The 72,089-nt window shown below is 47.0% G+C and overlaps 1 long non-coding RNA gene across 1 annotated transcript; it reads left to right on the top strand.

Annotated features, from left to right (window-relative positions):
• Positions 1-16,313: 16,313 nt before the first annotated feature.
• On the top strand, positions 16,314-64,220 carry LOC117980561 (uncharacterized). Its single transcript, XR_008620311.2, has 3 exons — positions 16,314-18,947; positions 61,662-61,745; positions 62,149-64,220. It is a non-coding gene; the product is annotated as an uncharacterized LOC117980561 (long non-coding RNA).
• The last annotated feature ends 7,869 nt before the right edge of the window (positions 64,221-72,089 follow it).

The raw sequence follows: 72,089 nt of genomic DNA, 5'->3' as shown, positions 1-72,089 counted from the left end.
CGTGGGCGTGTGTGTATACATCAGCACATATGTATGTGAGGATGTGTGTGCAAGAGAAAGAGAATTGTTAGGTCACTGGCGATCAAAGGGTCAAGGTCAAAGGAGGCAGGGCTTGGATGGACTGTGATAATAATAGAAGCAGCTAGCATTTATGTAACGCTGTATGACAAGCCTGTTCCAGGCCCTTTACATAATTAACTATTTTAATCTTCACAACCAATTTAGGAGGTAGATACTATTATTACCCCATTTTACAGGTGAGGAAACTGAGACACAGAGGGGTTCAATGATAAGCCCCAATATTGGAGCTAGGATTTGGGCCCAGGTCCAAGTCTTGACCACTGAGGGGCACTGCGGCCCCCAGCCTGTCCTGGAGGGCATGGTCCTGGACCCTGCCTCCTGCACAGGGCTTCTGGACTGCTACTTTGATGCTCTGTGTGTCATGCTCTTTGTCCCCAGCAGGTCTGTTTTGGGGGATGTGAAGTTGATCCCACAAAGTTCAGGTATCAGGCAGGAGGTCCTGACTGAGCCAAAACAGGGAGGTGTCAAAGAAGCTTGGGTTTGGGGGGACCATTCATCCTGGATGGCAGGATGCGGGGGTTGTAGGGGGATGAGGCAGAGAAGTGAGCAGAGGTGATGTGTAAAGGGTCTTTGTCGGCCAGACTAAGTCATGACACCTCCATCCTATAGCATGGAGGCAGGAGCCCTTGATAAGGGTTTCACACAGGAGAGTGGCATGGTCATCCTAGAAGGCTCTTTCAGGTGCGGTGTGGACTGGAGAAGGAGAGACTGGAGGCTGAGCAGTTGATGAGCTGAGTAATGCCAAAACCCCCAGGCAAAAGGTGATAAGGCCTGGGCTGGGTCAGGAGGTGGAACTGGGGAGATGCTCTTAAGAGGTAGAAGCATCAGTGTTTGGGGATAGACTGGACACGGTGGGGTGGGGGAGGGGAGTCACTGAGAAGGACACGTAGGTTTTTGGTTACCGGGGTGGGTAGGAGTCGCACGAGGAAGAGCAGCTCCTGCTAGTCCCGTAGGTGCCTCAAGGCAGCAGGGAAGTCTGTGGCCCTGGTGGCTGAGGCTCGGCTACCTGGAGGAGCCTGGGAAAAGTGACCAGGGCATCTTCCCGCAGGCCAGGGTATCACATGGCCCTGGAGAGATTTGGAGCCCTGGATTCTTTCCTGCTGGACACCAGAGACTGAGGAGGCAGGAGGTCAGAGGCATGGCAGTGGACAAATCAGGAAATGGGGGCAGGGATTGGTTTCCTTTGGAATCATTTTCACTTTCCTTAGCCTCCTCTGTTTCTAAAAGACTCAAACAGGAGATGGCAGGAGAAGGAAAACTATGTATCATTCATTCATTTTTTTTTTTTTTTTTGAGACGGAGTCTCACCCTGTCACCCAGGCTAGAGTGCAGGGGCACGGTCTCATCTCACTACAACCTCCGCATCCTGGGCTCAAGCGATCCCCTTGCCTCAGCCTCGTGAATAGCTTGGAATGCAGGCGCGTACCACCATGACTTGCTAATTTTTGTATTTTCCTAGAGATGGTGTTTCAACTCCTGACCGGTTTTGAACTCCTGACCTCAAGTGATCCGCCCACCTCGGCCTCCCAAAGTGCTGGGATTACAGATATGAGCCACTGCACCTGGCCTCATCATTCATTCTTAAGTCTGAAATTCCAGAGAAGCCCTGTGCTACAGTGGTTAGAACTCTCATTCTGTGGTTAGCTGGGCTTCACATTTCAAAATTATCACTTTGTAACTGGGTGTTCTTGGGCAAATCACTCTACCTCACTGAGCCTTAGTTTCCTCATCTGGCAGTTAGGGATCATTCTAATACATACCTCATAGGCTTGTTGTGAAGTTTAAGGTAGTGAAGGGCCTCCATGGCAGCTCGTAATGATGCTCAGATCTGTGCAGGGTGACAGGGAACAGGGCCGCTATGGCATGTCTCCTAGGAGGCCTCCCCCGTCCACAGGGAGGGGACACAGCTATTCTTTTGGAACTGGGGATGGGGAAGAAGGGGAGGGGTGCCTGTAGGTCTTTACTGCCTGGCAATTCCAGGCCCTGCCTCTTCCTCGCAATCCTGGAAAAAAAAATGGCAACCCCCCCCCCGCCGCCCCCCGCCGCCACACCATCTCCCCTGCCTAGGCATGGGCCTCTCCAGATAGGATTTGGACCTGCCACGTCTCAGCCTTTCCCCCTGGCTGCAGACAGTGCCCAGCTCAGCCCACCTTCTCCCCCCAGGGCAGTGCCTCAACTCCAGCTGTCCTGTGCCTGCAGGTCCCAACCCGAAGCCAGGGCAAGTGGTCCCTGAGCTCTCAGATGACCCAGAGGGAGTTCTGAGGTCGGGGCAGGACCCAGCCTTGCCGCAGACCCATCTACATCCTTCCAAGGTCAGAGCCCACAGTCAGAGCCCACAAGGAAGGCAGCGGAGGGTGGTCACTTCCCTCTCTCCCTGGCTACAGCTCTGGGAGCGAGGGGCCTGACCCCTGGCCTGAACTCGGCTCTTACCCCAACCCCAACTCAGAGAGTTTGCTGGCAGCAGCCTGGATGACTTTGGTGTAGTTTCTGTGGTTTAATAAGCTACAAAAACGACATTATTTTAAGCCAATCTGGATATAGCACAAAAACTCTCACCCCGTCTGTTCTGTGAAACTCAGATACCCTGACGAGAACACAGCTCACAACCAACTAATACAATATTCTACTGGGCGCGCTGTCAGCGGGCCCCACGCGGGAGCCGGCTCCCCGAGGACGGCCCAGCCGCGCAGCGCAGGCCGAGGAGGGAGGCGGCGGCCGGGGCGGCGGAGCAGGCGGAGGGCCCAGGGCCGGGGTGGGGGCCTCGCGGGGTTGGGGGGACTGCCTATCTTCTCCCGGAGCAGCTGGGGCCGGCCACACAGAACCCCCTCACGGCTCCCCTGCCCCCATGGATGGGGACGCGGGGAGGAGAGGAGAGAGGAGAGGAGAGGAGAGGAGAGAAGAGAGGAGAGGAGAGAGGAGAGAAGAGAAGAGAAGAGAGGAGAGAAGAGAGGAGAGGCGCGTTCTGGCCTGCTGACAGCAGTTCTACTCCCACAACTCACATATGTCTGATTCCGAAGCAGGGAAGTGTGTCCAACACACCCAATGCAAAGACAGGTTGTTGAATATTTTTTCTCTCATCACTAAAAAGGATTCCCTGCTGGGTGCAATCAAGATCCATAAACTCGCGGCTCGAGTCGGTGTGAAAGCAGCGCTCCAGCCCAGACTCCCTCGCTGGCGCTAAATGCAGGCTCCGGGCGGGCGGAGATGCGCCGGCATCCGCTAGCAGCCTGGCCTTGCGACCGGCAGTTCCCGGCACATTAGGCAGTGCGCTTATTTTGGGCTCCGCTTCAGTGGATTAACTTTCAGTGTAAAGTTTTGGAGCTCGGGCACCGTCCCCGTGACACTGCCCCCTCCCCTTTCGGTGGGTACCAAACTTCACAGAGCCAGAGTCAAGGAGAGCTGGCTGGGTTCTCAGCAGCCCTGGGGTTCAGTGGCTGTTCTCCCTGGCAGCCTGGAGAGCCCCCCAGCTGGCTGACCCAGCAGCCTGCCTTAGTGGGGACCAGGTGCCAACGCCTCTCTCCGGGGCAGAGACACTGAGCTTGCAGGGTTTTGGTGATTTTGCAAGGTTCCCGTCGGGGGTTGATCTGGGCTGAACTCGTCTCACTTCTGCTGGCGGTGGCAAGCCTGGTATCACCGCCCTCCACACACTGGCTCCCTCCTGCCTTGGGCATAGGAACCCAGGACGCATCCTGGAGGCTGGAATCCTGATGTTTATATGAAGATAAGGGTGCCTTCTTTCTTCTGAGATGCCTTCCCCATCCCTCAAGTAGGGAGGCTGAGGCAGAAAGGGAAGTGGCAGGAGACTTAGTTGGGCCATAGGAGAGCCCCAGGGAAGCCGAGGGGGCAGAGAGAGGGTGTGAGGGAGAGAAGAAAAGGGAACACGGCCAGCCCCTAGACTCCTTTCTGATGTCTTGGGAAGGAAGAGATTGGGGTTCTTGGAGAAACCTGGGCTCCTCTTTCCCTCCCCCCACCAGATGCTCAGTGACTGTCCGCTGGGAGGTGCTTTCAGATCCAATGGTTTAAAACTCTAGTTCCCATGAATTATTAAGAAGCAACTGAAAATGTTGTCTTCAGAAAAGTTCCCCTTCTTCCTCCAGCATCCCATTTTCTGGGGGCCTAGGATGTGTCATTTAAAACCAGAGTGAGCTTCAGAAACAACGTGCAGGGTGAAGCAGCCCAGTGAGAGCGCCCAGACTCTACAGGGTGTGGACTGTGTTACTTACTCACTCATTCATCCCAACACATCATCAGGGCTGACTTTGTTTAGGTTACTGGATGGGGGCTTTGGGAGGCACGGCCTGGTAAGGGAGAGTAGATGCATACCTGTTCACACATTTGTTCATTTATTAACACCGAGCATGAGCCAGGCACCGTGTTTGGGTGCCGAGTGCAAGCAGATGCAGTTTAAGTATGAAGCAGAATGTGAAAAGGGCTGTGAAGGAGAGAAGGGCTTGGGGATTGGGCTGCACGGAGCCTCTGCAGGCAGCGCTGTCCAGGACCTCTCCCAGCTGCGAGGCAATGCTGAGTGAAGGCTGGATGGACTACAGTGCCTTCCGGGCCTGCATCCTTTTAAGCTTTGCACCAGCTTGCAGAAACCCACAGGGATGCAATCACTGTGCCTCAAAGTTATACCAAGGCAAAACCCAACGATGAGAAAGAGGAAATGTTGAGGCAGTTTGGGGGAGCCCTGGATTTTTTTAAAAAGCCTTCTTTCCACTCATAAATCACCCTCCTTTGAAACCCCTCCTCCACTTTCTCTGCACTCTCTCTCTCTCTCTCTCTCCAAGAGATCAGCACATTGCAAAGACAGGTTGTTGAATATTTTCTCTCTCATCACTAAGAAGGCCTCCCTGCTGGGTGTAATCAAGAACCATAAACTCGCCTTGCGGCTCGAGTCAGTGTGAATCGAGCCCCAGTCAGCTTTCCTCGATTCAGACACGCTCTGGCCGGCTGACAGCACGGGCCAGGCCGGCGGGTGACGGCCAGGCTGCTCTCGCAGATGCATCCGAAGGGGCTGCAGCCAGTGGGGCTGGGTCTCGTAGAGTCTCCGCCACTGGCTCTGTAATGACCCGGCATGGAATTCAGGGCGCCTCTCCTGAAAGGTCAGGAAGGAGAGAAATCAATGCCTGCAGACAAGGAGTCCGTGCATTGACAGGTGCCACAGGCAGTCCTTGGCCCTCACCCCATGTCCCCAGGTCCCCGGGGAGAGGAGACAGAGACAGGATGACCTCTCAGACTTGGCAGTTATTTCTGATGAGCAGCCTGACCAGATGGCTTTCTCTCTGGTTTTTAGAATTGTTCCTTTCAAGGTGGAAGAGGGCATGGACCTAGTGTTGCCCCAGTGGGCTAGGGTTGGGCTGGAGGGTGGTGGTATTGGAATAAGAAGGGAGAGTGAAGGAGAGGCACCTGGGGAGCTGGGCTGGTGGCTGGTTGGCTGCTAAGGGAGCTGTCCTGTTCTTTGCCTATAAAGACAGGAACAGCAAGGGTAAGAAGTCTTCAGAGGGAAAGCTGGGGAGGAGCCTTTCCCGTCTTTCCTTGACTTTCTGTCTCTGACAATGTTACTGCCACTGCCTGGACCCCTGGGCCAGATGGTCCCTCCTTCCTGAAAGAGCTGCTTCCAATATCCCTTTCAAAAGATACCCTCCTCCTGCCAGCCAGCAAACCTTTAGGACACCTGAGCGGTTTCCCAAATATGCCTTGTACATTCCCACCTCCAGGCCTTTGTGTTTGCCATTTGCCCTGCCAGGCAGGCCCTCTCTTCCTTCTTTTTCTGGTAAGCTCCTACCTGTCCTTCCAGGCTCAGCAGAAACGTCTCCTTTTCTGAGGAGCTTTACCCGACCAGGCTGAGGTCACCGGTGGCTCCTGGGGAACTCATGCAATTCAGCCCTTAACATACTATGTTGTGGGGATCTGTCCATCTGCCCTTTGGGTGAGAGCTTCCCCTCTAGGGTTGGGACTGAGTCTGACTCAGCTTTACGTGCCCAGGGCCCAGCACTGAGTCTGTTGGGATGAACAGGATAGAAGTTTTATCACCAAGTTTCAACACTGCTCTCTGTCTGTACCTGCCTACCTGCGTACCTGTCTACCTGTGAACCTGTGTACCTGAGTGGGAGAGTGTGCCCTGGTTTCCATGCATCAGTCTTTGCAGGAATGTCTTTCTGCCCACTCTTCCCTTCTCCACCCTCCAAACCAGGTAGGATGCTCCTTGAGGGCAGGGCGAGCTCTGCTTCATCTCTAAAAGCACAAATGCAAAGTGGGAGCTGGTAAAGATGTGTGGAACTGGGCCTGGATTTTGCTAAAAGGGACCTGTTCAGGCGGGAGCCCTCTAGGCAGGGTTGCTGTTGTGGCTTCCCATGAAGGGCCTGAGCAAGTCCCTGTGCAGGGTCCGAATGCTCACTCTTCATGGGGTGGGAGGGTCCTTTCCATTCAAGCATGGAGAAGCTGCAGCCCCAGAATCTGCAGGCTCAGCCTCAGGGGCTGGCTGTCCACGTTGGGTCTTCACATTCCCATTAGCCAGTTGTGGGGCTAGCCCTGGGGCTCTTCTCCCGGGGCTGCCAAATACGATGGCTCTCCAGAACAAAGGGCAGCGTTGTTTCTGCTGCTGCCTCCATAGCCTCCCTTGGGAGGCCGGGAGCCAGGACTCAGACAAAGCGTGGGTTTCCTCTCAGGCGGACAGCACGCCTGCCCTCCCGCCTATGCAGAGGCCACAGAGATATTGCCCACCAGATTCAGGGCTCTCATAACTCTTTCAAGACAATCACTTTATTTATATGACTTTGTTTAAAAAACCCACAGACGATCCACCATGGGGACATCTCCGACTGGCTCAGCTTGGTTCTCTCCTATCCTCCGAGTCCATAACTCTTAGTCTTTTGATTCTCCCAGTCCACACACTATAAAAATCTTATTTCTATAAGGTCTTTTATGGTTACCAAGATAGTCAATAGTGTCATTTTCATTCATATCATTCTGCAGGGAAGTTAGAGGAAACGAACCAGACAGAGGAGAGCTATAAATAAGGTTCAGCTACACAAGGCCCCAAGCGGATCCCACTGTGTTCTTTTAAAACTACTCATGCACAGAATACACACACACGACATATACCTATGCACATGTATGCCCAGTCATGCTAGAGACAGGTGCACACGAACTCACCCATGCACACAGGATGCTTTGTCCACATGCTGCTTGCATACACACACGCATGTATGTGCTTGCACAGTTTAGCAGTTTTAGAAAAAAGCCCTTTATGGGATTTGCCTGTCTTTGGAGGGCCAAGAGCAGGCAGCAGTACTTGCTGTGGTGAGATGGGGGTACTGAAGCAGGCCAGCTCAGAGAACGCATTCCAAAGCCATGAACTGCAAGGCTGGGCACCTGGCCATCCATGAGCTCATGTGTGGGGAGCTTTGGAATTCCCGCCAACACAGGAGCTTAGCTCCGGCCTGAGTGGCAGAGGCAGCCACCCAGCCAGCACTGGGAATGCCGGGCCACTCTCAGAGCTTCCTCTGACTGTCTCTTTGTGTCATCTGAGGGCCAAACCCCTCATTCTTTGGAGGAGAGCCAGCTAGCTTCACCATTCTGGTTTGTGCCTTGCTGCCACACCTGATTGTCCACAGCCCTGCTGCCCACAGCTTTGCCTTCAGGGCAGGACCCCAGAGGAGGAGCATAAGTTGTGACCCTAGAACAGAAAGCAGGAAGCCTTGGGCACTGAGGCCCAAGAGAGGCAGAGAGAGAGAGCTGGCAGGGGAGGGGAGGGTAAGAAGTCTTCCGAGGGAAAGCTGGGGAGGAGCCTTTCCCATCTTTCCCTGACTTTCTGTCTCTGACAATGTTATTGCCACTGCCTGGACCCCTGGGAGCAGGTAGGGGAAGGGAGGGGCTGCATGGCTAGTGCCAGAGAACTGTACTCTCCTTAGAGAATTCCAGGCTCATTGGCCTGGGGTGCAGAGGAAGGAATGGCCGCTAGAGTCAAGAGGTCTGGGTTCTAGCACTGACTAGCTGCACACTGCAGCCTTTTGCGATGCTGGGCAGACACCCTCCCCTCTCAGGGCCGCTATACCCCAGTGAACTGTAAGGAGGGATGTGCCCTCAGGTTCCTGCTAGTTTGGGAACTGCAGGTGGATTAGGCACACTTCAGGGTTCCAGGGCAGGTGTGTCTCCTTAGCTTCCCCATCTGCAAAATGGGGCTGATGATTTTTTACTGTTGGCGACATCCCAGGGACACTGTGAGGGAAACTGGGCGAAAGTCCAGGTGTACGGATGAGCTTATTTGGGAACTGGTGGCTTTGGAACTCATAACGAATGCAACCCATCAGGGTGCCCAAGACCTTGAAAAGGATCCCCTCCTACCCCCAGCTTCTTTCTTCCTCCTTACTACTCAGCAACCCCTGTACTCCCCCAGCACTGGAGAGCTGAGAATGCAGCCCAGGGCTCTGAGCTCGAGGCCTTGGAATTCCTCTATTCCCCTACTGCCTTCTTCAAGGGAACTATTAATTGTAATTTAAGCCTCCCAAGTTAAAAGCAGCGTGCAGATTTAAGGATTCTTTCATCCCAATTACACATCGTTTCTGGCTGCACTTTAGTGCCAGGCTTTTTTCTGTTGTTCGGGGGAATCACTTATCGGCCAGAGCAGCGGGCTCCACGCAGATTGCTCCCTGATTATGTTTAATGGCAAATGGAGAGTTAACTCTCCTCCCTCCCCGGAGCTGTGTCGGCACTTTTCCCAGCCCAGCCGAGAGCAGCCCAGGGGAACAGGAGGGCATGGAATGGGGGAGCTGCAGGGACCTCCATGTCCTGGGACTGTTTGTGCAGGGCTCCGAGGGGACCCATGTGGCTCAGGGTGGCTAAGGGGGCAATGCTGCCCCCACCCGCTGGATGACCCAAGTGCTGTGTTTCAAATGCTGATAGCAGCCCTTTGTTTATTCTACACATTCCACTACCATGGGAGGCTACTGTGCATTCATGCCTTGGGCTGGCCTGTTTCCTCACCCACACTGGAGTGTGCCCGGCAGTTAGGGCCACTGCATCAGTCTTATACACACTTGCACACTCTGGGTGAGCCCAGCTCCTGAACCTGCACTGCCACACGCACACTCACACACACTCACACTCACACACACTCACACTCACAATCAACATCTCCATGTGCACGATCACACTCGACTTGCATAGACTCCCTACTCTCACCTGCGAGCACGCTCTCAGCTCAGTCCCAAACATGCACAGGGCTGGACCCTTCTCCACCATCAAATGGAGACTTTTCTGTCTGTCTTTTTGTCTTTTGCTCACAGAATTAGGCTGCCAGAGGAGCTTGGAGTGGATCTTGGAATGTCAGGTGATGAGATCATAGACTCAGACCCCTGTGCCATTGAGCCCCCAGTGTCACTCACTTCCACTGGGTTCCTGAGCCCCAGTAGGATTGTAGCTTGTCACAGAGTTTGGGCTGGCTCAGTCCTTTGGATGCTACTCTGTAAATCTCAAACTCGACGCTCCAAAGCAGAGCTCCTGGTCTCCCCCAAACCTGCTTCTCCTGCAGTCCTCCCCCGTCTCAGCTCTTGGCAAGTCCTTGCTTCCATTGCTCAGGACAAAAAAACCCTGGAGTCATTCTTGACTCCTCTCTTTTTCTCACTTCCTACTTCTAGTCCATCAGCAGATCATGCTGGCTGTATTTTAAATACATATTCTTAATCTGATCACTTCTCACCACCCCCACTGCCACCACCTCGACCAACCCCACGAAGACCTGGTTTACTGTAGCAACCTCCAGACAGGCTTTCCTGCTCCTGCTCCTCCCCTCCATGCAGCAGCCAGACCCTGTCCTTCTCTGCTCCTCTTGAAGAAATACTTGAGGACCTTACAGGGGCTTGTGAGTCCTTATGTGATCTGCTCCTTTAACCCCACCCACTCCTGACTTCTCCTCCCCTATTTTCCCTCCTGCACTCCTCTCCAGCCACAATGACCTCCTTGCTGCACCCGTGCCTTAGAGTCTTTGCTGTTTCTCTGCCTAGAATGCTTTTCTACCCGATCTTTGCTTGAATAACCCTCTTCCTCCTCCTTCAAGCCTGCTCCAATGTCACTTCTTAGTGAGATCACCTTAAATATCCTATTGATCCTGCAACCTGCTGCCCCTTCAGCCCCTGCCCTCCCAATCCCACTTACTCTGCTTTTATTCTTTTTTTTTTTCCTTTTTCTCTTTTTCAGCAGAACACATACCTTCTATCACAAGTTGGGTGCACTGGGAAACAGACTCCGACAGAGACTTCGGCTTGCAGGAAGTTTACAGGGGAAGGCTCTCACAGTGGAGGAAGCAGAACCAGGCAGAGGGAACAGTTGAATTGTGATGTAGTCACAACAAAGGCCTCAGCTGACCCCATGGGGAGCTGTGAGCTGGGGGGACTTTCAGAGTCCCTCTGCATTAAGGTGAGGGGGCTGGGGAACTTATAGCTTCATCTACCTACTATTGGGTGTGGGCTGCCCCCAGGGGAGGGAAGTGACCTTGGGTAAAGCAGCTGTCTTCTTTGAGCACAATTCTGGGGAGGGACTCAGCTGAATGGCTTTGGCCACCAGTGCTCAAAGCAGCTGGGGGTGAGTGCATCTGCTCAGAAGTGGAGAACTGGCTGCCACACCACAGCGTCCACTTTGCCTTTTACTATACATAAATGAGTAAATGTTAATATATAAAATTTATTGTTTGTTGGCTGGGTGCAGTGGCTCATACCTGTAATCCCAGCATTTTGGGAGGCCGAAGCAGGCGGATCACTTGAGGCCAGGAGTTGGAAATCAGCCTGACCAACATGGTGAAACTCCGTCTCTAGTAAAAATACAAAAATTAGCCAGGCATGGGGGCATGCACCTGTAATCTCAGGTACTTGGAAGGCTGAGGCAGGAGAGTCGCTTGAACCTGAGAAGCGGAGGTTGCAGTGAGCTGAGATCATGCCACTGCACTCTAGCCTGGGCAACAGTGAGACTGCCTCAAAAAATAAATAAATAAATAAATAAAATTTACTGTTTGTCTATCTCTCCCTCTAGAAGAGTCCCATGAGGAAAGGGGATCTCTGTGGGTATAGCTCCCTGATGTTTTCCAAGTGCCTGGAACAGTTTTGGCCCATAGTAGGCTCTCCATATATATTTGCTGAATGAATGAATGAACCTGCCCGTTTTTCAGTGTGCTGCTTGTGACTGCCATCAATTTCACTGGAATCTCAATCCCAGTTTTGCTACCAACCAGTTGTGCAAACTATGGGCAAGTTGTCTAACTTTTTGGAGCCTCTGCTTCTTCATCAGTAAAATGGAATAATAGAAGTACCCATCTGACAGGGTTTTAGGATGTAGTTAACTAATGTTTGTAAAGCACTTTGCAGGTGCTTTGGACAAAGCTGATAGTCACTGAATATTAACTTGTTGTTAATGTTGTTAGTACCTTGGGCTCTCCTTGCTTTGGGTTGCTGCCAGGATTCTTATCAGACTTGAAGACAAAGCCAAAACTCCAGCTGGGAAATCTTGACTTTCCAGGTATACAGGAAGAGGTGGTGTACAGAAGTCTGATATGCAGAGGTCATTATTGGTTAATGAGGATAGAGGTCTGCTTACAAGTCTCTGGCCGGAATCCTTGCCTTGGGGCAGCTCAATGTGTACCTGTGTGTGTACATGTGTCTGCACACATGATTGCACAGAGTTAATGCAAGCTACATTCAAAGCTGTGCATTCCTAAAGGATAACTGCTCCTAGGTATTAGGCCCATATAGGAAGCCAGTCATTAGCAGGGTCAAAAGAGCTATCTTTCCTTCCTATCTTCTGCTCACTCTTTACCTTCTGCATGGGCTTCTTCCCCATTGCTCCTCTGAATGAACTCACTTCCCAATATGCAGTGACTTCCTTGTGGTCAAGTCCAGTGGTTGCTTACTTGACCTCAGCAACAATACTGACCACCACTCTCCATCTTTACTTCCCTGATTTGGGTATAATGAATACCATGGTATGTCTCCCTGGCTTTCCTGCAAAAGGACTCATTGAGGCACTCTGTTCTCCCAGTCAATGAAAGCATCTGTGGCCAACAATATTCTGAGTCTTTTCCCAAGAACTGCCTTTGGCCAAATGGAACTGCCTCTCCCAAGTGTTACGCCACCTCCCAAGGGTTATTACACCACCTCCCAAAGGGTACTACATCTCCCTGGAGATAGTTCCAATTCAATAATGGATAACTCTTCCTTCATTTTGGGACATCTCTAAAGGGTCATAGTTGCTCTAGCACTTTCCACCAGCCCTTGGTCAGCCCAGATTTACCTCTGTTGCCAATACATCAGAGTTCAACTTCTCTCTCTGCCTAGCCTGGCTTCCATTCCTCTTTGCTGGTGTTGTGCCCAAGAGCACTCTCCAATAAGTCCTCTGCATGCAAATCTCCATCTTTGATCTATTTCTAGGGAACTTGACCTACTACTACAGTTGGTGCTAGAAGTGCTTCCTAGGAAACAGACTCTAAAATGGGATTTTGGAGCTGGATCATCCACCGGCCAGTTGGTAATAAGAACCCCATCACTGGTGGTGGGTGGAGGTACTGATAGCCCCTGACATGCTCTAGCAGTGCAATTGTTAAAACTTTCACTGATGGGGAAGTGGGATGGGATACTGGTGAAAGGGAAAGTACTAGTGGGTGTACTTTCTCAGACATTCGAGAGGCTCAGAGGAATGATAATTATGAAGTCTATGGAATTAAATGATTGTTGCTGGGGGCAAGCAAGGCATTGGAAGAAGACAACGAAATGCTGAGAGTGATTAATCACCAATTTAAGGTGAAGTGTGAAAGCCAGAGGGCCTCCTTGCCGTCAGATAAAGAGGCTTTCTCCTGCAGCTGGAAGGCAGAAAAAACTGAGGTTTGGCCCAGGAATGAATTGTTAGGGCAGCAGATTTCTAAAGAAAACTGAATTCTCAACATAGCAAGTCAGCCCTGTTTGATTGATCAGGGCTTGACTGGGGGCTCTGACACTTAGGACAGGGGCATCTGGATGGATTCCCTTAAATGTCTTGAAACTCTAGGTCACCCTGAGCCCTCTGAGGCCACAGAGTGTCTGTCCTTTGCTTTCCTGTGAAAGGCTAGAGCTTCCCCGGTGTGATGGTTAATACTGAGTGTCAACTTGATTGGATTGAAGGATACAAAGTATTGATCCTTGGTGTGTCTGTGAGGGTGTTGCCAAAGAATATTAACATTGGAGTCGGTGGGCTGGGACAGGCAGACCCACCCTTAATTGGGTGGGCACCGTCTAATCAGCTGTCAGTAAATATAAAGTGGGCAGAAAAATGTGAAAAGGAGAGACTGGCCTAGCCTCCCGGCCTGCGTCTTTCTCCCGTGGTGGATGCTTCCTGCCCTCGAACATCGGACTCCAAGTTCTTCAGTTTTGGGACTTGGACTGGTTCTCCTTGCTCCTCAGCCTGCAGACAGTCTATATTGTGGGACCTTGTGACTGTGTAAGTTAATACTTAATAAATTCATATATATATATGTATACTATTGGTTCTGTCCCTCTAGAGAACACTGACTAATACAGATTTTGGTACCAGGAGTGGTTCTAGAGGAACAGAATATTAAGGATGGAGTTTTTTCATTGGTTTTGGGGTTTCTGGAGTTGGCTGCTTAATATGATTTAACCTCAAAATGCTAAGGACTCTAATTCTAATAGTATGGAGAACACTGATAGTCCTTGGTGTGAACTATTTAGAGAGTTATGCAAATAAAGCTATTTGACACTCCTGATTTGCTGCTCATGAGAGGCAAGGAGTTCCGTGATTCTATACGTAATAGCTTTGAGCATATGTGGAGAACCAAAGAACATAATGAAGCTGGCTGGTTGCTTCTAAGTTCAGTGGACAAACTGATGAAAGAAAACGATGAACTCAGGAATTTTGTCTCCTGGCTTCAGAAGCAGATACTGAGCCTCAAATCTGCTAAGACTGCTCTGAGTGAGAGTCTTATCTCCTGTAGAGAAAAACCTGAAATTGTGGAAAAACAGACACAAGCTCTTATCATGTGAGTGGCTGACCTGCAACCAGAGATGGGTGCATAGCCTCTCCAGGTGTCTACTGTTAAAGTGAGGGCATTGATTGGAAAAGAGTGGGACCCTGAAACTTGGAATGGGGATGTATGGGAGGACCTTGCTGAAGCTGGAGACACTGAGTTTGTAAACTCTGATAAACCTTTTTTGAGAGAAGGAACAGCTTCGCCATTCCCAGTAGTGGCAACATCCCCTCCTGGACCCATGCTGCCATCAGCCTTTCCACCTTTGCCTGAGGAGATAAACCCTGCACTGCCTGAGACAACAGTGATGGCCTCCTCTGAGGCAGTTGCCAGGCAAAATAATGTTGATTCTCCTCAGGAGCCACCCCCAACACCCCTGTTTGCTTCTAGACCTATAACTAGAATAAAGTCCCAGCAGGTCCCCGGAGGTGAGGTTGAGAGTATGATCCATGAGGAGGTGCGCTACACTCAAAAAGGGGAGTTCTCTAATTTATATAAACAGCAATCTGGAGAACAGTCATGGGAATGGATATTAAGAGTATGAGATAATGGTGGAAGGAACATAGAGTTGGATCAGGCTGAATTTATTGATTTGGGCCCACTAAGTAGGGACTTTGCTTTTAATATTGCAGCTTGGGGAGTTAAAAAATGTTCTAATAGTTTATTTGCTTGGTTAGCTGAAATATGGATTAAAAGATGGCCCACTGTGAGCGAGCTGGAAGTGTCTGATCTCCCTTGGTTTAATGTAGAGGAAGGAATCCAAAGGCTTAGAGAGATTGGGATGGTGGAGTGGATTAGTCACTTTAGATCTACTCATCCCAGCTGGGAGGGTCCAGCAGATGTACCCTTAACCAAATAGATTGTGAAATAGATTTGTGAGGGCAGTACCTGCATCTTTGAAGAGCCCTGTAGTTACTCTTCTCTGTATGTCAGATCTAACAGTGGGAACCACAGTCACTCAACTACAAAATTTAAATTCAGTGGGAATAATTGGATCCCGAGGTGGCAGGGGCCAAGTGGCAGCACTCAACCATCAAAGGTAAGGTGAGCACAGCTACCGTAATGGGCAGCAGAGGCAAAGCAGCAATCAGAATAGTCTGACTTGTGTAGAGCTCTCGCATTGGCTAATTAATCATGGTGTTCCTGTAAGTGAAATTGATAGGAAGCCTACTGCATTCCTACTTAATTTATACAAGCAGAAAACTTTCAGGTTGAATGGGCAAAAGACTAATTTGAATTATAAAAACAGAGAATCACGGCCCCTCAATCAATTCTGTAAACTTGAGCCAGTTTACAGACCCAGAACCCCTTGAATGAAGGGGAGGCAGGGTCCTCTTGAGGAAGGACCCCACTACATTACTGATAATTTATGCAGTGAATCTTTCTTCCATCCTTCCCCAAGGAGACCTCCAGCCTTTTACCAGGGTAACTGTGCACTGGGGAAAGGGAAAAGATCAGACATTTCGGTGACTACTGGACACTGGCTCTGAGCTGACGTTGATTCCAGGGGACTCAAAACATCACTGTGATCCTCCAGTTAAAGTAGGGGCTTATGGAGGTCAGGTAATTAATGGAGTTTTAGCTCAGGTCTGACTTACAGTGGGTCCAGTAGATTCCCAGACTCATCCTGTGGTCATTTCCCTAGTGCCAGAATGCATAATTGGCAGAGATATACTTAGCAGCTGGCAGAACCCCCACACTGGCTTCCTGACTGGTAGGGTGAGGGCTATTATGGTGGGAAAGGCCAAATTGAAGCCATTAGAGCAGCCTCTACCTAGAAAAATAGCAAATATAAAACAATATTTCATCCCTAGAGGGATTGCGGAGATTAGTGCCACCATCAAGGACTTGAAAGACACAGGGGTGGGGATTCCCAACACATCCCCATTTGGTTTTCCCATTTGGCCTGTGCAGAAGACAGGTGGATCTTGGAGAATGACAGTGGCTTAAACTTAACCAAGTGGTGTCTCCAATTGCAGCTGCTGTACCAGATGTGGTTTCATTACTTGAGCAAATTAACATATCTCCTGGTACCTGGTATGCAGCCATTGACTTGGCAAATGCCTTTCTCCATTCCTGTCCATAAGGCCCACCAGAAGCAATTTGCCTTCAGCCAGCAAGGTCAGAAATATGCCTTTATTGTCCTACCTCAGGGGTATATCAACTTTCCCGCTTTGTGTCATAATCTTATTCGGAGAGACCTTGATTGCTTTTTTGCTTCCGCAAGGTATCACACTGGTCCATTACATTGATGATGTTATGCTGATTGGATCCAGTGAGCAAGAAGTAGCAAACACACTGGACTTACTGGTGAGACATTTGTGTGCCACAGGATGGGAAACAAATCCAACTAAAATTCAGGGATCTTCTACCTCAGTAAAATTTCTTGGGGTCCAGTAGTGTGGGGCCTGTCAAGATATTCCTTCTAAGGTGAAGGATAAGTTGCTACATTTGGCCCCTCCTACAACCAAGAAAGAGGGACAATGCCTGGTGGGTCTATTTGGATTTTGGAGGCAACACATTCCTCATTTGGGTATGTTACTCTGGCCCATTTATTGAGTGACCTGAAAGGCTGCCTGTTTTGAGTGGGATCCAGAACAGGAGAAGGCTCTGCAATAGGTCCAGGCTGCTGTGCAAGCTGCTCTGACACTTGGGCCATAGGACCCAGCAGATCCAATGGTGCTTGAGGTATCAGTGGCAGATAGGGATGCTGTTTGGAGCCTTTGGCAGGCCCCATAGGTGAATCACAGTGGAAGCCTCTAGGATTTTGGAGCAAGGCCCTACCATCTTCTTTAGATAACTACTCTCCTTTTGAGAAACAGCTCTTAGCCTGTTACTGGGCTTTGGTGGAAATTGAACGTTTGACTATGGGTCATCAAGTCACCATGGGACCTGAACTGTCTATCATGAACTGGGTGCTTTCTGACCCATCTAGCCATAAAGTGAGTGGTGCACAGCAGCATTGCATCATCAAATGGAAGTGGTATATACGTGATCGGGCTTGAGCAGTTCCTGAAGGCACAAGTAAGTTACATGAGGAACTGGCTCAAATGCCCATGGTCTCCACTCCTGCCACCCTGCCTTCTCTCCCCCAGGCTGCACCAGTGGCCTCATGGGGACTTCCCTATGATTAGTTGACAGAGGAAGAGAAGATTAGGGTTTGGTTCACAGATGGTTCTGCACAATATGCAGGCACCACCCGAAAGTGGACAGCTGCAGCACTACAGCCCCTTTCTAGGACATCTCTGAAGGACAGTGGTGAAGGGAAATCTTCCCAGTGAGCAGAACTTCGAGCAGTGCACCTGGTTGTGCACTTTGCATGGAAGGAGAAATGGCCAGATGTGCAATTATATGCTAATTTATGGAGACTGTAGCCAATGGTTTGGTTGGATGGTAAGGGACTTGGAAGAAGCATGCTTGGAAAATTGGTGACAAAGAAATTTGGGGACGAGGTATGTGGATGGACCTCTGTGAGTGGTGAAAAACCATGAAGATATTTGTATCCCATGTGAGTGCTCACCAATGGGTGACCTCAGTAGAGGAGGATTTTAATAATCAAGTGGATAGGATGACCCATTCTGTGGACACCACTCAGCGTCTTTCCCCAGCCACCCCTGTCATCGCCCAATGGGCCCATGAACAAAGTGGTCTTGGTGGCAGGGATGGAGGTTATTCATGGGCTCAGCAACAGGGACTTCCACTCACCAAGGCTGACCTGGCTGCAGCCACTGCTGAGTGCCCAATTTGCCAGCAACAGAGACCAACACTGAGCCCTCGATATGGCACCATTCCTCGGGGTGATCAGCCAGCTACCTGGTGGCAGGTTGACTATATTGGACCTCTTCCATCATGGAAAGGGCAGAGCTTTGTCCTCACTGGCACAGACACTTACTCAGGATATAGGTCTGCCTGTCCGGCATGCAATGCTTCTGCCAAGACTACCATCCTTGGACTCATGGAATGCCTTATCCACTGTCATGGTATTCCACATAGCATTGCCTCTGACCAAGGCACTCACTTTATGGCTAAAGAAGTGTGGCAGTGGGCTCATGCTTATGGAATTCACTGGACTTACCATGTTCCCCATCATCCTGAAGCAGCTGGATCGATAGAACAGTGGAATGGCCTTTTGAAGTCACAATTACAATGCCAACTAGGTGACAATACTTTGCAGGGCTGCAGCAAAGTTCTCCAGAAGGCTGTGTGTGCTCTGAATCAGGGTCCAATACATGATACTGTTTCTCCCATAGCCAGGAGTGTCCAGGAATCAAGAGGTGGAAGTGGAAGTGGAAGTGGCACGACTCACCATCACTGCTAGTGATCCATGAGCAAAATTTTTGCTTCCTGTTCCTGTGACATTATGTTCTGCTGGCCTAGAGATCTTAGTTCCAGAGGGAGGAATGCTGCCACTGGGAGACACAACAATGATCCCATTAAACTGGAAGTTAAGATGGCCACCTGGACACTTTGGGCTCCTCCTACCTTTAAGTCAACAAGCTAAGAAGGGAGTTACAGTGTTAGCTGGGGTGATTTACTGGACTATCAAGATGAAATCAGTCTACTACTCTACAACGGAGGTAAGGAAGAGTATGCATGGAACACAGGAGACCATTAGGGTGTCTCTTAGTATTACCATGCCCTGTGATTAAGGTCAATGGAAAACTACAACAGTCCAATCCAGGCAGGACTACAAATGGCGCAGACCCATCAGGAATGAAGGCTTGGGTCACTCCACCAGGAAAAAAACCCCACGACCTGCTGAGGTGCTTGCTGAAGGCAAAGGGAATACAGAATTGGTAGCAGAAGAAGGTAGTTATCAATACCAGCTACAACCACGTGACCAGCTGCAGAAACGAGGACGGTAATTGTCATGAGTATTTCCTCCTTCTTTTGTTAAAAACATGTTTGTGCATGTATACACTTGTACTAAGAAAATATCTTCATTTTATTTCCTTTTTCCTTTATCAAGTGACATAAGATTTATTGACTTCATATCAGCATTCAAGTATTGTTAACTTTATGTAATAGTATTTGGGGATTGGTGTGTTTCTGGTTGTAAGAAGGATAGTTGTATTATATTAGGCATAATTATGACCTTATTATTGTCTTTATTTGAAGATTATGTATGACCTCAGGAGATGTGTATGGGTTTAAGTCGACAAGGGGTAGACTTGTGATGGTTAATACTGAGTGCCAACTTGATTGAAGGATAGAAAATATTGATCCTGGGTGTATCTGTGAGGGTGCTGCCAAAGGAGAGTAACTTTTGAGTCAGTGGGCTGGGAAACATAGACCCTCCCTTAACTGGGTGGGCACCATTTAATCAGCTGCTAGTGATTATAAAGCAGGCAGAAAAATATGAAAAGGAGAGACTGGCCTAGCCTCCCAGCCTACATCTTTCTCCCATGCTGGATGCTTTCTGCCCTAGAACATTGGACTCCAAGTTCAGTTTGGGACTCGGACGGGTTCTCCTTGCTCCTCTGCTTGCAGACAGCCTGTTGTGGGACCTTGTGATCATGTAAGTTAATACTTAATAAACTCCCCTTTATATATCTATATCTATATCTATCCTATTAGTTCTGTCCCTCTAGAAAACCCTAATACACCCAGGCCTGAGGATGATGAAAAGGCCTCTACCTTGCAAGATGCCATGTATCATGTACCCTCCCCCAATTCCCGCCCCAGCTTATGGTCTCCCACCTCCTCTTCCAGCAACCAGACCAATAACTTGGGTTAAGCTGCAACATAACCTGGCTGCTAAGGGAAGAAGTCACTGCAGGATGCAGCCAGTGAATACCAGCAGGAGCCGGGAGTTTAACTTCATTTCTCTCTTGCATCATTGACAGGCTTGCCACCTCTGATTTCCACCCTGCTGCTCTATCTTCCAGGTTGCTGTTACAGGGATCTTTTCAAACAGATATCTCACCACATCTTTGCCCTGCTTAGAACCCTTCAGTGGCTCCCTGTGGCCTCAGGACAAAGCCCCCATTTCTTCACTCAGTGCTGCCTCATCTCTTACCCCCTTTTCTGTGTATTCCTCTTTTGGTACTTGCCACGTCTGTTCCTATGTTGGCACTTTGCTTTTGCAGCTTCCTTGCCTGGAAACTCTCTCCCCTTCCTCACTTCACTGGGGACTTTCATATCTCAGTTCAAGGGCCACTGGTGCTCCTCCTGCAGAGACATGTGTTCTCCAGCTCCCCTCTTCAGGGCTGGCCCCTCTCTCCTGGGCTGCTGAGGGCATAATAGGCTGCAGAGGGCTCTCAGCCACTTCCCTCCCTGGGGACTGCCTGCAGCCAGAGAGCTGCCTTCCCTAGGGTAATGCCCCCTCTGGGGACCAGCCCACAGTTACTGGTGGCTGAGAAGGACTCAAACACCTGCCTCCTTTCCCTGAGTTTGGGACAACCTTGAATCCCTTCCTACCTTCAGAACTTCTCATAGCTGAGGTCTAAGTTGCAACCATATTACTGGGCCAATCCCAGCTTCCTCCATCTTTATAGGCGGATCCCTCCAGAGCAACCCTCCTGCTGCAATGAACCTCATGCAACTGTGTTTCAAAGTCTTTCCAGAGATAACACCTTTTAAAGCATTCTTAGATTTTCTTTCTCTGGGATCTCTCAGAACCATGCATATATATTTGATATTGTGTATTTTTCAGTTATCTGTTGCTGTGTAACAAGCCATCCCTAAACGTAGTGATTTAAAATAATGATATGTTTTTTTTTCTTGATTTCATGGGTTGACTGTCCTCAGCCAGGCAGCTCTGCATCACCCAGTGTAGCTTAGGCCACTCATGTGTCCGCATTCACCTGGGAGCTCCACTGTAGCTGGAATGTCCAGGATGGCTGCTCATCCTCCAGGATATCTGTCCACATGGCCTTTAATCATTCACTAGTCTAGCTTGGGCTTCCTTATACTATGGTAGCTGGGTTTCACGAGGAAGAAAGTGGAAGTGGCCACTTCCCTTAGGGATTGGGCTTATAAGGTTTAGAATCTCACTTCTGTCATACTTTCTTGTCAAGGCAAGTAACAGGCCTGCCAGATTCAAGGGGAGAGGAAATAAGCTCCACCTGCTGATGGGAGGAGCATCATTTGCATCTAGGGATGAGAAGGAGTAAAGGAAACTATCTACCACAGCATGTAACACCATGACACTGGGAACTCCTTGAGGGCAGGGATTCATCTATATAGCATCGTCCCTAACCCACGCACTTCCAGGAGCTGTCAGAGATTTCTGATGACAGAGTGAGCTCCAGCCCCAATATTACTCATTCTGTGTTTGGTCCCCATAGATCCTGGGCAGGAGGTAAAGAGGTAGTGAAGCCAAGCCACAGGCTGTCAGCTGCCTCTATGGGGACATCGCTTTAATTTCCAAGATAGCAGTCCAAATGCTGTCTGGAGTCTATTTCTGGGCACAGACTCTGCCCCTGGGGCATGAGTAGGGCACATTTTATTCAGCCACATGGTTACCCAGGGCCCCAGAACCAAACACAGGCTTAATAATTAAAGCTTGTCTCTTCTCTGTCATGTCATTGTACATTTAGAGCATGTGGAAGTCATTAGTGTTGTTTGTCAAATATTTCTGGCAATGCACCTGCTGAACACATGAAAGGATTGCACTTCTTGGCCCTCTTGTGGTTGGGTGAAGCCTAGTGATTAATTCTGGCCAATGAGTTGTGAATGGAAGTGACTTGTGCCATATATGGACATTTAATTGCTGCATGAAGCCCTTCAGAGCTCTTTCCCTCTGCCTTGGAGACTGGCAATGTTCGAGATGATGTCTGCTCCATCAGTTGAGTGAGGATACATGGAGCAGAGCCCCAACCAACCCATGATGCACAAGTGGCATGAGTGAGAAATAGTATTTGCTGTTTGAAGCTGCTAAGATTAAGGGATTGTTTGTTATGGCAGCATGACTGAGCCTATCCTGTGTGATACAAGGGCCCTGACTCATCTTGAGCTCAACTTAGCATTTAGATATATCTGGAGCGGGATAGAGGCAGGGCTCTGGGGAAAGAACTCACCTTCAGGGAAGAAGGAGTAGAGACTGGAGTAGATACTGTGGTAGGAATCCAACACTATATTAGCAGCCCAACTAATATAAACAACTAACATGTTAACATGTGTTAGAGTTGTAAAGGCGTCATAGTAACACTGAATGGAATAAATATTCAGGAAAGTGGGACCATTAAAAAGATTCCTACCCCTGCCTCCTACATGTACGTTTCTTTCCTTCCCCTCCCCTTCCCCCAAATCCCCTCATTCACTGCAAGGGATTTGAATAGTTGTCGTAAAGGCAGAGTGATTTGAATGCCCAGACATTTGCATATGGGCTTTCCTTCTGTTGCTTTCTTTATTCTAGTTCGGTGGCTCTCTAACTTTAGTATGCCTAAAAATTTCTGTTCATGGCTGTATAAACAAACCCATGTATACTGTACTTTATGAGTGGTTTGAGTTTTTCAAGGGTACTTTAGACTATATGCAGTTCTTGTCTTATGCACAGACTTCAAAATCTAACCTCTGTGTAAGATGATATTCCATTGTTCAAAACCAAAAGAAACTTGTAAATTTTATGAGACACGGAGGGCACAAGATGTCAGCAGCAGCTGCTTGTAGGCCATTATCGACCCATCCCCCAAGTCCTGTTGATTTTACACCCATGGTCTAAGCCTCCATCGTCTCTTTCCTGGATTACTGTGAAGGGCTCCTAACTGCCTTTTTGCTTCTATTCCTGTTCTGTCCAATTCATTGTCCATACCAGAGCCATCGTGATCCTTTCCAAACACCAATCTGGTCACATTCGTTCCCCGGTCTGAATCTCTTCACTGGTGTCCCATTGCGCTTACCAAGAAGATCGACACCTTTAATGTGTTCTTAAGACCACAGGATTCAGCCTTGCCTGCCTCTCCAGCTTCGTTTCACAGCAGTCTCCCCTTTGGCCTTTTACTTTCACTGACACATTCCTGTCCCTCTCCCCCATCGCAGAGCCTTGGCACCTGTTATACCATCTGCTCAGAATGTTCTTCCCCCACCCTCTCCTTTTTGCCTGGTTAACTCCTACGCATGCTTCAGATGTCAGTTCAAATGTTACGTCCTTGGAGAAGCATTTAAGCCAGCTTATTCTTTATTTGCTCTCATAGAATGTGTTGCTTTCCTTCAGAATATTTATGTCAGTTTGTAATTATATACTAATTTGTTTGATTATGTGATGAACACTTGTTTCTTCCACTAGAATGTAAGCTCTAGGAGAGCAGGGGCCATGGCTTCCTTGTTATTCTTGTATTCCTAGCACATGCAATGTATGTTTGCTGCATGAATGATTGAATGGTACCATAGTGGTTTCAGTGGCAGTGATAGTGGCTGCGGAACTGAAGCAGTGATGGCATATCCATTTCCATCTGTTTTGGGCTATTATTTACTCTTATTCTCACCTCTAGCTTCTGTGGCCTGAGAAATAGGAATTATCTCCAGATGCAAAAACCAAGACCCAGAGAGTAGACAAGACTCAGGGCCAGTGAGCGGTGGAGTCAGATCCAGAATCTGCTCTCCAGATGCTAGGAGTAGAGTTCCTTCTCAGACACCGTACTACTTTCTGGCCTGTATTCTGACAAAACAGATGCCTCCTAAGGTCTCCAGTGTGGATGACTTGTGGGGTACTGATAGCAAAGTAGCATCTTTTACAAACAGTCCTCCTACCTCTCTTCCTCTTTTTTCTCCTTTTCATCTTTCTATTCTTTTTCCTCTCATTTGATTAAAAAGTCATTTTTAAAAATAAGGTCAGCATGGCTGAGACTTTTTGAAATGTTTGGGCTGTAGTCAGCCCAAAAAAACTAGACTGAGCACAGTTTGCCTAGTTAGCCCCACCTGTGGGGCTGGTGAGGACCCGTATGTAGGATTAAGGCAGAAAACCTCAGACTTCAGGAAATGTGCTAATGCCAATTATTGCTTGTTAAGGCTTTAGTGTTTGATGGCACTTATGTGGGTTGGGGGCAAGACTTCTCTTAGAAGGGACTGACATTTCCAATTTCAGTCGTTCTGGGAAGAAGTGAATCCTGGAGCAGAAAATGAGGAGGTATGTGGTAGAGTTTAGCTGGAGGGGACATTTTCCTCCTCTTTCTGGAGACTTGGTTCAGTTTGTTCTGGATTCTGAGGCCTGGAGGTAACTAGAGCATTATATTAGTTAAGGCAAGGCCAGCTGCTCTAACAGATAAACCTTTAACATCTTGGTATCTTAACAGAAAAAAGTTTATTTTTTATCTCCAAAATAGATGTTCTGATAAGTGGTGGTTTTCTTCCAAGTGGCAATCAGGGACCCAGGCACCTTCCATTTTATGGCTCTCCCATTCTTAATGGAGAGAGTCTCAAAGTCACCTAGAAGCAGAAAAACTAACCGGGGTCGGGTCTCAGCATAGCTTGAGCAGGTAAGTACAGACCCTGCTCCAGGAGTAAATAGCTCATTCACCAAAATTGCTGAATAAGCTGCCAGCATGTACCAGGAGGAACCAGGGGGATCCATGTAGAGGTGGATCCCAGACTCGGGGGGAGGGGGGTTGGGGGTGGAAATGTAAGTGTAGATCAGGGAGTGTGTATTGATCTAGGAATCCTTTCCTGGGATTAAGGATTTAATGCCTGGCAAGGACACTTGGAGTCAGTGCTAATATGCTGCCAGGATGTCTCCATGAAGCTTGGACCTGCAGCTAATTAGATGGAGGGATGCTGGAATTGCTGGTAGAGTATTGAGGAAGGAATCAGAAGACTTAGAGATGTGATGTGAGACTATGATACCCACTGACTATGTTTTCTAGAAAAGTCCGGAGGATACTTCCCTCACTAAAGCAATAAGAAAGGCACTAGTTAGGGATATACAATATTATTGAGGAGCTCAGTAGTGGCTATCTTCTGCAGGCAGGGTTGATGGTAAGAGATGCTGCACTGGAACTGGGCTCTTCGATGACAATGGGAATGATGGAATTTTGGAATAGGAGAGACCATGTGCCAGCGGGTAATAGAGGAAAGGTGGACTTGTTTGCCACATCAAGCAGTAGAGTCAAGTGGCAGCTAGAGGTCTTCACCCAAAGGATCTGTGCTGATAGCTAATAGACTATGTTCCTAGGAGCTGGACATATGGACAGCCCACAAGGTATTACTTACCTTATATAACCAAAAAAGGTCAAGAACAGGTGAGCAAAAAAGATCAAGGCCTATGGCAGCTTCCATAATAGAAAATAATGAATCTTTAGCCATTTTCCAAATCTGAGCCCCTTTTCAGACCCAGAGTCCATTGATTGAGGAGGAGGCCATGTCCCCTTGAGGAAGGACTCTGCAAAGCCACTTCAACTATTTACAATAAATGTCTTCCCAATCCTTCTCCAAAGAGACTTACAGCTATTTATCAGAGTACCTGTACATGAGGGAAAGAGGAAACAATAAAATTTTTTGAGAGCTGTTGGGTATCGAGTCAGCTGGGAATGCAAATGCCACAATCGCTTCCATATTAGAATTGGGCATATTGAGGGCAGGTGATAAGGGAACCCTGGTTTAACTCTGTCTTACAGTGGGTCCAATAGATGCCCACACTGAAGGTTTGTTCATTTTCCTTGTTTCTGAGTATGTAATTAACATGGATATACTTAGTAGTTGACAAAACCTTCATATTGGTTCTGAAGCCCAAGTTGAGATCTTTTAAAATGCTCTTTAACTCTTTGGCCAAGATATTAAATCCAAAGCACTTCCATATCTTAGGTGGCATTGTAGAAATTAGTGCTGCCACCAAAGGCTTAAAGGATTTAGGAATTGGTTTTCCCCACCACATTCCCATTCTATTTATTGATAGGGACCCTAGAAATCCAGATTGGTCAAGGATAATGACCAGTGGACCATCAAAACAAGGGGGAGTTCTGATTGTAGCTGCTGTGCTGGATATGGTATCTTTACTAGAACAGATCAACATAGCCTCTGGCATTTGATACATGGTATTTGATCTTTTCAATTCACATCAGAAAAAACGATTAGAAGCAGTTTGTATTCGCATGAGAAGGATAGCAATATATACTTACTGTCTTGCCTCAAGGCTATGTTGATTTTCTTGCTCTTTGTCACAATATCATCTAAAAGGACTTTGATTGTCTTGACATTCCAAAAACATCATGCTGGTCCACTATACTGATGGCATCATTCTCAACAAATCCAATGAACAGGAAGTGGCAAGTAGTTGGATGTTCTAGTAAGAGACATTTATGTCAAGAGGACATAAAGCTTACGCAGATTCAGAACTTGAAGCACCGATCAATTGTTTATAGGTATTGCTCCTTGAATCTCCTACCATAAAGAAGGAGGCACAGTTCTTGGTAGGCCTATTTGGAGTTTTGAGGTAGTGAATACTTATAGTTGGGAATAGTGTTCTAACCCATTTATTGAGTGGCCCAGGAAACTGTCAGCTTTGAATGGGTTTTAGATCAAAAGAAGACTCAGCAACAAGCCTGGGCTGCAGTGAAAACTTCTCTATTTCTTGTGCCATAAGACCTGGTAAACCAATAGTGTTAGAGGTATCTGTAGTCTGGCAAGCTTTATTAGGAGACTCACAGGGGAAATCCTTAGAGTTATAGAGCAAGACTATGCCTTCTTTAGTAGAGAACTACTCAATGCTTGAAAAATCAGCTCCTGGGGTGTTACTGGGCCCTAACAGAAACTGAGCACCTGACCATAGACCATTAAGTGAATATATGGCCAGAGCTGGCCATCATGAGCTAGGTATTATCATATCTGAGTCACAAGGTTGGCTAGACACGTTAGCAATCCATCGTATGAAGGAAATGGTACATTTGAGTCAGATCTGAACAGGTTCAGAGGCTCAAGTAAGTGCATGAACAGGTGGGATAGACTCCCATGTCATCTATCTTTGTTGAACCAACACCTTCCTTTCAGCTCATATATATCCCCTTGTCAGGAGATTCCCATGACCAGCTAATGGAGGAGGAAAAATCCTGGGTTGGTTCAAACATGGGTCAGTTCAATATAGTGGTGACACTAAAGGGCAGTGTTGACAGGAGATCTTTAAGCAGTACAGTTAGATCATTAACTTTTTATGGAGAAAGGAGTGGTCTGACATGGGTATATACATAAAGTTTTGGGCAATGGTGAATTGCTGGGCTAATTGGTCAGGGGCCTGGAAGAAGCAAGATGAAATGATCAGAGCTAAGGAGTCTGGGGATAAAGGACATGGATGGCCCTATAGGAATGGACACAAAATTTTGGTATTTTTGTGTCTGATATTAATGCTCATGAGAAAGCATCCAATGTAGAAAAGGTATCAAACAACTACAAGACAAGACTTGTCCATTGAGTGTCAACCAGCCTCTGTCCTCAGCTGTCCCATGTATGGTGGCAGGGATGGAGGATCTGCATAGGCTCAACAACATGGGCTTCCTCTCACCAAGGCACATCTAGCCAATGCAGCTGCTAAATGTGTGACTTGTCAACAGCAGGGCCCAACATCGAACCCTTAGCATGGTACTGAGCCTTATGGAGAATGACCAACCATTTGGTGGCAACTGCCTCTGGAAGAAGCAACAATTTGTCCTTACTGAGATTGACAAAACTCTGGACATGGGTTTGTCTTCCTTGCCCATGGTGCCTATGCCAGCACCACTACCCAGGGGCTTACAGAGTGATTAGTGACATGGAATTCTACATAGCATCTTCTCAGATCAAGACCCCCTACTTTACAGCAAAGGAGGTATGACAATGGACAAATGACGTTGGGATGCATTGGTCCTATTATATACCAAATTACTTGGAAGCTGCTGGCTTGATAGAATGTTATGTTATAATCATCCCTTAAAAACTCAGTTAAGGTGGCAGTTTGAGGAATCCATAAGTCTAGAATTCTGTTCTCCAGGATGCAGTGTATACGTTACACTAATGGCCATTGAGTAGTGTTGTGTTACAATGGCTAGAATATATGGATCTAGGGATCAAGGGATGAAAGTGGGATTGTGCCCTTTCACCATCATTTCCAGGGACGAACTTGGGGGAACTTGTGCTTCTTATCCTAGAATCTTAAGGCTCTGTGGATTTAGAGGTCTTTGTTCCAAAGGATGGGGCACTTTCACTAGGGGAAATAGTAAGGATTCCATTGAACCTAAAACAAAGATTCCTTCCCACCAATTTATTTTGGGTTCTTTGTGCCAGTAGACCAGCATACAGAGAGAGGAGCTAGATTTGCTGTTACATAATGAGGACAATGAGGAATATGTCTAGAACTTTTCTACCCTCCCTGTGAACTTTCCTCATTCCCTCCTTTACTTGTGCCCCTTGGGAACTATCTCTTGCACCCAAGTTTATGTGAATATGGCCAGAGCTGTACTTTTGAGAGAATACAGTAAGACAGTCAAATTTAAAATTTTGTCATAAGTGCAATGGAATTCGTTGAAGGGTTTTAAGCAAGGGTGGCACATGATCAGATTTGCATTTTAAAAAGATCACCTTGGTGGCTGTGTGGAGAGTAGATTGGAAGGATTGGAATGGATTTAGGAAGTCAGGAGGCAGTTATAGTAGTCAAGACATAAGATGGTGGTGATTTGGACTTGTATGATGGTTGTGGTAGAGATGGAGAGAGAAGTTGGTGGACTCAGGATATTTTATAGTGAACAGAATCAATAGGACAAGAGTTCCCTTTGTCTGTTTCAGATCAATTTGTTCAGAACTTTGCCTTAGTGCATGCACAGATGTTTGTCTGAGCACTCCTTGTCCTCTCTAAGGCCAGTCTGTGGCTCTAGGGAAAGCCCTGCTTAGATCTCTTACTGGCAGCTGCTTCCTGGGAGGAAAGGGCTGTATGTATGAATTAAATAATTTTACCATTGAATATTGAAACTCCATCATGCTCAAGAACCCTGCGGTGAGACCTCTCTAGCTTAGCCTAACAGAGAGAGATGGTTCTCTCTTTAGGATAGCCAAGACTCCAAGTTTCAGTTCTGTTTGAGCCACCCAGAGTGGCAACTCTGCAAAACTCTTGAGTTCCAAGGCTATGGTGTTTAGTTGATTTTCACTGTGATGAAGGGGGTCAAGGACTGGTTTGTGGAAACATGATGGCGACCTTTGAGATTCTCAGAGTTGGAATCTCTGAGGAAGTAGAGTTGAAGACAACTCTTCAAAAGACTGGATTTCCTGTTATCAGTCAGCTGAGGGCCCCAAGTTCTCAGAGTAATGAGACTGCCTTGGTGTTCAGGGGCTAGTCAAGCCCGATGCGTTTGGATTACAATGTTTATTATTTCTTGGATCTCCTGGAATGATTTTGGCTACCCAGGCAATCTCCCTAGAGCCTGAATTCCCCATGGCCTGCAGAATGTAATATCTAAAGATGGTGATAGTGGTGTCTCAGAATGACCGAGGCCTGGTGATTGGCCACTTGGGACTTAGTAGGGACTCAGTAGATGTGTGCTGGGTGATGTGAGAGGTGGGGCAGAGCCTGATAATTCCCAGGATTCTAGCTTAGGTGACTGGGTGGTGGGACATTTAATTTAGTTTTGGATATACTGAGGAACATCCAGGGAGTAATGCTCAGCAGGCTGTGGAATATATTTGTATTTCTAGTGTCTAGAATAATGCCTGGCATGTTAGGAACTCAATGAATAATTGTTCAACTGTATTTGTTAAATTCTTCTCTCCAATTCCCCCAGCAACTCAGTGATCGATCAGGAGAGTTGTCACAACTTTTTGTTTAGGATAATTGAATCTCTAGGTGAGAGGTGAAGTTAGTTAAGGTTGAAGACCTCTTGCTGATGAGCATGTCTTGGGATAGTCTCCATAAAGCACTTGATTCATTGAAGCCTCCTTTGGATATTCAAGGAGGTGAAAGATGAAGACCCACAGGCATCCTGGGACTTAGCTTTTTTGAGTGAGGTGGATTGGGATATGGGTGTGGAGTAGGAAAGGCAATTCCCTCTTTCCAGATCAGGATTCTACCGTAATCTTTCTGATTGTAGAGGTTATAAGTACAAGCTTTGGAGTTGGATAACATGGGTTCAGTCTTCAATCTGCCATTTTCTAGCTTTGTGACCTTGGGAAAGTTATTTAAGCTTCAGGCCTTATTTTCCATATTTGTAAAATAAAGATATTTATATCATCTACCTCATAATGTTGTTGTGAGAATTAAATGTGATAAAGCATGTAAGATGCTTAGTTAAATGTTGGCATATAGAAAGCATTAAATAAATGCTACCAATAATTCAATAATGCTACTAACCATTAAATAATCAATCATAGTAATAATTGTTTTTATTTTTCCAGCAATATCATGCATTCTTTATACTTCTTCTAATTTATGAAATAGTATCAATATTATTATTCCAATTTTACAGATGGAAAAAAGAAGCTTGGAGAAGAGGAAATGACTTTACCCAGCTAAGAATATGGCAAAGCTGAGCCAACTAGTCAAGTTTTCTGACCCCAAATCCTGTATTTCCCATGACTTATCTTGTGGAAGGCTGAGGTATAATTGAGTAGGTTTATATAGCTAAGTCCAATAGCAATCCAAAAGGTGAAATTCAAGTTCTACGAGAGCGGACACACCTGCCAACTTAGCCAGGAAAGTGTGTGTCCCATGTGTGGGTATGTGTGGTTGTGTTGGAGGGTGAGGGTAAATTGGTGAAATATCTCCCCCAACTCTCCAAGCCCTCAGAAATATCTCACAGAAGAGCATATTTTCGAAGAGCCCAACTCACAGAAGAGCATATTTTCGAACACCTTTCTGAGACCATCTTACCCAGGTCCATCTTTTGAAAAGCCTTGTCCAACAAAGCTGAATTCAAATGAAAGAGAAAAGCATTCCTTTTCCAAGGGTCTCTGTATCCTGTGTCCAACCTGAGCCAACCAAATAGCTCAAGACCTGGGAGAAATCTGAGATTAGAATATCTAGATTTTAGTTCTGATTCTGCCACTCTATGATCTGAATAATTCCCTTTCTCTCCTCAGGCCTCAGTTTCTCTGTCAGCACCAGATGGGGACTTCTTCAGCCTGACACTCCATAACTCAAGGTTGCACCCACATCTCCTACCTTTGGGGGAAGGAGAGAGGGATTATGGGACAGTGGCATCAATCTCCTTCCTGGGATGGCTCCTCTGAGCTCTATATTTCTTGTCTATAGTGACCAGGGAATTTTCCTCTATTGATTGCTTTCTGTAATCGAGCTTAACAAATAGAACTTCCCTCAAATGATTCTTCCAACTAAACTGATAGAAAGCTAACCTTGTTATATTTATTGACAGAACATTGAAATAAATATTATAGGTCTAGAGGGAATGTTTCAGTGTCTCATTGATTTTTTTAAGGAAATAATAAATGGAGCCTATTCCCTTTGGCATATTATGCTGGGAATAATCTGAAAAAATGCTTAGCTTGTTCAACACAGAGCTTAGAAACCCTCCTTCCACTCCCAGTGGAGCAGGGACCCTTTGCATAAATCTGCTTTGGCCCAGACAATCAATTTTCAATTTTAATTATTTTCAAAACTCATTTATTATTTGCTTGTTCTGTGAGTTGGGAGCTTTGCTTTTTAGTGAATTTGCAGCCAGAGTGGTCAGAGCTCTGGCCTGGATGGGGAACCTATGGGATTTCTTATTTCTACCCACCAGAGAGGAAAACTCACCATCCCTCTTTCTAGGGACATTTGTTCTAGAACAGGGTCTGCAAACTATGACCTCTGGACCAAATCCAGCCCACTGCCTGTTTTTGTAAATAAAGTTCCATTGGAAAACAATCACACCCATTCGTTTGCATGTTGTCTGTGATTGCTTTCTTTTTCTTTTTTCTTTTTTTTGAGATGGAGTCTCGCTCTGTCACACAGGCTGGAGTGCAATGGCGTGATCTCGGCTCACGGCAACCTCTGCCTCCCAGTTTCAAGCAATTCTCCCTCCCCAGCCTCTCGAGTATCTGGGACTACAGGCACCCTCCATCATGCCCAGCTAATTTTTGTATTTTTGTAGAGATCTGGTTTCACCATGTTGACCAGGCTGGTCTTGAACTCCTGACCTCAGGTGATCCCCCGTGCCTTGGCCTCCCAAAGTGCTGGGATTACAGGCGTTAGCCACTGCGCCTGGCCGACTACTTTCTACTACAATGGCAGAAGTGAGTAGTTGCAACAGAAACCACAGGGCCCACAAAGCCAAAATATCTACTACCTGGTCCTGTGCAGGAAAATTTGCCCATCTCTGTTCTAGAGTGTCTTCTCTCTTGCCCTTTTAAATGAAGCCAGCATCCTTCACCTACTAACTCTGGGGCTCCCTGGACTGAGTGGCTACTATAATAACAGTAGCCAAAGCCTACATAGTGCCCTTCTAGGTACCCAGCACTACCCAAAGAGTATTACATTTATTAATTGTCATTTTATCCTCACAGCTCTTTGAGGTAGGGCAATTATTAGCACTTTTAAAAATGTGGAAACTGAGGCACAGAACAGTTGAGTATCTCATCTAAGGTCACACAGGTAGAAAACAGCAGAGCTAGCATATAAATCTAGGCTGACTGGTTTCAGGGATGGTGTCAGAGGTGGCAGGCTCTCAGGGAAGGTCTAGATCAATGTCCCCAAAGGGCAGATGGAGAAACTGAGGCCCAAAAGGCAGTCACACAGCTGGTGGTACAGCTGGAAGTAGAATCTAGATAAGGGTTCCAAGGCCAAGTCTTTTTGTTGTTATTATTACATTGTTTTACTCAGCTTCTTTTTATCAGAGCCACGCAAGGGGATTCAAAGACCATTAAAGCCAAGCCCTGTATCACCCACATCTCCCATCCCACCGAGGCTTTGAGAATCATATTATCTACTACATCACTCACTGCATCTCTTTCTCACAGTCATTTCTTCTTTTACTCTCCTAGGTTGGTGGAGGAATTTGGTACCTGGCTCAAGGGTTTCTTTTTTTGGGCAGTTTCAGCATTCATTCATACCATAAATGCTGCTGAGGACCTAGAACACACTATATTTGGTGATTTGCATGGTCATTAGCAGCCCTTTGGGAAAGAAGTTAAACTGTGTTATAGACTAGCATACAATCAAAAGTTTGGGCTACATAGATGGCAGTCTTTCCCAATTAAAAAAAAAATCACTCTTTGATCCCTTGTCCTCCCTGCCTATCACCATGTCTTTGACCTTCCATTCACAGCCAGACTGACCAGATGAGTTTCGACTCCGTGACTGTGTCCATGTCCTTCCCTCCTACTCACTCCTCAACGCACTCCAGTCTGGTGTCCATCCAGAGGCCACCATGGAGACTGTTCCAAGGAGGCCCCTAGTGGTCCCCACACTGGAAGGTCAGTACTTTCCAGTTGTACCTTCAGACTTTCTCCTGCCTTTTGAAACTGTTGAGCACTCCCTTCTCCTTGAGAGGTTTGCCCTCTAGCAACACTCCTCCTCCTCTTCCACCTCTCCAGGCAGGCCTTCTCAGGAGCCTTTTCTGGTTCTGCTCCACCTGTCTTGTTCAATTTTGGGTTGTCTTGGGTTGCATCTTAGACCCTCCACTTACCGCACATAGGATCAAGCCATAGCTCCAGCCACTTACTGCTTATTCCCCCAGGATTTCCTCAGATCTCAACCAGCATCCTAAATCTCTTTCCTGAACTTCAAAGTACAACCAGACATCATTTGGAAGTCCCTCAGGTACTTCAAAATCAACTTTTCAAAACTGAATTCATTATTGTCCCCTCCCCATACGTGACCCATATTGATGACTTATTTCACCACCTACCAAGCTGTTCAAGCCCAAGGCTCCTGCTGTTTCATCTCGTCTTTAGAATTGGCCCTATTGATTCTGGTTCTTAAATCCCTCTCACATTTATTCTTTCCATTTCACTCTTGATGCAACTGCCTTACTTTAGGTTCCTGTCGTCTCTCACCTGGATAATTAATTAGTTAATTAATTTAACAACTATTTATTGCATATTACTATGTGCCACTCTCTGGGGGAAATGGTATTGAACAAGACAGACATTGGCCCAGCTCTCATGGGCTCAGATTCTTAGTAGGGAGAGAGCTTCAACAGATAAAACAAATACTTAGATAAGATAATTTTAGATAATGTTAGTCCTGTGAAGAAAGTAAAATTGGATAACGTGAGTGAAAGTGACTGGAGGCAAACTTCTCTAGATTGAGGGTCAGGAAGGGCTGTCTGGGGAGGTGACATTTGAGCTGAGATCCAGAAGAAGCAGCCATACAAAGATAGGTGAAAGAGCATTCCAAGCAGAGGGAACAACTGGTGAGGAGGACTTGAGGTGGGAATAAGCTTGACTGAGTTCAAGGAACAGAAAAAGGCTGTTGGAGCTGGGGTGTAGTGTGTATGGAGAAGACCAGCAGGAAGTGCATTTCAAGAGGCAGGTAAAGGCCACAACATACTGGACCTTGTAAGCCATGGTAGAGTTTGGATTGTATTCTGAGGGTAATGAGAAGCCTTTGAGAGGATTTTAAGCAGATGAGTTCTGATTTACATTTTAGAAAGCTTGGGCTGGGCACAGTGGTTTATGCCTGTAATCCCAGCACTTTGGAAGGCCAAGGTGAGTGGATCACTTGAGGCCAGGAGTTCAAGACCAGACTGGCCAACACGGTGAAACCCTGTATCTACTAAAAATACAAAAATGTAGCCAGGCATGGTGGCGTGTGCCAGCTACTCAGAGGCTGAGGCAGGAGAATCACTAGAACCCGGGAGGCAGAGGTTGCAGTGAGCCGAGATCCTGCCACTGCACTCCAGCCTGGGTGACAGAATGAGACTCTATCTCAATTAAAAAAAAAAAAAAAAGAAAGAAAAGAAAAGAAAACAAAAAAAAAGCTTGTACTATGTGCTGAGAGTGGGTTGCATGAGGTCAAGTGTGGAGACAGGGAGACAGGGGCCACTGTAGTTGTGTGGCTAGAATGAAGTTGTGAAGCTAAGACAGGAAGGGATGTGGTGGGGTCAGGATTTGTTTTGGAGGCGATGCCATCAGTCTGTAGATGGATTGAATGGCGGGGGTGTGAAAGAAAGAGGAGGCAAGGATGTCTCCTCAAGACCTTACCCTTCTCCCTCCCTATGAAAAGAAAAAATAGCAAGCTCTGAACAAGAATTACATCTCTTTTGCCCTCTCCTGCTCTGACATCCTGGCACAGAAAGGTTCTGGCGCCAAACTTGTCTTGCCCAGAGGCATCCTGGCCTGGGGTTGAGACTGGGGTGTGCCGCATCATGAACTGAGCCATTGGGGAGGGAGTTGGGTCATCCTCCCACACCCAACTGCTCTTTGTCCTTAGAGCCAAAGCCTTCATCCTGGCTGCCCTGTGTTAGCCAGGAGATGCTCCTACATGGAGCCGCAGATTCCCCGACACTGCCTCAAAGGCTGAGAGTCACAGGATTACCTATAGGCTCCACCCCTCCCTAGCCTGGCTGAGCTCCAGATGCCTCCAGGCAATGGCTAGAGCAGCCAGCATGAGTCCCACATGGACTGCTTTTCAGCTATGTGACCTTGGGTAAGTCATTTCACCTCTCTGGGCTTCACTTTCTTCATTGTATATTGGGGCAAATTAATTCTATCCCACCAGGTTATGGTAGGATGGAAAGGCCTGGCCTTGACTTCTGACTCCATTTTGGGCTTTGGAGACTTTGGGTGCTAGAATCCTCCTCTCTAGAATCTTCCTTGTTCATCCACAAGGAAGGATGAACTTGTGTCTCTGGAGGCTCTAGGGGAAAAGAATAACTTGGTTTTAGTTTTGCAGAAGCAGGTGAATTCTCCATGAGGGAAGGTGGGAATGGAGTGAGGAGGGTAGTTTCCCAGGATTCTCTAGATATGCCTTTTCCTGACTATGATATTCTGGAAACACCGAAGCCATCTTTTCACCTTTAATTATCAACCTTTGCAAGTGGAGATCAAGGGTAGTAATATGTTCAGGGACCAGGCAGGGCATGAGTGAAGTGGGCTTTGTGGGGGCTGCGGTCAGTATGAGAGTTCATGCTCCATCCCAAGGGAGTCGGGGGAGGGAGAGTAGCCACTGCTTAGCTCCAGCCAATTGTTGACGTTTGGGAAGTTGAACCTGGTGTCGCCAGGTCTTCTGAGTTTCCAAGAGAAGTCAGAAATCTGGAATTTTATGTGAGATCTCCTGAATTTTAAATGTTGGCAACTAAGTCAATTAAACAAAAATACCAATGTGGGACAAGCAAGAGTTCCAGGATGCATTTGGCCCACAGGTGGCCAGTTTGTGAAGCCTGATACAGAGTCACTGAGGAATAGTTAGGGTCTAACAATAGCCAGGTGCACCAGCTCACAGCGAATGCAAATATAAAGCACTAGGAAACACTGACAACTTCATGTTTACGTATCCTGACCGGAAATACTTTTCACATCTGTAGAAGATGGAAAGGCTTGTGACTTTTCATTTTCACTAAATACTGGACAATATCCAGTGTCCCTGTTAACATTGGTTAATCAGTTGATGGCTGAACACAAAGTGTGTTATACCTATTCATATATGTGTGTATACATACATATATATATATATATATGCATATTCATTTATTTATTCACATGAGCTCCTGTCAACAAGTTCCTATAATTACAGTGTAAGACACAACTTCGGCTCTGTGTGAGGTTAAAAATTATTTGAAATAGGCTGGGCATGGAGGCTCACACCTGTAATTCCAACACTTTGGGAGGCTGAGGCGGGTGGATCACGAGGTCAGGAGATCGAGACCATCCTGGCTAACATGGTGAAACCCCGTCTCTACTAAAAATAGAAAAAAATTAGCCAGGCATGGTGGTGGGCGCCTGTAGTCCCAGCTACTTGGGAGGCTGAGGCAGGAGAATGGCATGAACCCGGGAGGTAGAGCTTGCAGTGAGCCGAGATCCCGCCACTGCACTCCAGCCTGGGCGACAGAGCGAGACTCTGTCTCAAAAAATAAATAAATAAATAAATTAAAGTAAATTACTTGAAATAATAAGCAGGATAAAGTAAGTGCTCTAAGAGTTACAAGCAAAGGGCTGTGTAAGTGAGGCAGAAAGATAATATTGATTACCTTTAGGCGACTTGGGGACAGCTTCAGAGAGGAGAAGACATTTAACCTGAGCTTTGAAAGGTGAGTGAGGGGAGTGTGAAGGAAGTAGATTTCTGTTAGGATTCTTGTCTGCAAGCAACAGAACTAACTCAGCATCACCAATTTTGATGGTTATTTTGACGTGTCCTCTCTACTGGCCATAGGATACCCAGATATCTGGTTAACATTATTTCTGGGTGTGTCTGAGAGAGTATTTCCAGAGGAGATTAGTATTTGCATTGGTGGACAGAGTAGAGCAGAGCACCCTTCCCAATGTGGGTGGGCCTCATCTCATTTGTTGAGGGCCTGAGTAGAACAAAAAGGCAGAGGAAGGCTGAGTTGGCTCTCTCTGCCCGTCTGCTTGAGCTGAGACATCGGTCTTCTCATGCTCATGGACTGGGACTTGCATTGGCACTCCTGGTTCTCAGGCTTGTGGACTCAGTCTGGAATTTACACCACTGGCTTTCCTGGGTCTCCAGTTTGCAGATGGCAGATCGTGGGGGTTTTCATCCTCCATAGAACCCTGATTAATACAGTAATTAACAGATGGCTAGGAACTCACACCTGTGAAAGGCAGGGATTGAGGAAGCATTGGCAGCCTGGATTCAGGAAGCAGGAAGTTGAGAAACTGCTAAGAAGCAGGATTGAACTCTGCCCCCATTCAAGTTAGCCTCCAAATGGCCATGATCCTTGCACCTTTGCTCAGGATTCAGCTTCCTGGGAGACAGTGACTGGATGGCTGACTTTAGGTCTTGTCTTCCCCAACCCCCGCAGACAGGTGAAGGCTAGGGCCCTCTTTATGTGCATAGTTGGTGTGGAGTAGTGGGAAGTAGACGCAGGAATTACCCTTCTGCCAAGGCTCTATGCAATGGTAGTTATTCCCAACCAGTGCTCACTAATGAGGAGGGCACCCCTCCTCTTCCAGATGGAGCAGTTAGTCCTGTGATGGTGCAGCGCAGGGCCTCAAGAGGACTCCAGGTTCTGTGAGGCGAGGAGATGTGTGGCAGAGGCTGAGTGGGGAGGCCTTACTGACCTTGGGTTTCCATTGGAGCCCAGCACCGCACTGCCTCTGAACCACACTAAGGCACACACTACAGTCAGGAACACAGTTACTTCCTTTGTTCTACTGGACAAGGGGCCCTGTTCCTGTCTCAGGTTTTATTCAGTACATATAATAGAATTAATCTGTCAAGGTTGCAAAACAGCCTAGCTATTTCAACCCTATTAAACAATTATATCAAACACACAGACCACACACACACACACACACACACACACACACACTCGGAAAAATGACTGGAAGGATGTACACCAAAATGCTAATGGTGATTATCTCTGGGTAGTAGGATTCTGGGTGAATTTTATTTTCTTCTCTTTGCTTATTTTATCTTTCTATAGTTTCCCTCCCTCTCTCCCTTCCTCCCTCCCTTCCTTCCTTCCTTCCTTCTTTCCTTCCTTCCTTCCTTTCTTTGACGGAGTTTCACTCTTGTTGCCCAGGCTGGAGTGCAAAAAAGCAATTTGCCTTCAAGCCATTCTCCTGCCTCAGCCTCCCAAGTAGCTAGGATCACAGGCATGCACCACCACACCTGGCTAATTTTATATTTTTAGTAGAGACAGGGTTTCTCCATGTTGGTCAGGCTGGTCTCGAACTCCCGACTTCAGGTGATCTGCCCACCTCAGCCTCCCAAAGTGCTGGGATTACAGGCGTGAGCCACCACGCCCAGTCACCTTTCTGTAGTTTCTATAATAAACATGAGTTACTTTCCAATCAGAAAAAAGGTTATGTTAGAAAAATAAATTTGTCATTACATTGATGAATAACAATCATCATGACAGTCCGAATAGACCAATCTTTTAATACCAGTCATGAAAATCAGCTGAGCATATACCAAGTGATGTGTAACACAGACCCTGAACAAAACCAAGAATGTGGCTGAGAAATGGGTTGAAAGACATTTACATTGTCCCCAAATTGCCTTTCCCTCTCCCCACCCTACGAAGGACAGCCATCTGCTTGACACCTCCTCTGGGGGGTGGGAAGCAGGGTCACTGCTCCATCCATCCAAGGCCTGTGGCTTTGTCTTGCTTAGTGATTTTGCCCATGAGATTTAGGACACTTTCACCATAATATTTATTCAGTTTTATGGCTTTAAATATAACACTAACTCCTAATAATCAATATTGATTTAGCTATAATATCTTATTTATAGACATAGTCTTCTGGTTTGCATATGGGCTCAAACTGTAATGCAGTAGAAATAAGCCACTCACTGCCCTGGCCCTGGGCCACCAATGAAGAGACTGTCAGCCCCTGATGGATGGCTCGGAGGCCCAGACAGAGTTTGGGTTTCTGATGCCCACTTCTCCCCACCCCCTCCAAAATGGCTGCTTTGGGCAAGGCAGAAAACCACAGAGCCATCCTGGGACTGAGAATGCCTTTTCCCCTCATGCAACATAATTGTCATTCTTAAGGAGACAAGCCTTCCACCTGGCTTTATTGGAGGGCAGTTATAACCAGTAGAAATGCTAATAGAAATAGGACCCTGAGGGAAAGAGAAATAGCTAGAAGTACAAAAGTTTAAGGGTATGGCTTAAGAAAATAGAGACTTGCCTCCAACTTACCCCAAGTGGGCCTGACTGTGATGGTATGGATTTCTAGAGATATTATTTTGCTATAATTAGTGTTGAAGAGGTGTCCAGGCAGCAAGGCCTCTCATAGGGGTGGCCACTGGCCTGGCCACCATGATCCTGTGTGATTAAGATCTACGAGGAAGAGTAGAAGAAGCCAGAACTGTCTAGCCTAGAAAAGAGAACACTCAGAGAGACTGGTGATGCTTGCCTAAGACTAAGAGGTTAAGGAGATGGCCATCTCTTGTTTACCAATGAGCTATGCCTTCCTTTGATCAGAATAGTATTCATTGCTCAGAACACCCCCTCTCCCCTTGAAGTTTCTGGGAATTCCCATGTGTATTTGGTGAGCGTGGTGGGGATTTGTTATTTAGCTCCCTGTACTCTCCCCTGTGACATGCACACACCAACATCCATTCACCCTTGCATGGAAATGGCTCTAGATTCCACAAGTAGAGTCTATAGTCCAGGCCTCCCCAATCAGATCATCTCTTCTCCTTGATTGCAAATTTGTTCATGGTGAATCCCAGGACTTTGGGAGGAGCTACCAGAAAACAGTGTGGTTCTCTTTCATATACTTGAACCTGAGAGCATGTAGTGACTGAAGCTCCTGAAGCCACCTTGATAATTAGGTTGTGCTTGAGAAAAAAACCAACATAAAATAGATGAATTGAGAGATATCTTGCAAGAGACACATACTATTTCTTCTGTACCTACAATCCTCCCACCCCCACTCCATACAGTACTAAGGAGCACATGACCTTCTTTCTTGATCACAAATGATTTTACTAGGGGTGAGCGCCTAGCTCCACTTGACCAATCAGATTTATTCTTTTAGCATTTGGAACATAGACACAGGGACTAAATCAGTAAGATGGTATTGGGCACTAGAATGGAATAGTCATGTAGAGTTGGGACCAAAGTAGATGCTCCAGCTTATCCATCTGCTCCTGGGACACACTCCCCTTCACATGCAAGTCAGAGTTATGGGGGAATGCAGAGAAACAGACATAATAAATATATGAATAATGTTTTGGTTGTCTCTTGCTGTATAACAGACCAGCCCAAAACTTAGTGGCTTATAACAACAATTTATTATTATCTCTCATGTTCTGTGGGTTGACTAGAATTGGCTAGGTCCTTCTCATTTGTGGTCACTCATACTGTTTCAATCAGACTATGGCTGGGGCTGGTGTCATCTGCAAGCCCAGCTGGGATGGATGCCAATCATAGCAATTGACACTGTCTATAGTCAGGGAACTCTGCTAGGGCTGTTTCCAGAGTAGCTACAAATGGCCTCTCCACGTGGCTTGGGCTTCTTACCGCATGGTAGTTGGGTTCTAAGTAGAAGTGTCCTAACAGCAAGTGTCTGAAGAGAAGGGGAGCAAAAATGGCCAGTCTTCTTAAGGGCTAGGCCTGGAACTGGCATAATATCAAGTCTACCCTGTTCTGTTTGTCCAAGCAGTCATAGACTACCCTAGACTTAAGGGGTGGGAAACATAGACTCCACCTCTCGATGGGGAAAATGGCAGTGTTACAGTCAGGGAAGGAATTGATGGTGGCCATCTTGGATCTCAGCTAGCACAAATAATAATGATTTCTAAGGGTAACTGGTGAAGCTTGTTAACAATTGTGCAAGGCACTTTATATACACCATTTCCTTTAAGGTGCTTTATATACACCATTTCCTTTAATCCTTAGAACAATTTTATTATTACACATTTTACAGTTGAGGACTTTAAAGCATGGAGAGGATGAAATAAAATATGGAGGATATTGTAGTGTCAAGGAGCAGAATTAGGCTGGGCGCGGTGGCTCACGCCTGTGATCCCAGCACTCTGGGAGGCCGAGGCAGGTGATCACTTGAGGTCAGGAGTTCGAGACTAGCCTGGTCAACATGGTGAAACCCTGTCTCTACTAAAAATAAATAAAAAATAGCCAGGCATGGTGGCAGGCACCTGTAGTCACAGCTACTCGGGAGACTGAGGCATGAGAATCACTTGAACCTGGGAGGCAGAGGTTGCAGTGGGTCGAGCTTACGCCACTGCACTCCAGCCTGGGCGACAGAGTGAGACTGTCTCAGAAAAAAAAAAAAAGAAGAAGCAGAACTGACTAAACTAAAAAAGATTTAGTAAGATGAGAAGAAACTCAGTGATGGAAAACCCCTAGAAATTGCCCAATCCAACCCCTTCATTACACAAGGAAACCCATACCTAGAGAAGGGAAGAGGCTTTTCAGTACCACCGAAAAAGGTTTAAATGATATGCCCACTTATTTTCTCACTTAAGAGGGATATGAGAAGATGGGGCAAATCCAGGAAAGCTGTAGCTGGTGGTTCAAGTCTCATCAAGTTTCTTGTCAGCTTTTCACTTTACTACCCTCAGAATGTGAGTGATCTCGTCTTGGTCAGCCAACTGTAGCAGGTGATCTCAGAGCTACTCACGGATGATTGGAGCAGGGGGAAACACCTCACCAATCTGGACCGATCACATGGAAACAACCTCATGTGGCCACATCTAAAGCTGGAAGGGAAGGATAAGCTTCTCCATGTGTCTCCTTCTTCCACTAAGCTCCATACAGACTTTTCCTTCTACGTCATTGCCCAGAACTGGGATACACCAATCATTGACAAAGGAGAATAGGATTATCAAGGCTGATTTAGACGAGTCATGATGCTCCCTTGGGCTGGTCTCTTTATAGCCTGATATCTGAGCAAACTCTGCATTCTGTTAGCAAGGAAGAAGGACGAGGTATAGCTATTGTATAGGTAGCCAACATTTTCTGCCACATGCAGCTTTAAGAGGTAAAGAGAATGGCGTCTGTTCCTGAGGTTTCAATTCCACTTCTGGGCTCCTGTGGGCTAGATGTGCTGTTTCCTGTCCTTGAGCATCTGTGAAATTGCCTGTGATATCCTGACAATTAATTATCATTTACTTAAGCTAACTTGAGTGGGTTTCTGTTCCTTGCAACCAAATATGTTGTGCCTAAGAAAACCACTGAGACACTTCGTGACGCTTTTGTTTCATAATTTTCTTGAATAGGCTTTTCTAGAGTGTTTCGTAATTGACTAGAGTGCTCGTGCCTGTGTGGCACTGGACTTGCATTCAGGAGACCTGAGACCCAGTCTTGGGTTGGCATGCTTGCTACCATTATTTCTAGAAACCATGGTGAGCGTTGCTGGTTAACTACAGCATTCCTTCCCACTGAACCCAAATATGGCCCTAGAATTCTTAATACAATGCTCAAAGCCAGCTAACTGGTCAGAGTTGGTATATAAGATGAAATCCATTTTCCATTTGCAGCTCTAAGCTTGGTGGTACCAAAAAGCCTCTTCCCTTTACTAGGTATGGGTTTCTCTGTGTAATGAAGGGGTTAGATTGGGTGCCTTCTAGGGGTTTTCCATCACTGAATTTCTTCTCATCTTACTACCCAAGTTCCATTTACCAGGCTTGACATAGCCCATGGTTTCTGATCACACCACAGGGAGCTCAGAAAGTGAAATGGCATGATCCTGGGTGTAGGTAGTAGATGTAGACTGGTCACGTTCCAGTGATTAGGGATGCTTCATCTCTTCACAGGATTCTGGAGGAGCTCTGGTCTTCATGTGGTGACTCTGGAGCTCCCATTCCCTAGTGTCACTGAGAGGGGAACACATAGGCAGCTGGATTCTGTCGCTTTATGAAAATCCTATGGGCGGTGTAGAGCTGTGGTTAAGATCACAGCCTTGGGCTGAGAAAGACTGAGGTTCAAGGCCTGTCTCTGTTTCTTCCTGTGTGTATGACTTTAGGATGGTTATCCAGCCACTCTAGGCCTCAGTTTCCTCATCTGCAAAATGAAAATAACACTACCTCTATTGTAGTAAAGACAAAATAAGATTATGTGTGCAAAGTCATCAGTCAAGTGCCTGGTACACAGGAAGTATTAAACACATGGTAGCTATTATTGTTATGCCATCTGGGGACATTTTTCATGTCGTTGGGATGGTGCCACCCCTTTCCCGATATAGAGTCCAAGAAGGTCGCTTGGCCTGAGTCTGGGGCAGGCAAGAGGGAGGGAGGACAGGCAGTCTCTCCCAAGATGCTTGGGGCAGCCCATGACCTGCAATTCTGGTCCCACACTGAGCCGATTCCACTGTGACCCATATTTTATGCAATGCTGGCAGATGGGGCTCATTTGGAGGACAGTGGCTGGGAGCTGGGGTCAGCGAGGGGACTGCAAATATTGTCCCATGAGGCAGAGCCGAGGCAGCTTAGCCTGGAGATGCATGCGGGGCCTGTTTTCTTCCTCACACACTGAAAGGCTGTTATGGGCAGAGAGCGGAGGCTGGCGGTAGCCCCAGAGAGGAGGGAGGGAAGCGCAGAAGGTGCCCTGTGATGGTGCCGCCTCTGCCGCTCACAGCCTGCCCAGTGGGGCTCTGAGCCCCTCCATCCCCTTCTCACTTCACACTGGTGGCTCTCATGGGGTGCTTTCTAAACACACCAGTTCCTGAACACCAGGAAAACACTGCTAGTTCAGTAGATCACAGTGGTAGTGGTGTGTGTGTGTATGGGGGGACACAATCCCCATCTCCTTCCCCGCTCCCCTTTTTCCTTGAGTTATTTGAGTAGGTTTTGCTTTCTTAAAATCCAATGACCCACAAATTGGAGGTGCCTGGACCTCCTTAGCCCCAACATGGGGACCTTAGTCCCTATTAAGCTGGCATCATGGCAGCTGAGCATTGATATACCCAGCCCATGGCTCTGACCCCAGTTCCTTTGTGGCCCTGGCCATGCCAGCCAGACCTACTGGCGAGGACGAAGCCCCCTGTCATCTCTTTGTGTGGTGTTGTTTGGAGGCTGACTCTCTGCACCACAGGGGCCATGGGCATCCCCTTCCTCACCTAGGGGGCATCAATAGGCTCTTGGGGTGCACTGCCACCTCTGGCTACCCATGCCCTGGGTGATGGGGGCAAGCCCAGGGGAAGCAGGCCACTTGCTCAGGACCCTAGACTCTCAGCACGGCACTCCTGATACCCAGGAGCATTCAGGAGGCACTGACAGTTGTTGGTGGGGGTTGGGGGGGTAGAGGGAGAGGGAAATACATTTTTAAAGATAACCTGGAGGCAAATATAATATTTATACTTATTTATCCTCAGAGCTCACTCACAAGGCCCCAGACATGTCTAATGAGCAGGAATTGCAAAATGGCCATGAGTCCTACTTGTTTGCCTTTGCAGAGTCTCTGAGCAGTCACATGGACCCAGATTTTTCAACTGTGTGACCGCTGCAGGCAAAACGGCTGTAAGGAACACCAGGACGTGCAGCAAGTGCCCGACTCCCAGAGGCATCGAGCCACAAAACTGCCAACCCAGGAAAATGAGGCGCTCCCTTCCACCCCCCTCTTGGCAGAACACAGAGCATTTGCACTTACACACGTGTGTCCTCGCTTCGTGTGCCGACACGTGTGCACACACGCAGGCACACAGAGACTCTGTGTCCTCATGGCCTCCCTCATGGGCCTGCAGGCATACCCTTGTCCAAATTCATACACACTCCCCTCTCTATTCAGACATGTTGTCCACAGGGACAGGATGCTCCGTGGCTAAGGGCTGGTTCTGGATGGGGGCTCTTCCCTGCTCCGCTCACTCTGGACACCAATGACTGTAAACACTATGTGAAGGGGCTTCCTATGCAGAAAGTCAACAACAGAATTAATTGAGACCAGCACAATCTGCTCTGGAACGAGAATGACATACAGTTTACTATATGGTTAACTCAAGCATCTAGGCATAGTATCTATATGCATAGTTATATAAATACATATACAAACATATATGTATACATAGAAATAGAAAAGTGTATGGCTAGAGAAAATGTACAAAAATATACACATGCTGCACAATTGGACCTGACACTAACTTCCAGATCTTCCTCCTGCAGAGTGATGAAGCCTTTCACTGGTGGGGCTGCGTGTATCCAGGCTCCCCAGATTGGGTCAGGTCTGCTGTTTGAAGGTTGGGAAGTCACGGGTGTTCCTTTTCTTCACAGCACTTCTTACAGTTGTTATTCTACCTCTGTCTGTGACACTGGCTTTTCCACACCGTGTTGCACTGGTCTGTAAGCTCCAGAAGGGTAGAGCCATATCTCTTTGCTTAGTATATATTTCAAGTGCCCAGCACACAGCAGGTCCTCAGTACATAGACAGCTGAATGAAGGCATGGACCTTTCTTCTGTTGTTTTCTTTTTGTGTCCCATGGCAATCCAGTCGCACACATTGGCACCAGGAGGGTCACTTCTTTTAATGCTGACAGCATTGAATTCCAGATCTTGGTCTGAAAAGTGCAAATTTCTTTCTTTCTTTTTTTTTTTTTTTTGAGACAGAGTCTCGCTGTGTCACCCAGGCTGGAGTGCAGTGGCGTGATCTCAGTTCACTGCAGCCTCCGCCTCCCCGGTTCACGCCATTCTCCTGCCTCAGCCTCCTGAGTAGCTGAGACTACAGGCTCCCGCCACCATGCCCGGCTAATTTTTTAGCCAGGATGGTCTCGATCTCCTGACCTCTTGATCTGCCTGCCTCGGCCTCCCAAAGTGCTGGGATTACAGGCGTGAGCCACCACGCCCGGCCGCAATTTCAAATACAACACCAACGCCAACTGTATTCCTAAGGAGGTGATTTTTTTCTCCTTTGTACCACTGGCAGCCTTTTTTTTTTTTTTTTTGAGACAGAGTTTCGCTCTTGTTGCCCAGGTTGGAGTGCAATGGCGTGATCTCGGCTCACTGCAACCTCTGCCTTCTGGGTTCAAGTGATTCTCCTGCCTCAGCCTCCTGAGTAGCTGGGATTACAGGCACCTGCCACCACACCTGGCTAATTTTTGTATTTTTAGTAGAGACGGGGTTTCACCATGTTGGCCAGGCTTGTCTCAAACTCCTGGCCTGCCTGGGCTGCAGGGGTTGGGGTGGGTGATGGTTTGGGAAGTCATAATCAGTTTGGGTTTTCTTTTTTTTTTGAGATGGAGTCTCACTCTGTCACCCAGGCTGGAGTGCAGTGGCACGATCTCGGCTCACTGCAAGCTCCACCTCCCAGGTTCAAGAGATTCTCCTGCCTCAGCCTCCCGAGTAGCTGGGACTACAGGTGCCCACCACCACGCCCAGCTATTTTTTTGTATTTTTAATGGAGATGGGGTTTCACTGTGTTAGCCAGGATGGTCTCGATCTCCTGACTTCGTGATCTGCCCACCTTGGCCTCTCAAAGTGCTGGGATCAGTTTAGGTTTTCACAGGGCAAAGTTATTTCTAGACATAGTCTGGCCTGGAAAACATTCTTTTGGCGGGAGCAGCATGTTCTAAAAGCCATGCTGTGAAGTCTTCATATGCAATTGCACTGGGTCATGCCTGACCAGTTTTACTACAAATCAGAAGGGGAGGTTGATAGTCTCTTGTCTGATCAGGGCTAGGGCAGTGAGAAATCCTGACCCACTCATTATGCTAATTTCTATCAGAACACTTGCTCCGGCTTCTGGGTGGCCAGATGCCTGTCCCCTCACCTCCAAAGCAAAGAAGGAACTGCAGTTTTCTGGATGCCACAGATTTAATGCAGTTTTCTGGATGCTGCATGGTTTAATTGGAACAAACCATAAATTTCTTTAATAGACAGTTGGCTTTGCTAATAACTGTTTTAAAGAAGGGTTTCAGGGCTGGGTGCGGTGGTTCACACCTGTAAATCCCAGCACTTTGGGAAACAAAGGCGGGCAGATCTCTTGAGTCCAGTAGTTTGAGATCAGCCTGGATGACATGATGAAACCCCATATCATCCATCTCTATAAAAAATACAAAAATTAGCCAGGCATGGTGGCATGCTCCTGTAGTCCCAGCTACTCAGGAGGCTGAGGTGGGAGGATCTCTTGAGCCTGGGAGGTGGAGGTTGAAGTGGGCTGAGATTGCCCCACTGCACTCCAGCCTGGGTGACAGAGTGAGATACTGCCTCAAAAAAACAAAAAAACAACAGAAAAGAAAAAAGGGTTCTGGTTAAAAGCTCTAAACCCTACATCATTCTTTTGGGGCAGAACGCTTCTGACACATAACTGGCTTATAAACCCGAGTATCAGGGCACCTCATTTATTCACCCAGCAAGATGAACTTCCATTTATGTCATGGGTGGGTGGGAAAATCCATGGCGCAGATGCTGGTCTGTAGTCCTCATGACTGGTCGTCACGTAGTGTTCCCCACTCTCATCTTTCTGTTTACTTGGGATGTATAAATAAAGCAACGACAATAAAAACATAGAGCACAGTTAGCTCCCCAAACACCTCCCACAGCGTTAGGCCTTTCTCCTTGGAAAATTCTTTTGGTCCTGCGCAGTGGTAGTGGATGCTGTGTGTGACTGCCGGATCCCTTCTTTGGGAAGAAGGCACTCATTCCCCGGCTTCTGGAGCATTGGCTTCTCCCCGTGGAGTCCCTTTCTGGGAACTGCTCTTGGCTGAAGACACCCGGCCAGCTCCACGTTCTGTCTCCTCCCTGGGGGCAGTCCACATCCGGTCTTTGGCTGTGCAAGGGCACAAAGGCCCTGCCCCTGGCCTCAAATCGAACCTTCTCTGAAGTCCCAGCCAAGTGCCAGAGCTCCCTGTGGGAGTGGCTGAGGCCTTCATTTAGACTGCATTACAGTTCAATTTCTCTCTCTGTCCAATCCTGCTTCCTTCACCCTTGACACGTGTTGAGTTTCTTATAAATTCCATTTACATAAATCTCCATCTCAGAATGTTTCCTGGGGAATCTGACTTGCACCAGCCACCTGGGACCTTTGCAGCATTCCAATGCTTGATGCTTTTGGCGTACATGTGAAACCGTATGTTTTACATTGAGAAAGTCTGGCATGACCATAGCTAGTCCTGGGTAGCCAGGATTCAGGGTCAAGTGTCGTAAGATCTCAGGTGCTCTCTGACTGAAGTTTGTGGGATTTTAAATTCAACCCAAGACTTCCACTGAGCTTAACACTTTGGACAGTAGGCAGGGCTTGCCAAGTGGCATGTTTATGCCCATGCAAGTCTGACTTCTGCATCTCTGCCTGTGCTCAAAGGAGTGATCTGCCTGTACCTGGGACAGTCAGAATGGAGCTGGAGGATCCTCAACACTTCCTCCCTTTCTCTTCACTTGGGGGCCTTCAGAAGGAGAACGTGAAGTTCAAGAGTTCATGTGAAACATGGATCTGAGAACTGTGCATATCCTGAGTCTGTTTGCACTGGGATCCCTTTTGGGGAGCTAACCCTGCTGACTTTATTTCCAGGATCCTCTGTGATATGGTTTGGCTGTATCCCTACCCAAATCTCATCTTGAATTATAGCTCTCATAATCTCCATGTGTCATGGGAGGGACCTGGTGAGAGGTAATTGAATCACGAGGGCAGGTTTTTCCTGTGCTGTTATCATGATAGTGAATAAATCTCATGAGATCTGATGGTTTTATAAAGGATGGTTCCCCTGCACACAGTCCTTTCCCTGCTGCCATGTAAGACATGCCTTTGCTCCTCCTTCATCTTCTGCCATGATTGTGAGGCCTCCTCAACCACATGGAACTGTGAGTCCATTAAACCTCTTTTACTGTATAAATTACCCAGTCTTGGGTATTTCTTCACAGCAATATGAAAATGGGCTAATACACTCTGTCAGCTGCCTGCTGCCTGGATTTGGCCAATAAGAAACATTGGTGGGCATCTGGATGGTGGAGGAAGAGGGAGAACCTAGGATATTTGTCCCTTTCCCTTTCTGTCTTGGTGGCTTCTCTAGCTGCGGCTGCATCCCCTCCACGGCTCCAACTCCTCTAGGTTCTGCGGCTCCGGTCTCTTGAGTGGCCCTGGCCCATGACGTTACCTCCTCCCTTTGTCTCTCCAATCTAGAGGTGACAGTGACTTCCTGCTTATCTTTGGTCACCTCACTGTCACCTGGTGGGGGTTCAGTTTCTCTATGACCTATGTAACCAATTCCCTGCACTAAATTCCTCCTATTATAAATTCTTAAGGTGATTTCTGTTTTCATGGTTAAACTCTGACTCATACGAGAATTTTGTTGTTCTAGTGGAGTTGGGGTCTAATTTAAACAGGGGATGATCTGTTGAGCTCTGTCTGTAGAACAACTGGTCTAATGACTGAATCATTCCACAAAACTGCCAACAGATCACCCTGGATCACCCCTACTCTGTCCTGCCCCCACTTTCATCTTAGAATCCAGTCATGGAAGGGCTCTTTTGACCGTGTCTGCCACACCCCTCCCGGGCTTTTTTTGAGATAGAATTTCACTCTTTTTGTCCAGTCTGGAATGCAGTGGTGCGATCTAGACTCACTGCAACATCCACCTCCCGGGGTCAAGCGATTCTCTTGCCTCAGCCTCCCAGGTAGCTGGGATTACAGGCACACACTACCATGCCTGGCTAATTTTTGTATTTTTAGTAGAGACAGGGTTTCACCATGTTGGCCAGGCTGGTCTCATACTCCTGATCTCAAATGATCTACCCACCTTGGCTGGGATTATAGGCGTGAGCCACCACGTGGGGCCAGAACCCCCTTTTTATGGACTATCTCATGGGAAATATGCCCAATAAGACCCACTCTGGGAAACCGTTACGGCCTACACTTGGATTTTTTTTTTTTTGAGACGGAGTCTCGCTCTGTTGTCCAGGCTGGAGTGCAGTGGTGTGATCTTGGCTCATTGCAACCTTCACCTCATGTGTTCAAGTGATTCTCCTGCCTCAGCCTCCTGAATAGCTGGGATTACAGGCACCCACCACCACTTCTGGCTAATTTTTGTATTTTTATTAGAGACAGGGTTTCGCCATGTTGGCCAGGTTGGTCTCGACCTCCTGACATCAGGTGATTCACCCACCTAGGCCTCCCAAACACTTGGATTTTTGACGGCCCATTTGGTTACGCACTGGGTTGGAGCTAGAGCTATTTTCAGAGGAAAAATACTGTCTTCTCTATGGACAGGAGTGACTGTCCATTTGGGTTCAAGTCCTGGTTTACCATGCTCCATAAGCTGGGCATTACTGATTTCCTTAGTATTTCCTTAGGGTTTATTTGTCCATTCTCAGCCACAGTAGAAAGCTGAGTCCACATCCTCTGATTATAGTTAAGGAGCTGAAACAGGACTTTTAGTAGGAGTGAATGGGGTAACCCACAGACCACCCTTAGCACAGTGCTTGGCACTTGGGAAGGATTAAACAAATGCTGGCTGCTGTGAGCTCCACCTGCACTGCTCCAGACCCTCGATATGTCCTCACTCAGGTTAAAAAACAGGCTAAAACCTTGGGAGGTTGAGGTGGGCGGATCACAAGGTCAGGAGATCGAGACCATCCTGGCTAACACGGTGAAACCCCGACTCTACTAAAAATGCAAAAAATTAGCTGGGCGTGGTGGCATGTGCCTGTAGTCCTAGCTGTTCAGGAGGCTGAGGCAGGAGAATCACTTGAACCCAGGAGGCAGAGGTTGCAGTCAGCCGAGATTGCACCACTGCACTCCAGCCTGGGTGACAGAGCGAGACTCCAACTCAAAACAAACAAACAAACAAACAAACAAACAAACAAAAAACAGGCTAAAACCTGCCTCCAGACTCGGTAAATTTCACGGCTACCTCCCATAGATTCTGAGATCTTGCTAAAGTCTCAGGGATCTAGGTTGCATGGGAGACCCAGAGCCTCTTGCATAGGTTAGAGCCCATGACAACCCTTGTCCCCTGCAAAGCTTATTTAGGCCCTGCCTGGACTCTTGGGGATTGGCAGTGGGGGGTGTCTGAGCCACTCTCCAGTTCTGTCTTCTGGAGGTACCCTCTCTGCTGTGTCCTCAAGTAGTTAGCTCTGCTCTGCCTGGCCCAGCCCATGCAGCCTGGAAATCCTAGTGATCTGAGCCCCAAACAATCCCCCACCCCAGATACCTGTTCCCCCATCATCCAGCAGAAGTAAGGAAATGGAGAGAAGTTGCTACAGGAGCATTTGGAAATGGGAACCAATGTCAACTCTTGCACCAGGGACCAAAAGTTTAGACTGGTGCAAACAAAAGCATTTTTGTCCCCAGGGGCTGGTGACCATGGTCACCTCCCAGCCAAGAAGCAGTGAGCGTCACAGAACACTCCTTACTCCAGCTTGCACCAGGACAGGGCCCTCCTTGAAGCCTGGGGAGCTGACATTTCCAAGAAAGGGGTGGTGGGGGAGGTGGGACCGCAGCTGGGCCCCCGACCCCCTGCCGTCCCCAGCTTGGAGCCAGGGCCGGAAGGACCACTTCCAATAGTGACTCAGCCTTTGTCTTTGGCCAGCCCGGCTGCATGGGGCCAGGCGGGGTCTCTGCAGCTGGCTGAGTTTGCTTCCGCAGTTCTCAATCCTGGGTTTTTTCCACTGACCCCCAACTTTTTATTTTGGAAGTTTTCAAATTTACAGACAAGCTGAAAGAATGGTCTAATTATTACCCACGAACTCTCCATCTAGATTCAGCATTTGTTAACAGTTTGCCATCTTTGCTATCTCTCTTTTTTTGGTATAGTATTCGAAAATGGGTTGTAGGCATCATGATTCTTATCCCTAAATAATTCTCATGCTTCTCCTAAGAATAAAGACAATTTTCTTCATATCCACAATGCCATTATTGCATGTGAGAAAATTAACAGTAATTCCATAATATCAGTTAATTTCCAGTTTATATCCATATTTCCCAATTGTCCTAAAATGCGTTTTATAGTTTTTTTTTTTAAATTGAACTAGAACCTAATTATGGCATATGTTTTTATGCTTTGCATTTTGTCTTTTAAAATCTAGAATCCCAGCACTTTGGGAGGCTGAGGCGGGAGGATTGCTTGAGGCCAGAATTCGGAGACCAGCCTGGGCAACATAGTGAGACCCCCATCTCTAAAGTCAGGTGTGGTGGCACACACCTGTAGTCCCAGCTACTCAGGAGATTGAGGCAGGAGGATTGCTTGAGCCTAGGAGTTAGAGGCTGCAATGAACTCTGATTGTGCCACTGCACTGCAGACTGGGCAACCGAGTAAGAAACTGTGTATCTAGGATGAAAAAAAGTAAATAAAATCTAGAATAGCCCTTTTAACTTTTTTTTTTTCTCCTATCAATTAGCTTTTTGAAGAGTCTAGGCCAGTTTTCTTGTACAGTAGAAGTTTCTACACACTGGATTTGTCTGATTGTTTCTATGTGACACAAGTCATTTACCTTGTTTTTCCATCTTCATTTTTTTCCTGTAAGCTGGATGTTCATCCTAGATGCTTAATTAGATTCAAATTAAACTGTTTATAAGAATATGTCCCTAATACTGTGCACATCACATTGTAACACATCAGGAACGTATCCTAGTTCGAACTTTTCTTGGTGTTCAACTTGAAAGCATGAAATAAGGTTTGATGATCACCTATCATATGCCAAGTGCTTTGCAGAGCTTCTTATCTGGACTTACAAAACAATTTGGAGGAGAGGAGATTGGCCTCCTTAGTTTATAGATGAAGAGCTGAGGCACGGAGGTGGCAGGGGCAGAGAAGAAAATGAACACTTGTCAAGGAACCATTGGGGTCCAGGGATGGGGCAGGTGTGAAAGCCGTGATGCTTTCATTATACAGGGAGCTCTGGGAAGTTAGATGGCTCACTTAAGTTCCCAAGGTCAGTTGAGGGGTAGAGCTAGCTTCATATTCAGGTCATCTTCCTCCCAGTCCTGACCTCTCCCTGGATGTCCTTTTTGGGTTCTGCATGTCCAATGGATGCACTAGTCTGGAGTCCAGGCTCCATCGTGCTGGGTCAGCCTGGCATGCTCATGTCCTCAGTAGGCCCTGAGTGGTGACTCTGAAGGCCTGGAATCTGAGAAGATGCTTTAGGTCAGCGGCTGTTTATTTTAGTCCCTCATGACACTACCAGGACCAGAATAGGGTGGGTAAGTGGGTATTTCTTCTACCTCTCCCAAGAATTCAAGTGTAGGTGGAAGGAGGTGTGGCAGTGAGACCCGAGGAGGCCTCCTAATCTGGGGAAGCTAAAGGGCCAGGCCACAAGCCCAGTGTCTAAGCAGAAGGCATCTGGGGAAACTGGGGCCTGATGGGGGGCAGAGGCTTGCCTCAAGTCACAGGTGGAGGCAGAGCTGGGAGTGGAACACAGGTGAGAGTCTGGACTCCTTAGGCAGTGAGAACTGTGTGAAAGGTAGTCTTTTTTCAGAGTGGAACGGGAGCTGGAAGAGGAGTGCTCAGTGGAGGGCTGCAGGGGTGAGCTGATGGAGGTGGAGGTGGGCAGAGAGAGAACAACACAGGCAGGAGGGCACTGGCTTTCAAAGTGTGGGGTCCCCCAAGGTAACACAGGGCGTGGGGTGTAGGGTGCATGTGTGTCTGTAGGAGTTCCCCAAAGACTTTCTTTCTTTTTTCTTTTTTTTTAAATTGAGACAGAGTCTCACTCTATCGCCCAGGCTGGAGTGTAGTGGCCACAGTCTCTGCAATTTCTACCTCCTGGGTTCAAGCGATTCTCCTGCCTCAGTCACTGAAGTAGCTGGGATTACAGGCATGCACCAACACACCTGCCTAATTTTTGTATTTTTGGTAGAGATGGAGTTTTGCCATGTTGGCCACACTAGTCTCGAGCTCCTAGGCTCAAGTGATCCACCACGCTTGGCCCAAAGACTCGCTTCAGTGACATCATAGTGCCTCCTTGGCAGACACTGGGAGGACCTTCACTTCATCCATTCCCATCGCCTTGATTTCACCTTCATCTTCTCACTCAGGACTCTGATATCAGCCTCCTTGAGGGTCTCCAGCTGCCAGTTTCACCATTTCTAATCTATCTTCCACCCCGTGGCCAGAGCACTCTTTCTAAAACACCTCTGGTCAGGCCACTCCTCTTTAAACCTTTGTATCACTTAGCCGTTGCGATATAACAAACGACTCCAAAATTGAATGCCTTAAAAGAGGTCAGTGGGCCAACTCCACTGATCTCTGCTGGGCTCCATCATGTGTCTGCTGGCAGGTCATCTGGGAACCACTGGTGGCTGGATGACCCAGGATGGACTCGCTGACATGTTGGGTTGTTGGCAGGTTGCCAGTAATTTGGGTTGGGCTCCTCTGGGACACCTCATTTCTCCTCCGTGTGGCCTCTTAGGCTTGTTTCCATGGTGGTCTCAGACTTCAAGAACACTTTTCAAACCTTTGTGCTGCATTTGCTAATGTCCCCTTCTGCAAAGCAAGTCACATGGCCGACATGCTCATGTCCAGATGTAGTGGGGAGACTGGGGTGGGCAAACAGATTCCACCTCTTTATGGGAAGGGGAAATTTGTAACCATTTTGCAGTCTACCACAATCTTTCCAGACTCCACAGTGCTCTCAGGATACAGTCGTACCCTCTATACTCTCTGTCACCTATTCCCAAACTATCTTCCCATTGTGCACCCCACACAGAGCTTGTGCTGCAGTTTACCCGGAATCTCACCATTTTCAAAGCACCTTTCTTCTCCAATGCCTTTGTGTGTGCTGTTCTCTTTGACTGGGGTGCCCTCCCCACCTCTGCATCCTGTGCTTATTTATTCTTCCAGGTCCAGCTCCAATGCTACCTTATTCTAGAAGCCTTTTCCGCTTTATCTCCATCTGCATGCATCCTCACTTCTGGATCTCAGAGCCTTTTGCTTGCGTGTGTGTTGCTGCACTTCTTTCCCATTGTCTGGGAGCACAAGCTTTGCTCGTGGCTAGTGGAGCAAGAGCTCTGAGTAAGGCTCTCCATGTTAGAATCCCAGTTCCTTCATGTACCTCATGACCTTGTGCACAGCACTTACTTCTAAGCTTCTGTTTTCTTATTTCCTTTTTTTTTTTTTTTGAGACTGGGTCTCACTCTATCACCCAGGCTGGAGTTCAGTGGGGCCATCTTGGCTCACTGTAACTTCTGCCTCACGGGTGCAAGCGATCTTCCCTCCTCAGCCTCCTGAGTAGCTGGGACTATAGGTGCATGCCACCATGCCTGGCTAATTTTTGTATTTTTTGTAGACATAGGGTTTTGCCACGTTGCCCAGGCTGGTCTTGAACTCCTGAGCTCAAGCAATCCCTCCACCTCGGCCTCCCAAAGTGCTTGTGTTACAGGTGTGAGCCACCGCACCTGGCCTCAGTTTTCTTATTTCTAAGAAAAGAGGGACAAGAAAAGCCCTTACTTTGTAAGGTTGTTTTGTGAAACTAATGATGTGCCTGTGAGGTGCTTGGCAGGGTGAATGTGAGCTCCCATGAGGCTGTAAGCACTTTGTGAACAGGAGCTATGTTGGCTAAATCTCCTCCCCAGAGGGGAAGATTTAGAACACTCCTCATGTGATCTATGTCCACATGGCTTGACATGGAACAGGTCCGGGGTAGAGATCCTCAGTGATCATTTTTGTGAATTGACAACTCCCCCAGATAACAATGCGTCCCTGTAGATGCAGCAGACACGGGGCTTGCCTGGTTTAGGCTTTTCCTCAGCACCCCTCAGTGTGGGACAAGACTTGGCTGGGCCCACAGCCAGCAATAAAGTGGATGCTAATAACATCATTATATGCTGAATAATTAACTGTCATTTAAATATTCATATGTTGTTGGGGGCAAGGCCTTTTATCAGCATCTGGGGATGTGTCGGCAGAGGAAGGCGATAGATGTCGGCAAGGCTGACTTTGCCTGTGAAGGGCGATCTAGGGTCCAGAGAGAGCCGTGGAGTGGCCACCAGACAGTAAGCTAATATATAACCGCAATATTCTCACGTGATAAACTGCAATTTCATAAATGCTTGATGCATATGTGCAAGCCTAAAACAATATTGGAAGCATTAATTTCATTTGACTAATGCTTATCTATATTTTATTCTGTTCCATTTTTAAAGAACCCTCTCTTTCTTTCATGCAAAGTGAGGTGGGGCCGGAGACCTGCAGAAGGGCTAGAGTAGAAGGGCCTGGAGGTTCTTACCATCTGTCTGCTGTGCTGCAGGTGCAGGTTGGGACCAGGCTGGTGGACTGTCCCTGAGCCTAGGAGCCCTGCCTTGGGGAGTTCTGACTCTGGTTCCTTGGGAAAAGAACTCAGGCTCTTGGTGGCATCAGGGGAGAGCAGCATGGCACCTAGTTCCTGGCCAGCTGGGTTGAAGCTGCTGTCAATTCCTCAATTGTTTCTGCAGGGGTGAGCCTGGAAGGGATGCCCTAGTGACCCTGCAGGGAGAGGTTTGGGAAGGTAGGGACTGTTACAAAGCAACTACCCCATGGTGGTGAAGTGGGTGTGGGAGGAGGAGGAGGGGGAGGGGAGAAAGAAAGTTAAGGGAGAAGGACAAGGGGCTGGAGGAGGATGGAAAGAAGAGGGAAGAAGAGAAAGGCAAGAAAGGGATGAAGGAGCCTGAAGGGGCTTGTGCCGAAGGAGATGGCTACCTTGGAGGGAGCAGGGCAGATTGGTGTGGTAATTAAGAGCAAGGGTCCTGGAACTGGACAGTCCTGGACTTGAGTTTTAGCTGTGCCTCTAACTAGCTCTGTGACCTTGGGCAAGGAACCTACCTTTTCCAAATGCCAGTTTCCCATTTGTCAAATGGGAAAAATTGTAGTACTTAACTGATGTATTCATTGTACATTTTTGCATAAATTTGAACAAATTACCACAAACGTAGTGGCTTTAAACAACACACATCTCATAGTTTCTGTGTTAGGGGTTTTGGCAAGGCTTGATTAGATCCTCTTCTGACAATCTCACAGAGCTACAGAAAAGGTGTCAACCAAGATGCATTCTCATCTGGAGGACTGACTGGGGAAGGATCTGCTTCCAAGCTCACTCAGATTGTTGGCAGGATTCACTTCCCTGCAGTTGTAGGACTGAAGGCTCTGGCTCCTGCTGGTTGCAGGAGGTAGCCTGCAACTCCTAGTTCCACAGTTCCTTGCCATGTGGGCTCCTCCAACATTGCTGCTTATGTCATCCAGCCAGCAGGGAGAGCCTCTATCTCCAGCCTGCTAAGATGGTCCTGGGAATGGGATGTAATAATGGGACAGACCGCCCATTACCTTTGCCATATCCTATTAGTTAGAAGCATGAACACCAGGAGGCTGGAGTCATAGCATTTACCTTCAGGCTTGTCTGCCATATCTGAAGATGACAGCCTGTAACTACTCAGCATTGGACAATGTTCTAGGTGCTGTATCCTACCTCATTTAATCTTCTGAACAACCCCATGATGTGCCATAATTATTGCCACTGTACTGATGAAGAAATGGCAGCCCAACAGCTTAAGTAACAGCCATATACTTAGTAGCAGGTAGAGTTTGGACTTGAATCAGGTACTCTGGTACCAGGGCCCAGACTGATAGCCACCATACAATCCAGCCTCCCAGGGCTGCTTGTGAAGATAAACCACTTAGGATGCTGAGGACAGGTCTTGGTACAAAGTCTAATAAATATCACTCCAAAGTAACCCATTTGTGACTTGGCCTCCTTTGGTAGCCTCTGTGTGCTCCCTGTACCCTTGTTGTGACCACATCTGCAAAATCTTCACATCCCCAGGATCACCAAAGCCAAGCCCAGAGCATTGGAGAGCAAAAAGGGAGCATGGAGGAATGAAGTCGTGTGTTCTTCCCCTCATCTGAAACACTCCAGCCCAAATCTATTCACCTCTCTGGCCTTCACTTAAATGTCACTTGTTTCTTCTTGCCAGTGTAACAAATCACCACAAACTTAGTGGCTTAAGACAATACAAATTTATTATCTTACAGTCCCAGGAGGCAGAAGTCTGAGATGGGTCTCACTGGGCTAAAATCAAGGTGTCAGCAGGGCTGTGTTTCCTTCTAGAAGATCTAGGGGATGGCTGGGCAAAATGGCTCATGCCTGTAATCCCAACACTTTGGGAGGCTGAGGCGAGAGGATCACCTGAGGTCAGGAGTTCGAGATCAGCCTGTCCAGCATGGTGAAACCCCGTCTCTTCTGAAAATATGAAAATTAGCTTGGTGTGGTGGTGCATACCTGTAATCCCTGCTACTTGGGAGGCTGAGGCAGGAGAATTGATTGAACCTGGGAGGCGGAGGTTGCAGTGAGCTGAGATCGCACCATGGCATTTCAGCCTGGGTGACAAAGAGAGACTCTGTCTCAATAATAATAATAATAAAATCTAGGGGAGAATGTGCCTGTTTTGCCTCTCTACTTTATGGAGGCTGTCTGCATTCCTCGGCTTGTGGCACCTTCCTGCATCTGCATAGTCAGCAATGGCCAGTCGAGTCTTTCTCACATCACGTCACTTTGACCCTGGCCCTTCTTCTGCCCTCTGATTCTCTTTTAAGGACCCATGTGATTACATTGGGATCACTCAGATCATCCAGGATAATCTCCCTATTTTAAAGTCAGCTGATTAGTACCCTTAATTCTGTCTGCAACATTAATTCCTCATTTGCCGCATAACATAACATGGTCTCGGTTTTGGGATTTAGGATGTGGACCTCTTCAGGGGCCATTCTTCTACCCAGCACACTTCCACAGGGGGTCTGGGGCTCTGTGACATCCTTTACTTATCCCATCACTACCTTAGGCTTCTTCCAGGGGTTTCAAACTCACATTGGGGCCAGGAGCAAATGCAAATGAATCCTCTGAGTGTAGGGTAGTAAGGAGTGGTAGCATGATGACAAAGGAAAAGTCCTTCCACATTCAAAAATTTTAAGGCATGATGTTGGCCAAATTCAGCCTGCAGACTGCCAGTTTGTGCCTTGGGATCCTGTTAGACTATGACCACCTTGTGAGCTGAAGCTGGGGCTGCAGAGAGGCTAGCACCTTAGGGCAGGGTAGTCAGAGGCACATTCCTGGGCAGCCAGGTCAGGAAAGGCTCTCCTGCCTCCAGGCTAAAGTTGCTTGTACTGGACCATATGCCAAATGCCCTCTTAGTTGGGTACCCTGTGCAGGGCACAACCCATGCACTGTCCATGGCTCTGTCCCTAGTGTCCCATACAGTGTGTGACACATAGCATGCATGTGGACTCAATACTTGTTGGATGTGTAATTGAATGAAATCCACTGCCTTCTCACTCACTCTTTACCCTGCTCAGGGATGTGTGACCTCCTTCACAAGAGCTCAGCTTCTCTTGACAGGCACTGTGGATGTGTGCATGTGTATGCATGTGTATCAGTCACAGGCTTCAGTGACTTGGAACCCAAGGTCTTTGAGCCTTTGCTAGGAAATCACCGTGGCCTGTGACCAAAAGGCTGGGGCCAGGGACTGACCGGTGGAGGGGGTTCCAGCCCGCCATTGCCACCGCCCCAGCCACTTCCTTCCTATTTTCTCCCCACCACCCCCCTTGAATTCAAGATTCCCCGGAGGTCGAGCCTGGTGTAATTACAAGGTATCTGCTGCCTCCCCATAAATCTAATAGACTTTTTGGCCTTGTCAGATTAAAACTTACCTATCAACCCGCCGCAGTCCTCTAGATCTCCCTAAATCTGTACTTGGGAGAGAATTTATGGCCAGGAATTGCATTTTGCAAAATGATTAAAGTTGCCAAACAGCCATAAAAAGTTGCAGGAGGAGATATGGTTTTTTTGAAAGTCTGCTTAATTTATAAGGGGTGGAAGGTTTATTGTCATTTAGAGTCCACAGCGAGGCAGCGATGGAGCGTTCGGCGGCAGCTGTGCACAGCTGCTCTCACTTTATGCCTTTTACATGTTTTTAAATTGCCCTGTTTGAATCTGGCCTTCTGCAGCAGCAGAAACGCCCTGGTTTGCAGGAGAGAGGCTGTTCCTCCTGTCCTCTGTTGTTCAGCCCTGGTGGCCCCAGATCCCTGCCTCATCCCCAGGCTCACCTTCCAGAAGCTTTTCTGGCTGATCTCTCTGCATGCTGACTGCTCCATCCCATTCTATGATCCTCTGCTGGTCTCTCTGAAACATTAACAAGCACTCACATGTGGAAAGGCTTTTAAGTTTATAGGCGATTTCACGTGTCGTATCTTAGTACTTATCACCCTGGATTAAATGATTAAATGAGATAAAACATGTAAAGCTCTAAATACAAGGCTGCTACCTAGTGAGCTAATAAATAGAATTAGGGCTCCCATTTATTGACCACTTACGAGGTCCCAGGACTTCTGCTCTGAGCGTCACATGCATTAATTCATATAATCTTGCCTGCCACTCTCTGAGGTAGCTGTTAATTATGTTTGTGTTTTAGGAAGCCTAAAGAACTGAACCATGCAGTCAATGTTCAATGAATATTAGCTGCTTCTATTAATATTGTTAGGGCAGGAGTCTTTTCTGATCTTCTTCCACAATGGCAACTAGTAGGCACTCAATGGGAACTGCTGAATGCAAGCAGGCCTGCATACCTGAACGACACTGCTGTCACTGCCTAATGACCCTCATCCTCTGTGGGTACAAGGATCAGACCTCAATCACCTGAAGTCTAAGTTAGTACTAGACACATATTAGTCTATATATATTTGAAAAATGATTGGACCCAGGGATGACGGTGTGCACCTGTAGTCCCAGCTACTCAGGAGGCTGAGGTGGGAGGATCGCTTGAGGGCAGGAGTTTGAGGCTGCAGTGAACTGTGATTGTGCCACTGCACTCCAGAGTCTGGGTGAGAGAGCGAGATCCCATTTGTGAAAAAAAAAAAAAAGGAAAGAAAAGAAAGATGATTAAATAAATCAAATCCTCACAGCAATCCTATGAGGATGGTTTTGGGAATTCCATCTTACAGAGGAGGAATAGGAAGCTGAGAGGGAGTATAACGTCTGCTAAAATCACAGCTATAATAGCTGAGCCATGATTTGGATTCCAAGTCCAGTGGGTTTTTTCCCACTTCAGCCCAGCTGACCACCTGTCAGGCATTTGGAGGTAGATTCAGAAATTTTTCTTCTTCATCATTATCATATCTAATATTGATTAAATACCTAGTACTCACCAGCTGTACATACTGTCCCAAATCATGCTCACAACATACTTGCATGATGTTTATTATTTTCTCCATTGTATAGATGCGGAAACTGAGACTCAAAGAGGTTGAGCAGCAATTCCATGAGCTGCAACTTAAGCCCAGATGCATGTGATTCCAGAGGCAGGTAATTATGATAAAGGGTGGTGATTGCTATAATGAGGGAAGATCTCTAAACCCAGCCTGGCAAAGGCAGTGAGGAGAGGAGAACTGTCAGGGCAGGCTTCCTAGAGAAAGTGGCTTCTAAGCTGACATTTGAAGGATGAGTAGGGATTTGTCAGATAAATGATAGGGGATCATGTTCTAGGCAGAGGGAACAGCAGGAAGGCAAAAAAAGAACAAGGCTGATTGAAGGATGTGACTGTTGAGCCTGGCCAGAGGCAGTCTTGGATTCCCTCTGGCCTCAGTCTCAATCTCCACCTCCCTGGGGTGCAGAGATGCTCAAGGTGGGAGAGAACCCATCGGCTGTGGGCTGGGCTGCTTCCTAAGTTTTCATCAGCTCTGCCCTCACTCTCCGCTCTTTTTTCCAGGCCCAGGCCCACTCGCCTCCTGTGAGTATCAGGAAAGTCCAGTGCTGCCTGCTGCTGGCCTGTGATGGATGAATTGGCCCTCTTGGACTTGGTCCAGTGCTTTCAAACTCGACTTTGTCCCTCCATCCATATGTTCAGGCTTTTTTCCCTCCTCCCCACAGTCTGGGCATGGCAGGTGAAGGAGCCTCCTCCTCTACTTTCTCTGCTTCTCAAATGTTCTAAGACTTGGGAGAAGCCCAAAGACCTCCAGGCTCTTCACTCATTCATTCAACAGATACCTTCTGAGCATCTGGTATGTTCTGGATTTTGTCGTAGGGGTTGTGAACACAGCAGGCCAGGTTGTTGTCCGCATGGAGGTTATCATGAACAAATGCATCAACGAGAAGATTGTAGGGAATGGCATGAGCTTTGATGTTACTAAAACAAGTTGGTGTCATTGGAAGTGACTGGGGGATGCGAGAGGGGCTGTTTTGCTAGCATATAGGGAAATCCACTTCATAGAGGGGATGTTCGAACCAAGATTTAAATGAAAAGAAGCCACTCAGAGGAAGATCTAGAAGAAGAATATTCCACACCAAGGGAGCGACAAGTGCAAAGTTCTCAAGGTTGGAATGGACTTTACCAACTCAAGGAAGAGAAATGAGGCTGGAGCTTGGAGAGCAGGGGCAGAGGTGGGTAGGGATCAGATCCTGCAGGGGCTTAGAGCCCATGGTCAGACTTTAGATTTTACCCTAAGTGCAACTATAGCTCTTGGAGGCTTGGATCGGGGAGAAATGTGATCTGGTTTACACGGTAAAGGATCACTCTGCTTTCCATGTTGAGAACAGGTTATCGAGAATTCTGACAGCCACAAATCCTAACCCACACCAAACTCTCCTCCAGATGCACCTCACCCTGCTGTACTTCTAGGTCCTTGCACCTGCAAAACCCTCTGCCAGGTATGCCTTTCTGCTTACTTTCTAGAACATTCCTATTCATCTTCAGGACCCAGCCCCCAGGCACTTTCCTGATGGGCCCTCCCCCTCACCCACAGTAAGGGTTAAGTTCATGTTCTCATTGCCATTACCCAATTCCAGCCATAAGCAGACTCAGCCTGTTTCTGGGTCCCTCCCCCGACTGGACCAGGAGCTCCTCAGACATCAGGATTGCAGTTGACTTGGCTGTGAGAGCCCAGGACCTGTGCACAGCCGGGCCCAGCCTGGGTGCCTGCCAGCTAAACAAATGCTTTCTGGGTGGACACGAACTCATTGAGTGCCCAAGTCATTGACAGAAGCACGAGGTTAGCAAGCACCCTCTGTTTAAACAAATAATAAGATTAGAAGTACGGTAACATACTACTTACCACAGCATTTAATTTGAATCCATACTTACTAGGAATCGTGGCATCTGGACACTGAGTTTCCAAGTGTTTACTAAAAGCGGCAATAGCCTGTGATCGTCAAAATTTGAATAGTTATTTCTCAAGGACTCTTCCCTTGCTACCTTGAGACTAGGAATGTCTGTAAAAAAAAAAAAAGAACACATTTGTTATAATACTTCTTGTAAATACTTGTGTTGGAAAGAATACACTTATTAAAATACTTCCTATATTCCTGTAAATCCTGGTGTTTGTTCACGTGCGGTTGTAAACCTGTGTTTGTCACAGGATGCTGTGTACACTCTCTGATATTTTTCTAATTCAGCTACTGATACAGAAGAACTGTGCAGCTTCTTAGTAAGCTAGGAATATTTAAAGGCTGTCTTCCTTGTTCATGATCTATGCAAGTAAAAATTAACGAATTTTGAAACAAGGTGGGGTCTCATTCTCTACCAGCTGTAAGCTTGGTGAGGGCAAGGAAGGTAATGGGATCCTCATTCGCTGAGGCTTCCCTAGCATGGGGTCTGCCCGCAGCGGCAGATGCTTGTTGATGGAGGCATGAGCGAACCTTGGCATGTACAGGCCAGGATTCCCTCCACCAAACTCAACTGCACCTCCTCCCACCATGAGAGTGTATGGCTGGGCCTGAGGCCTGCCAGTTGATTTCACTGTGCTGGGAGGAATCTAGTTCACACTCAGCCTGGGTACTGTGCTGTGAATGTCCTCACACCAGGCAGCCCTATGAGCATGGCACTGGGATGCCCAGTGATGATACAGGGGAAACAACTGGATCATTGAAATGTGCAGTTTTCACTTGACTGTTTGGCAAAGACCCTAAGACCCTGAATAAGTTGTTTAGCTTCTTTGGGCCTCAGTTTCCTCACCTATGAAATGGGTATCATAATACATTTTTGTAAGGTAGCTCTCCAAAGACTAGTGGCCCTATTTGACTGCCAAAGTCCAGACAAGTGTTGCTGACTCCCCACTGCCCTCATCCTATCTTGGCCTTTGACGTCAGAGTAGAGAATCAAGAAAAAGGACCTTGTCCCCACTCTGATTAAATCCATGATTGCTCTGCTCAGACATCTCAGAGCCCGATGTGATGGGAGGTTTCGAGACTATGCCAGACTCCGTTGTTCTTAACCCCCAGCGCAGATAGCCAATGTGTGTACCTGGCCTGAGCACAGCGGCTGCTTGGCATGTTCCTTCCTTCACCCTTCCAGGTTGAAGCCATCCTGGCAGGTGCCTCTGTGTGATTGGGTGCCAAATGGCAACCCGCTCCTCTCCATTGATGACGTTAACCTTCACATCTCAGGGCTTCTCTTGTAATATCCATTCATTCCATGGATAGTTACTAAGAGCATAGCACGTGCAAGTGCCAGTTAGCACTGGGAATATAGGAGAACAAAATAAAGTTCTGCCTTCACGGAACCTGCATTCCAGCGGGAAGGGGGTGGATGTTTTTGGGTAGAGACACACAGGCACCTGGGGTCTGTGAGGTTGACAGAGTCTGATTCCTGGTCTGCAGGCTTTTGATGCTCACTCCTGGAAGTCAATATCCATCTTCAAGTCTGCCTCCCTAATGCCCAGTTTCAAATTTCTGGGGGAATTAATGAAGATAATGCTGTACGGTGTCTGATGTGGCGCTGGGCACATCCCAGGTGCTTGGAAGTTGTAGATTTCTTTCTCTTTCCAACACAGATCTTTTTGTGTCCCCCTTCCTGTGTCTTCCTCTTTGCCCTGATTTTCAGGCAGAGCAGGAAGAGGGGCCCTTTGTACTTAGGGCTGAAGGCAAGCCACTTCTTTGCTTTCAGGGACAGCCTGCTGAGGGAGGTGGCATAGGAGGAAGATGAGACATACCCGGAGATCTTGGGAAAAAGGATGTTCAGTGCCTCTGCCCTCGCTGCCAATACTGAAGCAGAGGGAGGCAAGGCCCAGCCTGAGGTCTCCTTAAAGGTGAATGAGACCAGGCAGGGTGGCTTACGCCTGTAATCCCAGCACTTTGGGAGGCTGAGGCAGGCGGATCACCTGAGGTTGGGTGTTTGAGACCAGCCTGACCAATATGGTAAAACCCCGTCTTTACTAAAAAAAAAAAAAAATACAAAAATTAGCCGGGCACAGTGGCTCACACCTGTATTCCCAGCTGCTCAGGACACTGAGTCAGGAGAATCGCCTGAACCCGGTAGGTGGAGGTTGCAGTGAGCCGAGATTGAGCCACTGCACTCCAGCCTGGGCGAGAGAGTGAGACCCTGTCTCAAAAAAAAAAAAAAAGTAAATGAGAGAGGGAACATGGGCTAGGCTGAGCAAGAAACAGTGAAAACAGTTACTCTCAACTTTGCACAGTCCCACCAAAGAGCGGTGGCATCTTGCTGTGTAATCCAGTGAACTGGCTGTTTTGGATCCGATAAGACCCTGGCTTGAAACCCTCCACCAGCAAAGTGAAGGATGGCATTGTTGTCCATCATAAAAATCAATGGTTCTTTTGCTAAGTGGCCAATATTTATTTGGCTTTAGCATTGTTTAATTCAATGCATCAATTAAAGACAGTGTAACGTCTGCTCTGGTCTTCAGCCTCAGCTTCTGTGTGTCGTTACCTCATCTGTTTGAGATCACTCACATCCTTACGTCTCTGCTCCTTTGTCCCCTTGCATAACTCAAGGACAGGAGTAATTGACGTGAAACTTTTAAAAATTAATTTCGCTGCATATGTCACTGAGGGAGAGTGCAAGTACTCCCAGCCATTTATAACGTCACGGTGATTGGTCCTGACAAAACAATACCTTAAAAACTCACCAAAGTAAATTATGGCCCGAGCAAATGGCTGCTCCGCAGCAGGGCCGGAGGCTTGGAGGAGAGCCAGGCAAAAACAAAGTAATGTGCTTTTGATATTAATAACAGAGATGATATTGATCTGCAAGCTAGTGTCACTTCTCCACTCTGGCGAGGAGATTGCTCCCGGCATTTAGTCCACTGAAAGCCACTTTCCATTCAGGCCATTTAATTTTGTGAGTCTTTAATTATGTGAAATGGAGTCTAGTTAAAGGGCCAGGTCCCAGTTTTGCCAGGCGGAGACGTGGGCTGTGATTCAGGAAGCTGTCAGAAATGAATATAACTCAATTCTTAGACCTGCAAATGCAGTTGTCTTTCTAAATGTTTATTTCATCCCTGCACTTCTCTGGCCTGGTGCCATTGTGCATCAGGACAGACACAGACTCTGATTACAGGATCACATTTTTCAAAGACCTGAAGTTAATGTGCCTGTTTTCTGCATGATAAAAGTCATAACTCACAGGGACCTCCAATGCCTCTCCCCTGAAAGGGGGCCTAGACAGACTGCAGGAGGGCTGAACATTCCAGCCTGGATAGCGTGCCCTGTACCTGGCCCAGTTTTGGACATTCAGTCTCCCTGCGGAGCTGTGACGGAACATGCTGGCAGACCACAAGTCAGACCACAGGCCAGCCCGTGGGGCAGATTATGTATCAGAGGTTCACGAGACAAATTGGGAAGAAACCCACATATCAGACCACAGTGATGTCCACGGCTTCTGATTTAGGCTTCAGGGAATGTCATCACTACAGCTCTATACCTTGGATTTATCTAAGTATCTTTCCTTGGGTCAGATCTGGTCAAAGTCTCTTTCTCCCTTTCTCTTGTGCATATAGTCCTGTCTCTGTGTGTCCCTGTGTTCCAGAAAGGCAACCTTTCATCTATGTGTATATTTGAGCAATATACACATTGCTTGCAAGCTCACCACGATCCTAGAATCACTATTTGTCTCTGCTTTACAATTGTTCCTCATGTTGGCTGCTGTGTCCCCTTTTCCATATAAAATCTCTCCTGAGTGTGACTAAAGGCCCTCTTGTTGAAATCCATTTTCAGAGTTTAGAGTTCAGCCTGCCTGGGCTGTCCTGCTGTTGTTCTAGTTGACACTGAGTGGTGTTCCATGATAGGAACCGCCTGGAGATATACAGACTACCCCTGCCTTCTCCTGTCCTGTAACACTCTCCAGTTGCCTGGACCCTCAAGACTTTCTTACAAAGAGGGGTCAGTATAGAATAGCATGTCTCAAAACTTGGCTCTCTGACAACTCCTCCTCTCCAGCCAAGGATTGAGACCTAAAATAATTAGAACCGCAGAGACAAAATGCTGTATCATCTCCACACTTTACTCACAGGAGGATGCACCAGAACCTTGCTCAGAGTCCCTTTCTCTTATGTTATGAATAGTTTTGACAGTCTTCATTATTATTTGTGTAGCCTACAGAGGATTTAGAAGTAGAAAAAAGAGGTGGAGAGTGGCTTCTAGAAGTAAAAACACCCAGAGCAGCAGCTGAAAGTGAAGGAAGAGAGAACTTTAAAAGCACACAAAGTAACTCAATATGAGAGGTCTTCAAAAACTTCATGAAAATGTGTATTAAGAAAAAACTAGTCCAGGTGCAGCAGCTCACACCTTTAATCCTAGCACTCTGGGAGGCTTAGGTGGGCGGATTGCTTGAGCCCAGGAGTTCAAGACCAGCCTGGGCAACATCGTAAAACACCTTCTCTACAAAAAATAGAAAAATTAGCTCAGTTTGGTGGTGGGAGCCTATAGTTTCAGCTACTCAGGAGGCTGAGGTGGGAGGATTACCTGAGTCCGGAAGGTTGAGGCTGCAGTGAGCCATGATTGTGCCACTGCACTCCAGTCTGGGTGACAGAGTGAAACCCTATCTTAAAAAAAAAATGAAAAAGGAAAAAAGTGAAAAAACTATAGATGGATTTCAAAATCTTTTTGCACCAAAATAAACCCGCACTAACTTGTTATAACATGTCTGAACAGGATCTATTTTGAGGCACTAAGAAGGATAAGACATCAGCTTGAAAAGAGCCCCTATCAAAGCAACATGAATTTTGCTAAAATTGAAGCAAGAACAAACATCAAATTTATGGTGAAGCTTGGGTGGAAGAATGGTGAAATCATTAATGCTTTACAAAAAGTTTAGGAGACAATACCCCAAAGAAATCAACAGTTTACAAATGGGTAACTGGTTTTAAGAAGGATGAGATGATGTTGAAGTTGAAGTCCTCAGCTGCAGACCATCCACATCAATTTGTGAGGAAAACATTAATCTTGCTCATGCCCTAATTGAAGAGGACCAGTGATTAACAGCAGAAACAATAGTCAACACCATAGACATCTTAATTAGTTCAGCTTACACAATTCTGACTAAAAAATTTAAGTTGAGCAAATATTCCACTTGGTGAGTGCCAAAACCATTGTATCCAGATCAGCTGCAGACAAGAGCAGAGTTTTCAATGGGAATTTTAAACAAATGGGATGAAGATCCTGAAGCATTTCTTTGAAGAATTGTAACAGGAGATGAAACATGGCTTTACCAGTACAATGCTGAAGACAAAGCACAATCAAAGCAATGGCTACCAAGACGTGTAAGTGGTCCAGTCAAAGCAAAACTGGACCAGTCAAGAGCAAGGTCATGGCAACATTTTTTTTGTGATGCTCAAAGTATTTTGCTTGTTGATTTTCTGAAGGGCCAAATAATGATAACATCTGCTTATTATGAGAGTGTTTTGAGAAAGATAGCCAAAGCTTTAGCAGAAAAATGCCTGAGAAAGCTTCACCAGAGAATCCTTCCCCACTATAAGAACATTCCTGCTCATTCCTTTTGTCAAACAGGGCCAATTTTGCAAGAGTTTCAATGGGAAATCATTAGGCTTCCACCTTACAGTCCTGATTTGGCTTCCTCTGACTGCTTTTAGTTTCCCAATCTTAAAAAAATCTGTAAAGGGTATCCATTTTTCTTCAGTTATTAATGTAAAAAAGACTGTATTGACATGGTCAAATTCCTAGGACCTGTAGTTCTTTAGAGATGGACTAAATGTCTGGTATCTTTGCTTACAAAAGCAACTTGACTTTGATGAAGGTTATGTTGAGAAAGTTTATATTTTTTATTTTTATCTTTTAACTTCACATTTCCACAAACTTTTTGAAGTCTTCTCATCCAGGGAGGTTTCTCAAAGTATGTTTGAAAAACATCCCTATAGGGGAATGTAAGGGAAAGGGGTTGCTTTGTGTTGCAGAATAGCAGACTGAGACTGGTTATTTATGAACAACACAAATTTATTTGGCTCACAGTTCTGGAGGCTGGGAAATCCAAGAGCATGGCACCAGGATCAGAATAGCAGACTGAGACTGGTTATTTATGAACAACCAAAGTTTGTTTGGCTCACAGTTATGGAGGCTGGGAAATCCAAGAGCACGGCACCAGGATCTGGCAAGGGACTTTGTGCTGTGTCATCCCATGGCAGAAGGTGGAAGGGCAAGAGAGTATGAAAGCAAGAGAGCAAGAGGAGGCAGACTCATTTTTATAACAAAGCCACTCTCATGATAATGATCTAATCAGCTCTTATTAGGCCCCACCTCCTAACACTGTTGCATTAGAGTTTAAGCTTCCAACACATGAACTTTGGGGGACACATAGTAACTATAGAAGGGATATACAATGAAATATGTTTAGGAAATGCTGGGTTAAAGAAAGCCAGACAGGTTTCTTAGCTGCAGGAGATTTCAGCGCTCCTAATATGCTAAGACGCACTGTGCCACTGTAAAGGCAGGGGAATAAAATTCAAGTTTTCTTAAATGTATTTACCCAAAAATATTTTTTCTCCTTTGGTCCCCACTCAAGAGGATTTTGAGAGTTTAGTATTCAGCTGAACACAGTCAGAGAAATACTGATATACCACGACTCATGTTTGTACTGGCAACTGTAGTGGACACCATCTGTTTTTGGCAGCCATTGGCTCTCCTTGCAGAAACAGCCCTCCCCAATTTTTTTAGTACATGTGATGTAGTTGGGAGTTTATTCCTCAACTTCAGCAGTGAGCACATAACCCATGCTAAGCCACTCATGACATTGCATCCCCTGGGCCACAATAACTGGTTTGAGGATAGGCACATAGTTTGATCACAGCCATGGAGGTGCTATGGGACTTTGAAGGGAATTCTGGATAAGAGACAGTTGGACTCAAAAGCAAAGGATGTGAGGCTTAGAGCTGTGGCAGCCATTTTTCCAACACCTGGAGCTCAAGAAGTCAACCTGGAAGAGAACAGGGCTGTGAGGTGAAGATAAACTGGATCTATCTTTTGAAAAGATCGGTTTGGGTGCTGTGTGGAAATTAGTATTGGTAGAGGGATCTGGCATTGAGACCAGTTAGTCAGCAAGTAGTGGGACGAGATGAGAATGGCTTGAATTAGAGAATAGGCAGTAGAAATGGTGAGGGCTCTTTAGGAGGTAATAATCACTTGGGGAATGATTGGAGGGGATGAAGAAGCAGGAGAGAAAAATGATGGCTTCCAGGTTTCTGACTTGCAAAACCGAAGAGATGGTGGTGACATCTGAAAGAGGATCAGGTTTGTTTTGGGAAAATGGAGTGGGAGGGAAGTCATGAGTTCATTTTGGTTGTATTTGATTTCAAGAGTGGTTGGGAACTCTTAAGTGTTGAGTAGGATTTTGACTTGAGGTCAGAGGAGAGCCTTGGGTTGGCAATATCAATTGGGGAGACCTTGTCTTAAGGAGGGTAGTGAGTTACCCATGGCAATGCTACCCAAATGTATGTCTGGGACAGGAGGATAAAACTTCAAAGGAAACTGGTAAAGGAACCCTCAGAGAGGTAGAAGGGACAGAATGTTTAAAGTAGGAAGGAAAGGTCAACTTGCTGAGAATTAGAAGAGGATTGGAAAGTGTCCTTTGGGTTAAGAGATAAGAAGAACACTAGTACCTTTAGCCAGAGCTGTTCGGTAGAATAAAGGGCAAAAGTCAGATTATTGGGTGGAGGAAGGAGCAGGGAGGAGAGGAAGCAATCAGAGCAATAATAATAATAGCAAACAATGGCAAATAGGAAGTGAACACTTACTATGGGCAGGCCCTGTTCTAAGTGCTTTATGTATATTAACTCCTTTAACCCTCACAATGATTCTTTGAGGTAGGTACATGTGTTTACATTTTATAGACAAGAGGAAACAGAAGATCAGAGAGGTTATGTGATTTGCCTGATGTCACACAGCTGCTGAGAAATGGAACTGGAATTCAAAAGCAGGCAGTCTGGCTCCAGGGCCCATATTCCTAGCCAATAACTTATACCAAGGGATTACATGGTGACAACTCTTTCAGGCAGTTTGGCAGTGAAGAAGAGGAGAGGAGAGAAGAGGGGGAGAGGAGAGGAGAGAGACCTGTAACTGGAGACCTGTAGCCAAGGAGGGTTTATCCTAAGATGGGAGAGACATAAATGTTTAAATATCAACAAGAAAGATCCTTTTCAGATGAAGTGGATGGATACAGAGGAGAGAGAAGAAACAGTGAATAATGTGGGGTGGGAGACAATGGGGTTCAAAACACAGGAGGAGCTAGGAGGAAGGACCCCTCCTCTCATGCAGGGCTAGGGGAGAGAATGGGTGGTGATGTAGGTAGATTTGTAGGAGAGTTACTTTCTGATCAATTCCATTTTATCTGGGAAGGGGTGAGGTCACCTGATGAGCGTGAGAGGGGAGGAATAAAGCATATGAGGTTTGAAGAGTCTGGGAATGTTTGAA

Source organism: Pan paniscus, chromosome 1 (genome assembly GCF_029289425.2).
Source record: "Pan paniscus chromosome 1, NHGRI_mPanPan1-v2.0_pri, whole genome shotgun sequence".
Classification (NCBI taxonomy): domain Eukaryota; kingdom Metazoa; phylum Chordata; class Mammalia; order Primates; family Hominidae; genus Pan; species Pan paniscus.
Note: the sequence above shows the minus strand (reverse complement) of the source record. Positions and strands in the feature narration are given on the sequence as shown.